Source organism: Pseudophryne corroboree, chromosome 1 (assembly GCF_028390025.1).
Source record: "Pseudophryne corroboree isolate aPseCor3 chromosome 1, aPseCor3.hap2, whole genome shotgun sequence".
NCBI lineage: Eukaryota > Metazoa > Chordata > Amphibia > Anura > Myobatrachidae > Pseudophryne > Pseudophryne corroboree.
Window position 1 is genome coordinate 429,461,641 of NC_086444.1, and position 72,089 is coordinate 429,533,729.

At 41.9% G+C, this 72,089-nt stretch overlaps 2 protein-coding genes across 2 annotated transcripts; both read right to left on the reverse strand.

The window, feature by feature from the left end:
• Positions 1-11,210: 11,210 nt before the first annotated feature.
• Positions 11,211-19,304, reverse strand: LOC134965387 (olfactory receptor 5V1-like). Its single transcript, XM_063941874.1, has 2 exons — positions 18,388-19,304; positions 11,211-11,247 (listed from the first exon to the last, which is right to left on the reverse strand). Exons 1-2 carry the CDS (start codon positions 19,302-19,304, stop codon positions 11,211-11,213), a joined length of 954 nt encoding a protein of 317 aa, XP_063797944.1.
• Positions 19,305-50,004: 30,700 nt separating this feature from the next.
• Positions 50,005-51,132, reverse strand: LOC134965499 (olfactory receptor 6B1-like). Its single transcript, XM_063941917.1, has one exon. It carries the CDS (start codon positions 51,130-51,132, stop codon positions 50,005-50,007), a length of 1,128 nt encoding a protein of 375 aa, XP_063797987.1.
• Between the last annotated feature and the right edge of the window lie 20,957 nt (positions 51,133-72,089).

Sequence of the window (72,089 nt, forward strand, 5' to 3'; positions counted from 1 at the left end):
ACAGTGCCATATATGCCTCCAGTGCAGATACACATGTCTCCACAGTGCCAGCTATGCATGTCCTTACAGAGCCAGCTATACTCCCAGTGCCAGATACACATGTCCACACAGTGCCAGCTATGCCCCCAGTGCCAGATACACATGTCCTAACAGTGCCAGATATGCCCCCAGTGCCAGATACACATGTCCTTACAGTGCTAGATATACCCCCACTGCAGATACACATGTCCCCACAGTGCCATCTAAGCCCCCAGTCCAGATACACATGCCCCACAGTGCCAGCCCCCCAGTGCCAGATACACATGTCCCCACAGTGCCAGATATGCCCCCAGTGCCAGATATGCCCCCCAGTTCCAGATACACATATCCTTACAGTGCCAGATATACCCCCAGTGCAGATGCATATGTCCACACAGTGCCAGCTAAGCCCCCAGTGCAGATACACATGTCCCCACAGTGCCAGCTATGCCCCCAGTGCCAGATACACATGCCCCCACAGTGCCAGATCACATGTCTCCAAATTGCCAGCTATGCATGTCCTTACAGTGCCAGCTATGCCCCCAGTGCCAGATACACATGTCCTAACAGTGCGAGATATGCCCCCAGTGCCAGATACACATGTCCTTACAGTGTCAGATATACCCCCAGTACAGATACACATGTCCCCACAGTGCCAGCTAAGCCCCAGTGCAGATACACATGTCTCCACAGTGCCAGCTATGCCCCAAGTGCAGATACACATGCCCCCACAGTGCCAGCTATGCCCCCAGTGCAGACACACATGTCCCCACAGTGCCAGCTATGCCCCCAGTGCATACACACATTCCCCCACAGTGCCAGCTATGCCCCCAGTGCAGATACACATGCCCCCACAGTGCCAGCTATGCCCCCAGTGCAGATACACATGCCCCCACAGTGCCAGCTATGCCCCCAGTGCAGATACACATGCCCCCACAGTGCCAGCTATGCCCCCAGTGCAGAGACACATGCCCCCACAGTGCCAGCTATGCCCCCAGTGCAGATACTCATGCCCCCACAGTGCCAGCTATGCCCCCAATGCAGATACTCATGCCCCCACAGTGCCAGCTATGCCCCCAGTGCAGATACTCATGCCCCCACAGTGCCAGCTATGCCCCCAGTGCAGATACACATGCCCCCACAGTGCCAGCTATGCCCCCAGTGCAGATAATCATGTCCCCACAGTGGCTGCCCCCCCCCCCCCCCCCGTGCTGCTGCTGTGAGGGGAGGAGAGCACGGCACGCGCCTCTCCTGTTCCTCTGACTCCAGCGGCGGTGTCTATCTTCAATTCAGCACCGGCCCGTGAGCCAATCAGAGCTCGCGGTCAAGGCAGCCAATCAGGAGCCTTAGCTGCCGGACTGCGAGCTCTGATTGGCTCATGGGCCGGCACCAAATTGAAGATAGACATCGCTGCAGGAGTCAGAGGGGCAGGAGAGGTGTGCGCTGCACTCTCCTACCCTCTCCTCACACGCCACGGAGAGTTCATAGAAGTTGCGCAGTGTCCGGGAGCGGATCGAGTCGCATGCGGAGGATGAAAGAGCCGCATGTGGCTCAAGAGCCGCGGGTTGGCCACCGCTGCTCTAAACAGTTTGGGACAACCAGATAGACTAATCCTTGTTTCCTTCTCTAATATAATTATATATCTATGACATAAGAAGAATACATACATACATTAATACACATTTTTACATGTAACCGAATTCTCTTACTAAAACAATGGCCCTCATTCCGAGTTGATCGCTCGCAAGGCGAATGTAGCAGAGTTACACACGCTAAGCCGCCGCCTACTGGGAGTGAATCTTAGCTTCTTAAATGTGCGACCGATGTATGCGCAATATTGCGATTACAAACGAGTTAGCAGTTTTTGAGTAGCTTCAGACTTACTCTGCCTGTGCGATCAGTTCAGTGCTTTTCGGTCCTGGCTGACGTCATAAACACACCCAGCGTTCGCCCAGGCACACCCACCGTTTCCCCGGCCACTCCTGCGTTTTCTCCGGAAACGGTAGCGTTTCCAGCCACACGCCCCTAAAACGCCGTGCATCCGCCCAGTAACACCCATTTCCTGTCAATCACAATGCGAACGTCGGAGCGATGAAAAAGCCGTGAGTAAACTTACTTTCTTCATAGTAAAGTTACTTGGCGCAGTCGCAGTGCGAACATTGCGCATGCGCACTAAGAGAATTCTCACTGCGATGCGATGAAAATCTCCGAGCGAACAACTCGGAATGAGGGCCAATATAACGTGTATTTATATTTGCGCTTCAGGTGCTAAGTTAATGTTCCCGTTTAACAGTCTCTGATACAGCTTTAAACATGCATCTGTATGAAGCTTTCCTTATAAGCTCTTGAAGGTGTGTGTGTGTGTGTGTGTGTGTGTGTGTGTGTGTGTGTGTGTGTGTGTGTGTGTGTGTGTATATATATATATATATATATATATATAGCCTTGTGCGTTTAATGTTGTGATAGTAACTTTATTTAGCAGGCAGGCTTCAAATACTGTACCTTTCCTTAATAACAAGTTGTCTGTTATCCTGGAAGTCTGGTCTATACTTCAGATGAACACACTTTTGTTGTATAGAAGCGTCCCACAGAAATAAAAGTACTTTACTTTGCCAGACAGTAAGTGTTTGTCACAAAGCGGACACTTACCACTGTGAGTCCCGAATTCCGTCCATTGCCGGTGCGGCTGCTTGAGGTGCTCTGTTCCCGCATGGGGACGTGGCACGATCTGCGGCAGGGATGATGCGGTTTCCGGGAGCCAGGAGTGTGGAGACCTAGTGGCCTGCAGCGCTCCTGCATGTTTGCAGCAGGGGGCGGTCTTGTTGGAGAACAAGTGTGCACCAATGAGCATCTAGGGTGAGTGTTAGCCAATCCTGATCCCTTGCTGCCTATAAATAGGCTGGGACCATTACATTCTCTGCCAGTGCTTTGTTGTAAATACTCTGTTCCCTAGCTCTGTGCTCTTGCAGATCGTATCTGTGCGTTTCCAGTTGTTTGGGTCCTATCTTCGCTCTCAGTGGTTGCCTGCCATCACACGTTGCAAGGATCTCGCTAGTCCTTCAGTGCACTGTCACGGTCAACCGCTCTCCCACCGGTGTCTTCGGATTCCGTAGGATTCCAGCGGTGGTTTGCCCGCTTCAGCCACAGTTCTTCATCCACGTCTTTGCATCATCCAGCAACCAGTCTTCATTGTTCTTCATCCACGCCTTTGCATCATCCAGCAACCAGTCTTCACAGTTCTACATCCATGTCTTCGCATCATCCAGCAACCAGTCTTCACAGCTCTTCATCCACATCTTCGCATCATCCAGCAACCAGTCTTCACCAGTCTTCACAGTTTTTTTATCCATGTCTTCACATCATCCAGCAACCAGTCTTCAGAGATCTTCATTCACATACCCGCATCATCCAGCAATCAGTCTTTGCAGTTCTACATTCACGTCTTTACATCATCCGGCACACAATCTTCACAGTTCTTCAGCCCAGCCTTTGCATCACTCAACAACTCAACTTCACGGTTCGTCAGCCACGTCTTTGTACCAAATAAAGCCTATTCTTCACTGTTCTTCAGTCTCAGCCCCGTATCATTCAGTGACTTCCTTTCCTGCAGTTTTTCAATCCAGAACTAATTAGTCTCAGTCTTCCTACAGCTTCATTCTGATCTGTTATCCTTAATAAATTTATGAAAAGGAATTATCTTTGTCCTCCTTGTTTCCAGCACTCAGAGGCATCTGCTCCTTCAGTTGGTCAAAGTCCAACGGATCAACAGAAACACCCTGCCTTGACAGTGTTGCGATATTGTGTCCTTTATCTGCTGTATCCAATAAAATTAGAATGTCTGGCAGTGTTCCCAGAGTCTATTAGTTACTTGTTTAGCCAGACTGCGCTGTTACAATTAATGTATCTTTAGTGTTGCTAAAGTCCTTTTAAATCCTGTGTGGCAGCTCTTCTGACATGTCAATCTCAATTAATCCTGTCTTTACTATATAGGTAGATTAAATGTAGGTATTTGTTCACCTTTATAAGCTCTTTGCAGTTTTACAGCTGTAATGATTATATATCCTTAATATAATAGCTAGGTCCTATAGCGCAAGTGATTATGGATGTAGTGAGTGAGTGCAAGTTCAGTTCTCACCACTCCACGATTAGCTGTGCTGCCTGTTCTCTCCCTCAGACTGGCTCTCAATGCTCTGCACTGGGTAATGCTGGCTCCGTCTCTCCCTCTAACCTCAGCTTTCTACCGGCACCTCTTCTGACTACGTTTGGCTTCGGTATGCAGGAGAGAATGGCACGACCTCCAGCCAACCTCTTACTACATCCCTGTCTATGCAGCCAGATGCACCACTAACTGTGGTTAACCTTGTCCTGACGGCATTAACATCTAAAGCGCTCCGCTCTCCTGCCTTATGTTTACAGTTTGCAGCTGCAGGAGACAACGGAGTGCCTAAATATGTGCCCAGCTCTGTTAAGTGCATTAAAGGCAGCGTCCTCAGCCTCCTCACTGCCCACTCAATGTTTACAGCAGAATATGAGTGGCAGTAAGCAAAGCGAGAATAGCGCTTGACCTTTAGGCAGGCATAGATGGCAGCACTATCAGTCTCCTCTCCGCTCACCTATTGTTTACAGTGGAGGTGAGTGGCAGCAAGAGGGACTTCAGCAGCACCACCCACTATGCGCCACTGCCCTCAGAGTTAATACAGCTCCTAGTGGCGGGGAAGCATCCAGGAACTGCGCTCTCACTGAGGGAATGCCTGTCTCTCTGAGCAGCAATGAGGAGCTCTTTTTATCCTTCTAAACATAGAGGCTCGCGCTGTTTAGAAGACTCCAATTGGTTCCTTCCACATTCCCACTTTATCACCTATGTTTTATGTAAATGAATGTTGTAATCTCATTTATCAGACTATTACATTATTTTGGATATAGGGGGTAATTCAGAGTTGATCGCAGCAAATTTGTTAGCAGTTGGGCAAAACCATGGGCCTAATTCAGACCTGATCACTTGCTAGCAGTTTTTTGCAGTCCTGCGATCAGATAGTTGCCGCCTATAGGGGGTCATTCCGAGTTGATCGCAGCCAGCAACTTTTTGTTGCTGCTGCGATTAACTAATCCCCGCCTATGGGGGAGTGTATTTTAGCATAGCAGGGCTGCGATCGCTTGTGCAGCCCTGCTATGTTTAAAAATGTTCCTGCAAAACAAGACCAGCCCTACAGCTACTTACCCAGTCCCAGTGCGACGGATCCAGCGATGATGGTCCCGCTCCTGACATCAGACATCCGCCCTCCGTTCGCCTGGACACACCTGCGTTCTTCTTACCACTCTCTGAAAATGGCCTCCAACGGTGAGTATCCGCCCCGGACCGCCTCTCCTCTGTCAATCTTCTTCCATCCAGCGCTGCGTCTTTTCTTCTCACTAGGCGCTCCGTTACCTGGCGATGTCTGTCGCCGGGCAATGGCGCGCGTGTGCAATGCGCAGTTCTGACCTGTTCGCACCGCAGCGAACAACCGCTGCGTACGAACGGGTCAGAATGACCCCCATAGTCGTATGTGCAGCTGAGTGGTACAAAAAAACTTTGTGCAGTTTCTGAGTTGCCCAGAACTTACTCAGCCGCTGCGATCACTTCAGCATGTCTGGGCACGGAATTGACGTCAGACACCCGCCCTGCAAATGCTTGGACACGCCTGCGTTTTTCCAAACACTCCCAGAAAATGGTCAGTTGACACCCACAAATGCCATCTTCTTGTCAATCACCTTGTGTTCGGCTGTGCAAATGGATTCTTCATAAAACCCATTGCACAGCAATGATCCGCTTTGTACCCGTGCGATGCACCTGCGCATTGCGGTGCATACGTATGCGCAGTTCTGACCTGATTGTAGCACTGCAAAAAATGCTAGCGATCGATCAGGTCTGAATTACCCTCCATGTGCACTGCAGGTGTGGCAGATATAACTTTTGAAGAGAGAGTTTGATTTGGATGGGTTATATTGTTTCTGTGCAGGGTATATACTGGCTGCTTTATTTTTACACTGCAATTTAGATTTCAGTTTGAACACACCCCACCCAAATCTAACTCTCTCTGCACATGTTATATCTGCCCCCCCCTGCAGGCACACGGGGGTCATTCAGACTGGATCGCTGAATGACAGGAAGAGGCGGTCGTGGGATGGGAGGGGGCGTGCCAACAACGTTAGAACGCCGTTGGTGGGGTGCAGTCTGGACAACTGAGGCATGTCCGGACCATTGAGGGGATGGGCCGCGATGGCTGCTTGACATCAAACGCAGACGCTGCGACATGGGATGCGACAAGTAGATCCCTATCAGAGTGCAGGAGCTGCACAGGTAGGGAGCTACTTGTCAAGTCCAAAAGCATCACTGCTGTGAGATGCTTTTGTACTTGTGCTGGGGAGGGCCTGACATGCAGGGTTGACTAGCCCTGTGCTGAGCGTTCCCCCCGCATGTCAGTGTAAATGATAGTAGATATGCTAAATTTACCACATCTACGATCAACTCTGAATTACCCCCATGGTTTTGCCCAACTGCTGAATTAGGCCCATAGTGTTTATACAAACTGTATATCAGAGGAAAGCGCATAAAACTATTCAGTCATTTATTTGCTTTCAAATTGTAAGGTGGAATTTGTCACAATCCAAAATATCAAAAAGACAGTTAAGAGTAACGTGGGCTATAAACATATTATTAAAATTAAGAAAATATAAAAATATGAGACAGCGCTGTCAGTTGACAAACAGTGGTAGTCAGTGTCAGACTGGGGTATGAAGGGCCCATCGGGGATGCAGTGGCAAGGGCCCATGTTTAGAGGCTTAGCTAACCGTTGGCAAGGGCATAATATACAGTATAGTAAAAACTGCTAGTGCATGCATGATAATGTACCAGATTGATTAACAGCAATGCACTGCAGGAGTTACACCATAGTCCTGTGCAGTATAATGTAACATATGTATAATATATAGTTCAAGTGCACAATCTGGAACCTGTTTCCTAAGGGAGGCAGTTGGGCCCACCAGTGGTTTCCCCTGTTCCTCTGTGGGCCAGTCCGACTCTGGTGGTAGTGAACCGACTGTATGCATTGCATCCTCATCGACACATGAGCACACAATCCAGAATCACCAGCTAATAACTTACAATTGCAGCCTGTTTTTGTTTTTTTCAGAATCCATTGATCACTTTGAATGGAAATTTCGCTAATTTCAGAGACTTAAGAGTTCCATCGACATTTAATTTTATCAACATCAATAGGATTACATAATTTGTTGATGAAATACAGGCTACACATAATGCTATATAGACTAGGTGTGGCACCCCGGAGAAAGTTGCGTATGCCTGTTTAACATACAAAAGACAGTGTTTGCAACCTAATGATTCCTGTGGCTGGCACAGCGTGGGAGGGGGTGTTAAGGTACAGACCAGTTCCAGATCACGTATCCAGTTTTGTGAGGTGGCAGCATTTGATTGGACAGAGATGGAGAGAGTAAGCATATCCTTATGGGATGAAGAGGGCGGTGATGCAGAGAGTTGAAGAGAAGCCATTGAAGGAGCTGGGTGTGTGGTGAGGAGTGGAGCAGGAGAGCTGTATTGGTGCGAACCGGATGGTCACACAAGGTGGCAGAGAGCAATGCTGCAGAGTTGGGGCAGCAGGGTGCTCCCATAAGTGTGGAGGACCAAGAGATCGGGTGTGAGATGCAGCAGCTGACGAACAAACACCGCCAGGCCTATGCAAAGTCATGGACACCATGACCAGTTTGGAGACAGCTGAAATGGCTGAGACAGGCTCTGGGAGAGATTGACTTAACCTGTGAGATTCACAGTGAGTAACAAAGACTGTTTGTTGTTGAAGACTGCAGGAGGGTGAGTGCTAAACCCTACTGTCCATTGTCACACAATACCCACAGTCACATGGAGAGAAGGGGTGTAACCAGATGCTTAACTAAAAATCACACAGAGTGACTCCTGTTTAAATACAGTGTAAATCAGTACAGAGACACTACTTGTGTGAAGAACTTCATGGAGACATTGAGTGATTAGATTAAGACTGAGTTATTTGTTTCCAAGAGATAATTACTACCGAGACTGTTTCTAGATTCCAAGAAACCTTCATTATCTACACCATGCCGTATTGGAGTACAGTGACATTTACTAACCGAAACCCAGGATCTCCATCCCTTGTGCAACAAGTTCAGTTGAACCACAGTCCCCATTGAAACACTGTGTCACTGTAGGATCTCCATCCCTTGTGCAACAAGTGCAGTTACAGTATACCACAGACACTTCCCATTGCAATACTGTGGCGTTTTGGGACCCATGAGCTCCAATGTAAATTGTATGTGAAAATTGAGACATTTTTGAGTATCAGAATATTTAGAAAAGTAGCAATTGATATTGAAAATCACCTTATTCACTGTTTTTCTTGTCATGTAATTTTTCACGGAATATGCTTATATCTGTCAGGGTGTGGATCATTAGATTGACAGTGTCTAGGTCGACAATGTTTAGGTCGACCACTATAGGTCGACAGTCACTAGGTTGACAGGGTTTGAAGGTTGAAATGTTCTAGGTCGACAGGTCAAAAGGTCGACATGAGTTTTTCATTTTTGGGGGTGTCGTTTTCTCAGTACAGTGACCGGGAAGCCCAATTAGTGCATCGTGTCCCCTCGCATGGCTTGCTTTGCTCACCATGCTTCGGGCAAGGTACCTCGCTCTGCTACCGCTGCGCTTGGCACAGGTTACCGTTCCAGTCGTAGACAACGTGGATCGTTAAGTATGAAAAAGTTCAAAAAAAGAAAAAAGATTTGAAAAACTCATGTCGACCTTTTGACCTGTCGACCTAGAACATGTCCATCAATATGCAGACCGGATCCCATCTGTGATTAGATTTATTGAATCATTGAAGTATTGAATGTCCCAGTGTATTACGAGCTGCAGCTAAATTTTATCTTTTTGTATTCTTCAGTCTGTGTAATCATTTTGTCCCATTGGCATTTATGTGATTATTCAATTCTTGCCATATAATCAATTACCATCTTTTATCCAGAAGTCTTTGTAGCTAAATAAAGGATTTCCCTGTTGGAAATTGCTGTCATTGAGTCACCATTGTGTATTCATCTATCCTACCTCTTTTTAAGGTTAGGAAGGCAGGGAGCTGCACAATCCTAACAAGACATATTGATGCATTTATACCCAGGAGTTAACCTGTGTCAATACAGCAGCTGACAATGAGGAATTGCTGTCTAATCCCTATAAGAGTGAAAGAGTAATAGATGTCTGTCCTTGGGGGTGATTCCGAGTTGTTCGCTCACTAGCTGCTTTTAGCAGCATTGCACACGCTAAGCCGTCGCCCTCTGGGAGTGTATCTTAGCTTAGCAGAATAGCGAACGAAAGATTAGCAGAATTGCGAATAGAAATTTCTTAGCAGTTTCTGAGTAGCTCCAGACTTACTCACAAATAGCGATCAGTTCAGTCAGTTTCGTTCCTGGTTTGACGTTACACACATGCCCAGCGTTCGGCCAGCCACTCCCCCGTTTCTACAGACACTCCCGCGTTTTTCCCTGACACGCCTGCGTTTTTCCGCACACTCCCAGAAAACAGCCAGTTTCCGCCCAGAAACACCCACTTCCTGTCAATCACACTCAACGATGAAAAATCTTAGTTTTGTGTTAAAATACTAACCGCATGCGCACTGCGAACCATGCGCATGCGCATTTTTGCCTTAATCGCTCCGTTGCGAAAATCGGCAACGAGCGAACAACTCGGAATGACCCCCCTTGTTTTAGCACAAAAAAAGCTAAGCCTGTTACTGCAACAATTTTATTCAAATATATCAATAGAAACTGAACTACATTAATTACACAATATAAATATAACTTCCAATGATGATGAATAGCCCCATAGTCATTAATAAATATTCATATGGACATAATCATCTCAGTATATATACACTATGTAGACAAAAGTGATTGGACACCCCCACGCAAGCGAAATGGTGTGCTTCTGCAGAAGACACATGTTTGTAAAAGTATAAAACAGGTAGAGGGGCACTGATTAGATCATTTGCTAGCCAGATGGAGCTATCCGACGGGGAAAAGGGGATCATCGTAGCCTCCTTAAATGGAGGTGTGAGTGTGAGAAGCATTGCGGATGTTAGGAAGGTTCCTAAATCCACTATGTCTTTTGTCATTAATGCTTGGAAGAAGAACAGTCATTGCAGGCATGCACCTCACCCTGGAAGAACCCGGCACTGCAACCCAGGGACCGGACAGTACTAACCAGGGAGCTGTCAAAGAACATTGGGGGTAATTCAGACCTGATCGTAGCAGCAAATTTGTTAGCAGTTGGGCAAAACCATGTGCACTGCGGGAGGGATAGAAAAAAACATGTGCAGAGAGAGTTAGATTTGGGTGTGGTGTGTGATGGATATCAGCTCGTAACAGAATCTTTCTCCTCGTATTCTCCTTTTTCCACACCGACGTAATCGACTTATGGTGTTTCATATAGGTAAAAATTGAGGAGGATGTATAAACAAATTGTACTTTTTATATAAAGTGACTTAGTGCTTACATGCAAAAAGGGGAAAAAAGTGCTTTGGGCTTAGTGACTTTTTTATACAGTATACTAAAGCAGTGGTTCTCAGACTGTGTGCCATGGCACCCTGGGGTACCTCAGGACACTTGCAGGGGTGCCTTGGATTGGCGGTCCAAGACCAATTCAAATTATTTATGGTCAATGTAATAAACAATACCAGTGCTGGTGGCTGCTAAACATAAAATATGTGGACAAACAGAAGCAAATCCTGCCCCCCACCACATAACTGACCCAAAGGATGACATATAAACACAATTTACTTAATTTAATATTTCTCTCTAAATTTCTCAGTAAGAAACATTTAGCCTAGGGGTGCTGTGAAAAAATTCTAATACCCTAGGGTGCCCTTGATTCAAAAAAGTTTAAGAACCACTGAACTAAAGACTACTAGTGTCACCTTGTGGTTAGGTGATATTTTAGACCGAACTTTGCCAAGCCACAATAATCACTCTTGTGACAATATGGAAAATAATACCCTAAAAAAGGCAATGCACTTTTCTCTAGAAGATGTTTATGTCTGTATGTATGGGATCTTCAAAGCAATCCACACAGAGTACCTTAAAAACCAAAAAGCTCCCAGCAGGGAAAAAAAAACTTGCTAGTGTGATAGCATTTTAGCAGATTTATTTACAACACTACACAAACACACAATACAAATGGAATAGTTCAATGAATGCTTATCTGTCTGTCATGCATCAATGGTGGAAAGATATCGGTAGGTGTCCAATGTGTTTTGTCCCATTATATATTTTTTGGGACTTCCTCAGGGGTCAATATTAGGAAACCATGTGCCCAAAAGCCTTTTATAAGCCAAGAGAATCCTTTCTATAATTGATTCTCTGATTACCGGCATCCAGAAGTGGCAAACACACATGCGCAAGATCTCCGCAATCTCATGGTATCATGGCTAACATGCTGTGCATGTCGCACAATCTGTACATTTGCAAGTGACAGGTGTGCATGCGCAATACCTCCCAGATATCATGGCATCACAGCTAGTATAAAGGTCTTATCCCACCATCCACGCATGCACAAGATCAAGGCGATCTCGCAGGAATGCGGTGCAGACATGGATTATTTCGTCCACAGTGTTCTACTGCCATAACAACTGTTCATTTAGATATTCCCATAGAGGACCAATGACACAGGGTATGGTAGCCATTTTTGGGAATTTATATCATATAGCGGCCATTTTGGGTAGGTCAGGTGCACATACAAATACATAAACATAAGGCTATGGGATAGTGCATGGTTTCCCATTGTAAAACAAGACTACTAATGCTACTAAAAATATAATCACAGACATGATTATACAATTATGACCGCAATAGTGTTTATGACCGTATGACATGCCATATTCTACTGCAATGTACTGTAACATAACCATAAGTGTTTAAAATCAAGATTATTCCCATTATAAATGCTTTAATCTTGGGATAATTGATTAAATAAAATTAAGAGAACAATACTTTAAAATAGGATTTTAAAAAATGGAAAGTGCTTTAGGGGAGTGCTCAAAATTAAAAATGCAGTAAAATTCAGACAGAGTCAGGAAAATGTTGATGCAAAGGAGGAATTAATATACAGTACTACAAAAAGGCACTATTTCATAATAATCATTGAGGCCAACAGGGGTCAGTCAGAGTGTCTATTTTTAATCCCTATCTCCTCCCCTAACTCCTAGGGTGACGTGTTCAATGACCTTAAAGTTTAAATATTCAGGGTTCGCATTATGCACCTTTTTAAAGTATCATGGAACCAAATGATTTTCCATCCTATTTTTGATGGTTCTAACATGTTCTTATATCCTTATCCTAAGTGGCCTTTTGGTTTTCACTATATACAGTATTTTGATCCACAGGTGCATTCCAAGCAGTAGATAACATATGTCGTAGAACAGTTCATCATATATTTAATTTTGTGGCTGTTGGATGAATTGGAGTTGCTGAATTGTTCCCCATCTTTATATGCAGAGCGGATTCGGTTTTACTCGGTTTTACTCGGTTCTCAAAACCGAATCTTATTGGCTATCCAAAACACGTGACATCCGTGAGCCAATAAGATTCGGTTTTGAGAACCGAGTAAAACCGAGTAAAACCGAATCCGCTCATCTCTAATATTTACAAATGCAACAATAGTTGCATTCACATAAACCGTTTATCTTCAGCCACCCATCAGGATTCTCATTTTGAATTATTCTTCACATGCTTGGGGTTAAGATCTCTTAAGTTTCCAGCCTTACTATAGATGATTATCTGTAGTTTTGGTAAGACGGTGTTCAGAGTAATGTCTAGCTGCAGGATATTCGAGTACTTATTCAATGCCACTTTTATTTTTCTTTCTCCGGCATTACTCACTTAGCTGATGATTTTTTCCCAAAAAACCTCTCCAAAATTGTCAGGTTTTTTTATGAGTGAATTAGGTGAAAAACATGAATTTAACCATATCCAAAATAATTTTAGTTAAAAAAATGAAAAAAAAATAAAAAATTTTATTTAAAAAAATAATAATTTATTTAAAACATCGATCGGGAAAATTGCGACCAGCAGAACATTGAAAACATTGTGACCATCGTGGCTTTCATTTTGAAAGCCGGGAAAGCCTCCAGGTACACAGAGGGGGCTTGGGGGGGGGGTTAATTTAGATTGCCCAATGACTGCTATTGTCTGCAGCCACTGGATGGGGAAGGTCCTGCCGTGCTGACCGATCAGCAGTGATCGGCAGCATGGCAATCAGTAGAGGAGAGTGCAGGGAGGCAGAGGGACCTTCCGGTACCTCTGACTGCAGCAGCGGAGGGAAGTTTCTCTTCCCTGCCGCTGCTAACACCCTCTATCTGACTGATCGCATCCTGTGTTACCAGGTCAGATAAAGCACTTGCAGGCATGGTTGCATCTGATGTGAACATGCCAGGCAAGTGGTTAAAGGTGGTGATGAACAACTAGTGTGAACAACTACAACATATCATTTATCTACAAACATCATGACAGAGAAATAGACTACCTTGATCTTATATTAACAATGTAAGATGGGAATGTTGTCACAAAAAACATGTAGTTTTTTGTGACAACATTCCCATCTTACATTGTTAAAAAGAGGTTGACAAAAATATTTATCTTCACTTTAAAAGCAGCCATTTGAAGAATTCCAAGACCAACATTCCTTACTTGAAATTCTGCAGATTAAAAAGGAACTGCACTAAATAGGAAGATTTTAACTAACAACTGGATACATATTCAGCAAGATTCATTGAAAGAGGATATCCATCAACCACAGTGGCAATAGTGAAAGAAAAAAAAAAAAGAAATACCAGTAGAGAAGATCTCCTAACTTAAAAAAAAAGAAAAAAAGAGGAGGAAAATCAGAACTTCAACTTCATCACCACCTTTAATGCTGGAGAAATAAAAATAAAAGAGGCATTGAATAAGCACTGGATTATCCTGCAGCTATACACTAATATGAACACGTCTTTCCAAAACTACTAAGAATCATCTATAGAAAGGCTAGAAACTTAATTAACAATTAATATATCATCTATATACCATTAAAAGATTATTACATTTGTGGCATAAGGATAATCTTTACATACAGTATATATTTCTGTTCACATTCACCAAGAAATACATTTGTGAAATTCGGGGCACAAATCGCAGTTCCACAAATCTGGGTATAAAAATACCCCCAAAAAGTAAACTAATTATGCTGCAACACAAACTTGATACAAAAAATAAAAATTTCAACTCCCACCATTTCTAATTCAGGGTCTCTACATAACTCTTGTTACACATAATCTAACTCTTTATCATGGGAGATAGACATACAGTATATAGAGAATGCATGGCTATCGTAAACCCATGTATACTAGTTACTCCAAAGTTTTCTAATAGTTGAAGAACATGTGTGGAATCTTTTATATAGGACTCAAACATTAGTAGATACTTTTTCAAATATACACCCGCATACTCAGATATCCTTGATATTAATGAATCAGTACCTGATAGCTGGATTGATACCTGACCATGCGGCATGTTCTGATTTTTATGAATCTTAGTGAAATATTATATTGTTGCCACCCTCAGTGATTCATAACACAAGTAGTTAATTCTTCTTGGTTTAACACATTATACGCTTTGCCTTTTTGTAAACTTCAATTCATTCAAAAATTCTTTGGTTGGATAATGAGTCATTTTAACTTAGGATTTAGTATCTTATAGTAACCAATATATTTCCTCTACATACTTATTTCTATCAAGAATCACTAAGCTCCCATATCTGCCTGTTTTACTATAATATCTTTGTTCTTTATCTTTGTTTTCAAAGCTGAATTCTCAGGAACAGTTAAAAAAATATATCGATTTCAGTGTCTTACTCATATTATCAATTTCCAGATATTTCCATTTCCAAATTTTTTAGGGGTTCTAGGGATTTAGTATCACTTTTAATAAATTGTCTTTTTTGAAGTCATTTATCGAACATACAAATTTAGACCCATGTACAAATTGAATTTATTAATCCCAGCAGTCGGGGCAAAGGAAAGTCTCTTCTGTAAGAAACTCTGTTGAGTTTCCTTAAACTATTTAGGTTCTTATTCAGGCTTCTTAGCAACACAAAAAAGCAAGCAACTGGTCAAAACCATGATGCACTGCAGGTGGGGCATATGTAACATGTGCAGAGAGATTTAGATTTGGGTACGGTGTGTTCAAACTGAAATCTCAATTGCAGTGTAAAAATTAAGCAGCCAGTATTTACAATGCACAGAAACAATATAACCCACCCAAATATACATCTCTATGCACATGTTACATATGTCAGTGCAAAATGGTTTTGCCCATTAGTGTGCTTTTTTGGTTTGCTAAGAAACCTGAATAACCCCCTTAATCCAGAGGATGGTGATTATGTCTCGACAGCGCAATCCCTGTTCAGCCTTTGTGATAAACCTAAGGTCTCCCTGAGACCAAAATCAGATATAGTAATAGTTGTGCGGTATATGGGCGCTCAGTTTTCCACAAATTGTTTTATTGGTACAATATAATATATATATGAAAACAAAGTAAAAATTGATAAAATATACATGGGATACAATAATGCACAATAAAAGATAGCAATATAGAAAAAATGGGTTGAATCTGTTGGTGCTTAAATCAGGGTCATCCTAAAATCTTTCCTGAGAAAAAAATTGCAATGGAAATGCAGTATACTAATGATGCACAGCTATAAAACTGATATGCATAAGTGGTGCAAAAAAATAGAAATATCCTGTGAACATAATGTGTCAGTGCAAGTCAGCTTTAGACAATATGATGAACATGGACTGGAGTTACTCCCATAGTATATTCAAAAGACAGACCATCCTTGTGCATCTCAATAACCATCTACCTGTCACCACCCAGTAGCACCCAGCACATTTGCAATAGATTTCTATTACTGTGCACGTCAATCGCAACTGCATCTCTGTATATGCACACAATGAGGATGCATGCACTGTTTCAGTTTTTAGTGATTTTTGTGCATGTGCAGAAGCAAAAAATCCCTCATCTACATGAACATCGGAATTGTGAGTGACTCAGAATCAGGCCATTAATATCACTTTATTTTCTTTGTAATTGTTGATAACAATAAAGATTTACAAATGACAAGTATTCATCTACAATGGCACGATTAATTTGGTGCTACACCATGACAAACTTTTAAGTTTTTACTAATATCATTTTCTAAATACTAAATATTAATTTATGTTCTACTCAATATCCCATATCAGTATGGTGCACAATACATAGCCACATATTACAACATAAAATGAAATGAGTACATCTTAGAACCCATGTGTCTTATGATTATTTTTGCTTGTATGGCATTCTTGTATCTTATATATCACTGTTCATTATATAATAACTGTTTTAGTTTAAATGTTTTATGTTGACTACATTTTCTTGTATGATTTGCTATGTCTTATAGGAACTATACTGTACATACAGTACATTTTAATGCATCAACATTTTACTGTAAATAATTCCTGATCATTATTGTACTGTCATAATATGATTCTTAGTATATAAATTATGTTAACATACAGGATATTGCAATATAATCATAACTAATGTTTTATGTTACTAGTGATAGATTATGTAAATGATTTGTAATGTAACTGCATGAACTATGTAATTAGGAAATACTTGGGGTTGAATTAATTAAGACTTAATAACATAATAGCTGGTAATTTTTTCTTTTGTTGTTTCTTTTAACATAAACTTTAATGTGCTTAACTAAATCTTTCCTCTTTAATACAAATTTTACTGATACTGGGAGAGATTTATCAATGATTGGAGAGAGATACAAATGGAAAGAGATAAAGGTCTAACCAATTAGCTCCTGTTGTTTTTTAAACACAGCCTGTAACAAGACAGGTAGCAGCTGATTGGTTAATACTTTATCTCTCTACTTTATTTCCAAGCACAATATAAGTACTACTGCACAATGCTACAGACTTCAATGTTTGATAGAGAAAGAAAAGAAAAAACCTCACAAGAAGTGTGGGTTGCCACGCGCTCAATATGAGAGGGTTCTCTCAGCTGCTGCCAGAAATTGGATAGTCAATCCAAACACCAAACAATAACAAAAGAAAATACAGCACTATATGCAGATATATGCAGACAGGTGTCAATGAAAAAATGAACAGAATTTATTTTAACATTTAACACTTAAATGGAATATGCTAAAAATAAGTAATTGCAACATTAAAATAGGAGCTCATATATATGATTTAAAAAAACAGTCTCTGGTAAATAGGACTAATGGGGCTCTGATAATAATGTCCAGTGGTTAGTGGACCTGCAAGATGTTTAGCCTTTTAGTAGGGGCAGAGATGTTCCACAGTAAGTTACCAATCTTAGAGATGGATGATTCCCTTAGCGGAGGTTCAGATAGCACCGATGCCAATGCAGAGATGTGGGAATGAGATGTGGACTCACAACAGGTTGGCACACCATAAAGAAAGTCCCAGGCTAAGGAGGTCCACTGTCCTATTGTCTGGATGTCCCCAGGGTCCTTTTTGTAATCCAAAGTCACAGTCCTGACGCGTTTCGCTGTGACAAGGGACAGCTTTATCAAAGGTATCCTTATATATATTTACCTTTGATAAAGCTGTCCCTTGTGACAGCGAAATGCGTCAGGACTGTGACTTTGGATTACAAAAAGGACCCTGGGGACATCCAGACAATCGGACAGTGGACCTCCTTAGCCTGGGACTTTCTTTATGGTGTGCCAACCTGTTGTGAATCCACATCTCATTCCCACATCTCTGCATTGGCATCGGTGCTATCTGAACCTCCGCTAAGGGAATCATCCATCTCTAAGATTGGTAACTTACTGTGGAACATCTCAACCCCTACTAAAAGGCTAAACATCTTGCAGGTCCACTAACCACTGGACATTATTATCAGAGCCCCATTAGTCCTATTTACCAGAGACTGGTTTTTTAAATCATATATATGAGCTCCTATTTTAATGTTGCAATTACTTATTTTTAGCATATTCCATTTAAGTGTTAAATGTTAAAATAAATTCTATTAATTTTTTCATTGACACCTGTCTGCATATATCTGTATATAGCGCTGCATTTTCTTTTGTTATTGACTTCAATGTTTATTAATATAATTTTAAATAAAATAATGGATATAATTTTAAATTACCTTTCAAAAACTTCTATGGGATACTGATTAGTAATAAGTTAGATTTTATATTATTTTAGTAGAGAAATTAAATAAAATGTATCTTTAAACATCTTTTTAATTTCTCCTTTGATTTCTTGGTTCCTTAAACTATATATAATTGGATTCAACATAGGAGCCAAAATACTATACAAAATTGACACCACGCTATCTCTCTGTAAAGAATATGAAGAAGAAGGCCTTATGTATATAAACATGGCTGTCCCATAAAACAGGGCAACAACAATGAGGTGAGAGGAACAGGTGGAGAAAGCTTTATGTTTTCCTTCTTTAGAAGGTAAATGCAATATGGCAGAAAGAATAAAAGTGTAGGAGATTAGGATTAATAGGAAATTAGCAAAGCCTACACATATACCTCCCACCACAAAGAGAACTAGCTCATTAACATAAGTATCCCTACATGAAATTTTCAGTAGTGGAGGAATATCACAAAAGTAATGATTGAGAAGATGAGATTTGCAGAAAGGGAGACTAAATGTGAGAGTTGTGTGCACTATAGAGTTTAACAATCCATTTGTCCAGCAAACTGCAACCAGCAAATGACAAGTGATCCTATTCATGATGGATGTGTAGCACAATGGAGAGCAGATTGCTACATAACGGTCATAAGCCATGACAGCTAAGAGGAAAGCTTCTGTTCCTTGCATGGAGATAAACATTAACATCTGTACCAAACATCCTGTAAAAGAAATTATTTTCTTCTTTTCCAGGAAATCAGACAGCATTTTTGGCACTGTCACAGAAATATAACAAATATCAAGAAATGACAGGTTTCCTAAAAAGAAGAACATTGGTGATTGAAGTTTGGAGTCCAAATAGGTCACAAAAACAATGCTCAGATTGCCCAATAGGCTCATGATATACATGCACAGAAATAAAGCAAATAGTCCACTTTCAGATCCAAAAATATTAGGGAATCCTTGGAAAATAAATTCATTCCATGGTCTGCTTATATTTATGTCTATCATGTTTTTAGTGAAAGATATTTAGTTCCAATTATTTCATTATTTATGGTTGTTACAAAATTGCAATTCTCTGTCTCTTTTGGCTTTGTAATGTAAAATATGAGAGCAAACATACACTTTCCAGATTGCTAAATAAAGTAATAGCATTTGTGTTGCTGAATGGTATTTAACCAGCCACAATTTATATCTAATTATATAAATGTCACTAGTCCAAAAGAACATTGAATGTTGTTGTTTCTTGTGAACACCTTTATAGGTAGAGAAATCAGTTATCATGCAAACCTTTAACCCGTCATAGCACTTTTAATAAGTGTTATTACCCATGAGAGAAGGTATTTTCCTTAACACATTTGTTGTCTCCGGGGACATACTCCCATAGGAGTCAATCAAACAGACTATGTCATAAAATATGGAACTGTGTCTCATTTATGTAGTTATACTGTAAGTATATATATATATATATATATATATATATATATATACATATATACATATATATATATATATATATATATAAAATTCTGTATGGAACGGCACTCAGAGGCTTTGTTAAATGCAGCAAGCGTGTATTAAGATTCAGTAATACATCAATTCAGTATATCAACGTTTCGGTGCTGACACGCACCGTCGTCAGGATATGATACATAGTACAAAACAAAAAAGAAAAACACATACAACATACAGTTCTTAACTCACCCTCCTAAATACCTGTGTAATCACCTTTCGCCTGAGCTCCGGGCGGGTGTTCGGCTTCCTGGCGTGCGGGGGCGTTTAGTGGTGACGTCATCCCGTTGTCAAAGCAAAGCTATGATCAGCGGGGCGCCTGTGCATGTCGTCCTCCAGTAGTCAGGGCAACCCCAGCATGCGTGTTTGGTTACCAAGGACGCAGCCGCGTCCCCCGGCCCACACTGTCCTGCTGGTTATGCTGCCGCAAGCCGCTCCTTCCCAGCTCTGCAATAAATATAAAATATAACAAATTAAAAAACAAGAACACTTAGGAGACTCAATGTAAACCCTGTATATAAACCATCATACACTGGTAAATCCAGTGTTAGATATATGATCATCGATCATTTACCAATTAGCCGACTGGGAGGTGACAGGAATAAACAATTATTAATCCTTTAAGCACAGTGGATTATGAGACTGGACACTGTGGCCCCCAGAGGCCTAAATGAAAAGATCTGTTGGAACAGTCTTATATAAATAATACTTATTCCTCTGTTACAGATAGGGCATATAGGATATTATGTGGAATATGTGCATTGCCGAGAAAAGAATTCTTATGTAACTTACTTGATATAATTAATGAGGCAGTTTTAGTTTATACATATTGAGGATTTACCAGTGTATGATGGTTTATATACAGGGTTTACATTGAGTCTCCTAAGTGTTCTTGCTTTTTAATTTGTTATATTTTACATTTATTGTAGAGCTGGGAAGGAGCGGCTTGCGGCAGCATAACCAGCAGGACAGTGTGGGCCGGGGGAGCATCATATGTGGCATAGATGGACAGACAGACAGGGCATAGATGGACAAACAGGGATGGGGGCATAAACGGACAAGCAAAGCACCATATTTGGGCATAGACTGAGGAGGGAGGTCCACAGCAGGATGGCACTGCACTGCTCACTCCCCCCTTCACCCACAAAAGGACAGCCAGTGCAGAACTCACAGCAACACCATATGGGGTCATAGACTGGGAGGTGGATCATAGTCAGCAGGACTGCACTGCTCACTCCCCCTTCACTCACCAAAGGACAGTCAGTACAGAGCACACATCACCGTATGGGGCATAGATTACTCACGGTTAGCAGGACTGCTCTTCACTCTCCAAACCGCTAACTAAACTCTGTCTGCTGCGCCAATCTGTTTGCATCAGAACAGTTAAGGGACCACAGACATAAAATGTGAAAGTTATCAATGGGGAACCAGTAGATCCTGATAATGGGCTTATGTACCCACACATGGCCTTCTGAAATGAGTTCTTGTACCAAGTGATAAAAAGGTAGAAGATGTGGTAGATCAGCTTGTGGCTTCCAAACCATATAGGAGAACCGTGTTCGACCTAGCTCATGGTTACATCACAACAGAACACTTATGGTCTGAAAGGACCATTGAGAGGACTTTGCAGTGGTTATTTTGGCCAGGGTGTATAAAGATGTATCTGAATATTGTTCTTGCTGTCCCAAATGCCAGTATCATACTCCCAGATTCCATTTAAAAAGCTCCCTAGTACCCATGCCTGTTAAAGAGGTCCCGTTTGACAGGATAGCCATGGATCTGGCTGGGCCCTTGTTAAAGTCTGCTCAGGGTCATCAGTATTTTCTCATAATAGTGATTATGTTGCTCAATATCCTGAGTCATTCCCTTTTCATAATATGTCAACCAAGACAATAGCTAGAGAGCTGGTGCATGTTTTTAGTGTGGTGGGAATACCAAAATAAATTTTGACTGACCAAGGTACCCCTTTTACTGTATGTGAAGAATTATGAAATTATGCAAATTGTTTAAAGTTACTCACCAAAGAAACTTAGCTTATCATCCCAAAATGGATGGGTTGGTAGAGAAGTTCAACAAAACTTAAAAAAGTTTGCTGATAAGGATGGTAAAAACTGGGATTACTTATAGCTGTATTTGATGTTGGCTTTTAGAGAAGCACAGTAGTCTTCTATGGGATTCTCTCCTTTTGATCTATTATATGGGAGGGGTTTCTAGATGTTGGTAAAGGGCAGCCTACACCCTATAAAAGTGTAATTGAACATGTATCACAGATGCAGAACAGGATTACATCTGTGGTACTAATTGTCAAGGAACATATGGAGCAGGCCCAACAAGCTCAACAGAGAGTGTATAATCAAGAGTGTACAATCAAAATGCCCAGGTACAGTACATAAATTTGCCCGTGGGGATACAGTTCTTGTTTTGATATGTACCCACAGTGGAAAGCAAGTTTTTGGCTAAATGGCAAGGTCCATTTGAGATCAGAGATAAAGTGAATGAGGTTAAATATAAGGTATACTAACCAGGCAAGAGAAAGCCTGGACAAATGTACCATTTTAACCTATGGATGTGTCTACTTACATCTAGCCTCCCTGTATGTTAAACAGCCCTTGTAGTCATGTCATGCCATGGTGTCAGTAGCTTCTGTCTTTACATGCAACTTTTTTCCATTAAAGTGTATCTTATTCACAAAATGATGAGACTAGGATGCACATGCAGCTTATGCTGATTAAAATGCTATGTGGCATGCCTATATTCTGTGTGTAACCATGGCTGTATCTGCATATTAAATGCTACATTACATTGTTTTCATAGAAAATGCTGTAACAACACAGAATATAGGCTTGCTGCATATCATATCAATATACTGTAGGCATACTGCAAGATGTATGAGTACACATCTGTAATAAAACCCTGGAAGGATAGGATATCCCTGTCAGTTGAACCTTGCCCGCCAGTAACTTCAATCCCCACTGTTCCTGAAGTAAAGGTGTGAGAGACACTGTCAGCTACTCAAATGAATGAGGCTAAAGTGTGGTAATCCACAGTCCTGGGAGTATTACTTAGTGAGAGTACAAGCAGTGTTGGACTCAATCAGAATGGCAGGGCTAACAAACAACCCAAATAAATGCTGCTTAGCGATGGAAGAGAATAATTACATTTACCATAGGCAGAGATCTGATTAGCCCCAGCTGAACAAAATTAAGGCTATTGAAAACTGGCCTTGTCTGGTAAATAAAAAACAGGTGAGAGCTTTTTTGGGGATACCGGTTGTTATTGACGGTTTATTCTTAATTTTGCCTCCACTGCAGGTCCTTAATCAGACTTTACCAAAGGTAAACAATCAAATACTGTATGATGAAATGGAACCCTGAGGCCAAAAAGCATTTCAGGCATTAAAAGTGGTGTTATGTACACAACCGGTGTTGATAACAACTTACTTTTCTTAAGTATTTGTGGTTCATATTGAGGCCTCAGGGGTAGGATATGAGCTGTGTTGTCCCAAAACAGAAATGGGGAGGAGCAACCCATTATTTATTTTGGTAGAAAACTCAATGAACATGAGAAGAGGTATGCTATTGTTTAAAAAGAGACCTTGACCAATAAGTGGGCTTTAGACACCTTGAGGTATTACCTCTTGGGCAGGCTGTTTTAACTAGTGACTGACTATGCTCCATTAAAATGTATGTCTGTTAATAAAGGGCATAATACCATTGTAACAAGGTGGTTTTTAGCCTTGCAATTCTTTACATTTACTGTGGAACATAGAGCCGGGCTACAACTGGCCAATATGGATATATTGTCTCTCTCTTCTGTTTAGGGGATAAAAGTGTTCCACCTACTAGGTCAAAACAGAAAGGGAGGATGTGTAACAAGATCACTGGAATAGTTGTGTAAGGCAGGTATATTTGCCCCAAGGTACCTATGTGTTTTAAAACCCCAGGAGTATTGTGTTATTTCTGCTGCGAGCTTTTGGTTTTATGTAAGAACCAGATTAGGGTCCTGGGGTTATATGTGAGAGGAGAGGATGGGTTCTCCATCCATTTAGTCCCAGTGTGGGTCTTTCAGCTCTAGGTACAGATGTAGCCACCTTTATCTTGAGTGGCCGCGGCGGTTGGCCCGTTCGACCATACGCAGCGCACTGTGGCGTAGCGAGGCGCGCATAGCCACAGAGAGGCTATCTAATCGCACGGAGACAGACATTTGACGTTTGGCGTTACCTTTACGTGTAATACCTGCGATCAGCCACCAGATGTCGCTTTTTACAATCACCACTGCGCATGCGTGTGGTCTCCCGTAAAATACAATACTGACATACATAATAAGGACTACTTTACTAAGGCGTCTCATTACGCTGCATACAGCAAATACTGTACTCATTACGCTGCATTATTTAATACAGTACTGTACAGTATATACAGTACGACACCGACGCAAATACAGTAGTACAGCATACAGTATATGATCCATCTACAATACTTTATGAATACTGTATGTGAGCGTCCGAGTCCCGCAGACAAAACACAGTACTGTAAAACCAGTAGTGTACACTGTCGCAAATGGATGTGTGTTACAAGTTCACTATTGCCTCTCAAGATTAGGAATTTTCTACAGTATGTTATCGTCTTAATCCCGTAGCCATTACAGCATAATCAAAACCAACGGATTTATACATTTGTCTGCGGCGAAGTGGTGAAGTGTTTCGCTTCCTATACTCAGAGTCCAGGGTTCGATTCCTTAAGTACTAATGCATGTTACTGTAGTTTTTTTCACACTTTATTATTTTTTTTATTCACCCCCACCTCGTGGCAGGCAGCAGTTGGGTATGGAATGAGAAATGGCATAAGCTGTGCAGGCTACGGGGCGATGCTGAAGGAGCGTCACAATCCCCTAGCCAAAATACACAGATACTGTAAGCGTATACTGTAAGATACTGTAAGCGTGAGATACTGTATTGAGCTAGGGGATTGTGACGCTCCTTCAGCATTGCCCCCTGAACTGTGAAATGTACAGTATGCCATATTGTATCTCACTACATATCCGAGCGCTGCCACGTGCTGGGAGTTCACGGTCGGCGGCCATTTTGTCAGGTTGCTAAGCGATCCAGCTCGGTATACCGTAATGTGCATAGACCTCGCTTATCCCAATGTAATTGAGCTAGGGGATTGTGACGCTCCTTCAGCATCGCCCCGTAGCCTGCACAGCTTATGCCATTTCTCATTCCATACCCAACTGCTGCCTGCCACGAGGTGGGGGTTCAGGAGGTGGGGGTTCATGGGTAGTGGTCGTTTTGACAGTGTGCTATGCGATTGAGTCCGGTGTACCGTAATACTGTATGCAATCCTACAGTAGCTTATCCCTCCCCTGTGTATTTTGGCTAGGGGATTGTGACGCTCCTTCAGCATTGCCCCCTGAACTGTGAAATGTATGCCATATTGTATCTCACTACATATCCGAGCGCTGCCACGTGCTGGGAGTTCACGGTCGGCGGCCATTTTGTCAGGTTGCTAAGCGATCCAGCTCGGTATACCGTAATGTGCATAGACCTCGCTTATCCCAATGTAATTGAGCTAGGGGATTGTGACGCTCCTTCAGCATTGCCCCCTGAACTGTGAAATGTATGCCATATTGTATCTCACTACATATCCGAGCGCTGCCACGTGCTGGGGGTTCACGGTCGGTGGCCATTTTTAGTGTGCATAGAACTCGCTTATCCACATAGGCCCCTGTGTTTTTAACTACTATATTGAGATGCACATTTCTAGGCCTACAGTATTTAATATACAGTAAGCAGCATTGTTGTTAGGCAATAATTGAAGAATTTACATACAGTACTGACATGTACTGTATGTAATGCTTGTACATCATGTCAGTCGACCCTTATGCTGTACACTACTGTAAGTCTCACAGGGCCCATGCACTTCCAAGGAGGGTTATTTACTGTACTGTATCTGTTTCATACAGGAAACTAATTGCAGTCCATAACACTGAAGTTGTATTTTCAGTACTGTACAGTATACAATACTTAAATTTGAACATCAGGTACTGGATAGTAAACATGTACAGTATTAACTTCTATCATAAAACTCTTATGCATTTTCAGATGTGTACTGTATGTAAAACAACTTGGTTAGGCATCTTGCATTTCATATTTTAATAAAAACCACAGGAAACTTCTATTTTTAAAAGTTTATTGAAGAAAAAAAAGGTGTTTTTTTTTTTAAATAAAGTTTGAAAGTTAATTAAAACAAAAAAGTAGTTTGTTCTTCGTTACATTCTTTTCTTGTGTATATAGATATCTGTGGGGAAAAAAAAAAAAAAAGTATTAAAGTAAAGACACTCATGTTCATTTGTTTTCCAAGAAAATTTGTGGAACCACACAGCCCAGCAATAAGTCATGCTGGGCTGTGTGGTTCCACAAAAGGCATGCGGTACAAAGTGAAATAGTGGTGTCAGTGGTCAGCACTTTGACACGCTAACATTTGTGGAACCACACAGCAATGGCTGACACACACAAAATGGCTGACACACACAAAATGCCTGACACACACAAAATGCCTGACACACACAAAATGCCTGACACACACAAAATGCCTGACACACACAAAATGCCTGACACACACATGCTGGAGTGAAAACACATGTTTGCCAAACAGTCGACAGCACATGTCGGCAAGATGGCCGACCAAACTTGCTCCAAATCACCCCAAACTGGCCAGAAAGCACCCCAGCACACTCAGGAGGTACTGTACACCACAGCTAAATTAGGAGAGAATTTCATTACAAACAGCCAGATCTTGCAGATTATCTGCCAGATAATTGTATGGTGTACAGTATGCCTATCTTATACAGTAGAAAAAGATACTATACAATGGAGTACAAGAACAAAATTTTTTATTAAATAAAATTAAATAAAACTTAATAAAATATTAAAATAGTGGTCCACTAGGAGGTGGACCACCACCCGCTGGAGCTGGATGGCACGCCGCAACTGTTCTGTGGGAAAAAAAGGACAGTATTACAAAACAAATACTGAATACTTTACAGTGTAGTAATGGCAATACAGTACTGTACTTTACTCTATATTAGACAATATTGTTATTTACAATGTACAGTACTGTATTGTCAGTACAGTAAATCAAACACTACTGTATGCTGTCGAGGTAATTTAAACATTGCTTTAGTTTACCTCTTGTATAAGTGGGCTGCTGCCTGCCCGCTTCTGGGCCAGCCCACCTATCTTGCCCCTGTCTGGGGCCCCCATAAATAATTGGCACTATATTGGAGAAAAAAAAACATTTAGTCACATTCAAATAGTAAACAATTATTACTGTATACTGTAGGTACAGTATTATACTGTATTGCTGGTATTCAAAATATAAAGTACTGTACAAGAGTTTAGCTTCAATAGGTCATAAACAAATTGTCAAAGGAATTAAACACCACAGTACAAATACTGTAGACATTTACTGTATGTATTAGCAGTCATGACATTTCATGACCGCTTCAGAAAAAAGAGGGTTACAGTACTGTAGGTGGTGTTGTAGGGAGTACTATCCATAATAGTGGACTGTACTCAGAGCCAGCCATAAATAATATGATTCCCTAGTCAAGTTTTTGGATGCTGCCCCCTTGCACAGATGCTATTTCCGCCTCTGAGCCTGTACCCCTTTCCCAGCACCATCACCCCTCAACCATAGCAGTCGTCATTTTGGTGCTCCTCCAACTTACTGTACTGTATGTTTAAAATAGCAACAGTGTGCACATTCGGTGTGCATCCCAAAACGGTGCATGTTCTTGCTGGGAAGGGGCAAGGCCACACAGTAATTCCCCAATCTGAAATGACGCCACACAGTACTGCAACTTTATTCACAACATATCATGCAATAGTGTCTCTTTTTCTCGTTACATCATATGATAGTACCACATTACTCCTCAAAGTATTCCCACTTATTCACATTGCATCACATCATATTGCTCTTTGTTCACATTAGACCACACAGTAGTGCCCTTGCTACAGTATATGTTACACAACAAAGTACTGTATACACATAATGCTGCACATTAGTAATGCATTTTGTATGCACAGAATATACTGTAGGCATGCTGCATATCATATTAATCAGCAGAAGCTGCTTGTGCCCCTGGGCATTTGGCAAGTATGCCTATGCCTAGGGCAGGCTCAGACTGGAGATCAGTACGTAATCCCGCTGGACGGGATCCCGGCAGTCAAAATACAGACGCCGGAATCCCGACCACACAATCCCGACAGGGGCGGCGAGCGGAAAGCAGCCCCTTGCATGCTTGCTTCGCTCGCCACGCGGTGGGCACGGTGCCTCGCTACGCTCTACACACTATTATATCAGTAGTCAGGAAACGCAGCATGCATTTGTGGAGTGAAGAGGGTGAAAAAGGAGAGAAAGTACAGTTTGTACTGTAAGGTTATGTCAGAGGGTGTGAAGATGATCAGCTCAGTGTTATACATGTTACAGTAAGTTAGAATACAGTACAGTGCATTATGTATTTCTATTTTATTACCAGGTGTCTCCTCCACTGGTTGGCGACGGACTGTAAAAAGATAAAATACAGTTAGTCATATCAGTTGGACTTAAAGTAATGTTGGAGAAAAAAAATACTGTAATTGCAGTACCAACTATTGCTACTGTACAGTATATTTATTTACCAAAATGGTATTCTGGCTCGTCGTCTGTGGGTAAAAGAGAAGAATATTATAAGATACAGTATACAGTAAAAAGTATAGTAATAGTAAACTAGTGTCCAGGCCTAGTGACAGGTGGGTAAAAAAAAGGTATGCTTGTGACAGGCATGGTGATTCCAAGGGACCCCACCGAGACCATCAGAAAATTTGTGAGTGGCCCGTATGCCGGTGATTATGACTAGACTAAGGTAGCAACTCTTTTTTGCTTTGAATTATGCATACTGTACAGTACTGTACTGTATGTGCATATTGTACAGTACACTTAAAATATTTAGCAGTTACTGTAGTGGTAATTTGTAGTGGCAAATATGAGAATTCTAACTACAGTATATGAAGATACTTCTCTGACAATTACAAATATTACCTACTGTACTGCATTATCGTCTGTAAGTGTAACTACTGTAGATAAATGTTAATGTGGAATGTGATTGGTTGCTACTGTATGGGCAATATCACCAGTTCAAACAAAAACAATCATCTAAAGTCCCCCATCCACTATTCCGATTTGTGCAATTTTTATCCGATTTCTACGCATTTTCCAGAAAAATCTGATGAAAAGTGCTACTCTGGTGGAATCAAATCAATGTCAGTGATAATTCTTACCACTAAATGCCGCCTCATCATATGCATCATCCTCCTCGGCGGCCTGTTCCAGTGTAGGAACTATGAAAAAACATTAATGCGAAAAAAAAGGTTCATTCCAGGAAATACACTACTTTACACCTAACCGCTAGAATCCTGACTGCTGGTCATGCAAACCCAACCCATTGGTTTAACACAATGTACAGTACAGTACAATACTTTAGTTTACTTACCAAGTTGGGGAGAGGGCTTTTTCTCCCCTTCCTCATCCCCTTCCTCATCACTGTCAATAATCACTGAGTGGAAAATAAAAAAATATTATAAACAAAATACAGTAGAGTACAGTTACTACAAAATTGCACAGTAGTACAGTGCTACAGGAGGCAGAGATATATTCATAATACAGTAGGAGCAGAATGACTGTCCAGTGGTAGGGGACATACAGTACTGTACTGTGCCTGTATTTAACTTGTGTTGGAGGAGAGGCGATTTCGCACACAGAGGCGAAAAGGGGTCTTCACAGTGAGGGAAATACTGTACAGTACATGTTTGGAATTCCCTGCCTGAAAAGTAATAAAAGTGGACTTGGTCAATACTTTTAAGAATGGGCTTGTGAAAATCCTACTGTACTTACTATACTGTGGCGGCTCCGACGACTCAGAGTCCACGTAAGTGACATCTGTGTTGAATATAAAAAAAACAAAAAGAAAAGTCAATGGGATTTCTGCAATCAGGATACCGCTGTCGGTCACTTGACTGCTGGAATCCTGACCACTGGTCACGCAAACCCAAGCCATTGGTACTGTTAATAAATCAATGAATGTAGAATGTAGAGTACTGTACAGTAGATTACAATTCTTACCAGGCTGGCCTGAAGGCTCCCCCATTTCCTCCTCCTCTGTATCAATAACGAGGCGGTCTGTGTGTACAAGATAACAAGTATTGTAAAATAAAAAAATTACAGTAATACTGTAGGAAACTAGTGTGTCTGTAACAAAAATAATGATTACCACTTCCAGAGCTCTGCTGGTCAGACGGTGTTGGTGGTGGTGGTGGTGGTGGTGGTGGTGGTGGTGGTACTGTGAGAAAAAACAACAGTGCTGTAAGTGAAGGTGTCAATTTGAAACATGTACTGTACAGTATCCAGGACACATGTACAGTAGTGTAACAACGATGACAGTAGCACCAGAATTCTCGTTACACAATACCTGGCAGCGCAGCAGCAGGTGGTGGTGGTGGTGGTGGTGGTGGTGGTGGTACTGTGGGAAAAAAAATAACAGTACTGTAAGTGAAGCTGTCAATTGGAAACATGTACTGCACAGTATCCAGGACACATGTACAGTAGTGTAACAACGATGACAGTAGCACCAGAATTCTCGTTACACAATACCTGGCAATACTCGGACGCTCGCATTTGTAAAGCACGGTGTTTTCCTCCGCCTCCTGCTAGCCTGTTGCCCTTCCCCCATGGGAGCCTGCACAGATCATGCAGTAGACAGGGAGGGAATGCAGGTCATGTGCAATACACAAACGCCCACTGTAGTACTATTTTGCTCACTTACAGTACCGTACTGTACTGTAGGTTGCATTTAGCGTAAAGAATCGCTCCTGCAGATGTACTTTGATTTATGTGAAACCTGTGTGCATCCTTCCATTGGATGTACTGTATTGGAGATAATTTTTTTTTTTTTAAAGTGAATGTCACGGGAACACATTAAAAATAAGGTTGGCACTTCCTTCCCATTGGTGTTGGTTTACAGTATGCCGTAGTGTACTCGGACGCTCATGTAATTGCATTTCAAAGGCACAGTATTTTCCATCGTCTCCCCCCTACCCCCATCGCCCTTCCCCCCTGGGGGCCTGCACAGGGAGGAAATTCAGGTCCTGTGCAATACACAAACGCTGAAGATCTACTGTACAGTACTGTTTTGCTCAGTTGGTAGCGTCAGAATACACTCATTTCATTCCCGCTGTTTAGGTGCATTTAGCGTAAAGAATCGCTCCTGCAGATGTACTTTGATTTATGTGAAACCTGTGTGCATCCTTCCATTGACTGTCTTACAATGTAAATAAAATAATACAGTGCATTATTACAGAAAAAAAAAAAAAAAAGAAAGAAAGCACATCAGGTCTCGAACCCTGGACTCCCAGCGAGGGAGGTGGGAGCCTTCACCCCTAGCCCACGACGCCTCATGAGAGATTTCCAATTTCATGTGTGAAAGTACTGCAAACAGCGCACGGCCCCCGCCCCATTGCTGTTGGTTTATGCCTTAGAGGACTCGGACGCTCGCATTTGTAAAGCACGGTGTTTTCCTCCGCCTCCTGCTAGCCTGTTGCCCTTCCCCCATGGGAGCCTGCACAGATCATGCAGTAGACAGGGAGGGAATGCAGGTCATGTGCAATACACAAACGCCCACTGTAGTACTATTTTGCTCACTTACAGTACCGTACTGTACTGTAGGTTGCATTTAGCGTAAAGAATCGCTCCTGCAGATGTACTTTGATTTATGTGAAACCTGTGTGCATCCTTCCATTGGATGTACTGTATTGGAGATAATTTTTTTTTTTTTAAAGTGAATGTCACGGGAACACATTAAAAATAAGGTTGGCACTTCCTTCCCATTGGTGTTGGTTTACAGTATGCCGTAGTGTACTCGGACGCTCATGTAATTGCATTTCAAAGGCACAGTATTTTCCATCGTCTCCCCCCTACCCCCATCGCCCTTCCCCCCTGGGGGCCTGCACAGGGAGGAAATTCAGGTCCTGTGCAATACACAAACGCTGAAGATCTACTGTACAGTACTGTTTTGCTCAGTTGGTAGCGTCAGAATACACTCATTTCATTCCCGCTGTTTAGGTGCATTTAGCGTAAAGAATCGCTCCTGCAGATGTACTTTGATTTATGTGAAACCTGTGTGCATCCTTCCATTGACTGTCTTACAATGTAAATAAAATAATACAGTGCATTATTACAGAAAAAAAAAAAAAAAAGAAAGAAAGCACATCAGGTCTCGAACCCTGGACTCCCAGCGAGGGAGGTGGGAGCCTTCACCCCTAGCCCACGACGCCTCATGAGAGATTTCCAATTTCATGTGTGAAAGTACTGCAAACAGCGCCCGGCCCCCGCCCCATTGCTGTTGGTTTATGCCTTAGAGGACTCGGACGCTCGCATTTGCTAGTCCTCCATTCCCATTATGCATTAGCGAACTCAGACGCTCATATATTTTAAAAGCACGGTGTTTATACATTGTACTGTACATTCTTCCTTTTACACAATTACTGTAGTTGCGTCTCCATACACATACTGTACAGTACTCCATACTTTTTTCCACCGCCTCCCGTTACGCCTACAGTATTGCCAGAGCTGTAGATCAATCCGCCGCTATACTGTACGATCGAAAGTACTGGATTAGTGGAGCATTAGCGACACAGTGGTGGAGATGTGTAATGCATGATGAGTATCTAGATCGTCTCAACGCGCCTGCCTGTGATGAAACTCAGCTATCGCATTAGCGTGGCTAGACGCCCGTCTCGGCGGAGAAACAGTCAAGATAAAGGTGGCTACATCTGTATGTGTTAAAAAGACTGTCAGCCTGATCATCTCTCTCTCACACACTGCTTGAGGAAAAGGAGAGACTATGGAGTCTCTGTGAAAGAAACCTGCTCTTGAAATCCAGTGAGCTGTGCTTGGTAAAAACTTCTTGCAATGTTATTTTTAGTGAGTTGTGATTGTCCTATGTAAAGTTAGCACCGGAAGGCAAGGTATTTATTTTGATGTTTATTTCTTTTTTTCTGAAAAATAAAATTGGTGAGGCCACTTGCACCAAACCAATGGACTTGTGTGATCTCTCAGCTGCTTCATTTTGCCATCTATCCCAGGAGATGGTACCTGTTCCCCTGACCCTGTTACAATATATATCCCACATATCTGGAAGCCCCCTCCCTACAAATCCAGCATTTGTCCCTTGACACACTCCCCATCTACCGCCCCCACGGACTTCACTGCTGCCACCTATAGGATAGGGGTACCTGTGCATTACTTTGACCAGTGGCCTATACTGTTGTTAAGGTGGCCTTGGTCTCACTGCTTCCCTGCACCCCCTTCCCTTGCAAGTCTGCATTTGTAGGTTTGGCTTGCCTTCTATGCACTGCAGAGCATAAGTTGAGGACTAAGGTGGGCTGGATGACTCAGGGCAGCATATACTTGCAGTTCAATGACCCAGGCATCAGTAAGTGTAGCCTTTATGAGGTGTATGTGAAAGGGTCACTACTACTGTGGGCATTGTGTGTGTAAGCAGCACTACTGTGGGCATTATGTGTAACAGGCACTGCTACTGTTGCCATTATGTGTATAATGGGCACTACTACTGTGGGTATTGTATATATGGGGTACTACTGTGGGCATCATGTATAAGGGGTACTAATGTGTATCATAATGTACATAAGGTACTAATGTGTAGCATAAAATGTATAAGGATACTAAAAGAGCTAAAAGATGTGCTGGTGGCACCATTAACAGAATTATTTAACCAGTCACTAAATGCAGGTGCTATTCCTGGAGGACTGGAAAAGAGCGAATGAAGTTCCACTGTACAAAAGCAGAAGCAAGGAAGAAGCAAGTAACTACAGACCAGTAAGCCTTACATCAGTAGTAGGGAAAGTAATGGAAAAACTATTAAAAGAAAGAGTTGTGGAATATCTTAAATCAAACAACTTACAGGATCCAAAACAGCATGGATTTACTGGTGGGAGATCATGCCAAACAAATCTTATTGACTTTTTGACTCTGTAATGAAAATAATAAATCAAGGGGGAGCTGTAGATGTAGCATATCTAGACTTTAGTAAGGCATTTGACACTGTCCCACATCGCAGACTGCTAAATAAATTTGAAAGTGTGGGGGTGGATTATAAAACAGTTAAATGGATAAGAACCTGGTTGCAGGATAGGAAACAGATAGTTGTAGTAAAGGGAGTGCAATCTATGGAGGCAAATGTTACCAGTGGAGTACCCCAAGGATCTGTACTCAGACCAGTTCTCTTTAATATCTTTGTTGGTGAAATTGCAAATGGTATTGAAGGGAAAGTATGCCTTTTTGTAGATGATACAAAGATATGCAACAGGGCAGACACACCAGGAGGGGTAAAACAAATGATTGATGACCTAGCTAGGGTTGAAAAATGGTCAAGAATGTGGCAACTACAGTTTAATGCTAAAAAATGCTAAATCATGCACTTGGGTCTCAAAAACCCAAAGGCTAAATACAGTATCAAGGGTACTATAATGGAAACTACTGAGGAGGAGACGTATTTAGGAGTCACTATTTCAAGTGACTTAAAGGCAGGAAAGCAATGCAACAAAGCAATGAGAAAGGCAAGTCAGATGCTTGGTTGCATAGGGAGAGGAATCAGTAGCAGGAAAAAAGAAGTAATTATGCCACTGTATAGGTCATTGGCACAGCCTCATCTAGAATACTGTGTCTAGTTCTAAAGACCATATCTCCAGAAGGATATAAATACATTAGAGAGTGAACAAAGAAGGGCAACTAAAATGGTGCATGGCCTACATCACAAAACTTACCCGGAAAGGCTACAAGATCTTAACATGTATAGTTTGGAGGAGAGAAGGGAAAGGGGGGACATGATAGAAACTTTCAAATATACCAAAGGTTTTAACAAAGTTCAGGAGGGAAACATTCTTCAAAGGAAGAGGAGTATTAAAACTCGAGGACATACACTGAAACTGGAGGGAGGCAGGTTTAGGGGAAACTTAAGGAAAAATGACTTCACAGAAAGGGTAGTGGATTAGTGGAATAGCCTCCCATCAGAGGTGGTAGAGGCTAAGACTGTAGAGCAATTTAAACATGCTTGGGATAGGCATATGACTATCCTTACAAAGAATTAACAAAGAATTAAAGTTCAAAAAGTGTTGAGATTACCTAAAGCAGGCTTTTTCAACCAGTGTGCCACGGCACACCAGTGTGCCGCGATCAGTTGCAAGGTGTGCCGCGGAGCCAAAGCAGCTTCCTGCACCTTCAGAATTAACTGTTGGCCCGGGCTCTTCTTAGAGGATCAGTCATGCTCCGACCGTGACCTATGCCTTAAAGAAGCGGTGGTGTGATATCATAGGTCACAGGACGCTGCATCTCACCACCCAGCCAGCCCACCTGCCTGCATACACATCTTCCAGTTCCTGCCTGCATACACAGCTTTCCTTGCCCACCCACTTCCACGCCTGCCTGACCGCCCGCTGCTCAGTATTCGCAGCACTCCACTATGAACAACCCCCGCCACTGAGAGAGAGGGAGGAGGACAGCTGACCGGTAGGGGCTAATATTTGTTATTTTATTTCTCAGGTGGGGAACCATAGGATTTATGTGGGGAGAATAAGGATTTAAGGATTTATGGGGGGAATAATGTGAATAATTCATGTGGGGAGCAATAGGATTTATGTGGGGAGAAATGTGATTGATTTATGTGTGAGCAACATGATTTATGTGGGGAGCAACATGATTTATGTGGGGAGCAATAGGATTTATGTAGGGAGCAACATGATTTATGTGGGGAGCAATGTGATTGTTTTTTCTGTGTAGACCAATGTACAGTATGTGTGTTGTTGTTTTTTTACTGTGAGGGCCAATGTGTGGGGGGGGGGGTTTCTGTGGGGAACTGATGGTGCGCCTTGGCTATTTTAAAATATTGTTCGGTGTGCCGCGAGTAAAAAAAGGTTGAAAATCACTGACCTAAAGGATAAAAAAAAGGGGCAGACTAGATGGGCCAAGTGGTTCTTATCTGCCATCAAATTCTATGTTTCTATGTTTCTATGTTACTGTGGGCATTGTGTACAAGAGGTAGTATCATGTAGTGTAACATGTATAAGGGGTACTACTGTGTGATGTAATGTGTATAAGGGACACTACTATGGTGGTTTAATAGGAATCAGTTGCACTACGTGTGGTGTAATATGAATAAGTTTGTGATACTGTGTGGCATAACTTATATTGAAGGTACTAATGTGTGGTCATGCTCCTTCCTCGAGAGACCACACACATTATTTTTCACCCCTCCAGCACGGGTTGTCCTTTTATGAGTTATGGGAGGGGGATGCAAAATTATAATTTGATGGGGGTCACCAAAAACCATAGTACTGGCCCTGTCTACATCCCCATAATTTATTATGGGGATGTAGACAGGCATTCTGACGTTGGGATTCTAAAGGGTGTCGGGATTCCAGCATCTGGATTTCGACTGGCAGGATCCCGACAGTCAGCATTCTGACCACATCCTGATTACAGATGTGTCCTTATACATCATGATGTTCACTTGGTTAAATGCCCACAGCAACTAAGCGGACGCAGGCAGCAGGAAGAGGATATTGATTAGCATTTTTAACCTTGCCAGTAATCTGATCTGCAAGTAGACCTTATACATATTCACTTGTCTTCTTGCTACCTCAACATGGATTAAATATATTACCTAAACTAGAAGCTACATAAGATCCTATCCCACATGTGGGAGACCATTACATCACATGTTACTCACTTGTCCACTTGTCTGGGTACCTAACTTCCATATACAGTATATAGTAACTGGGCATCCATGTAGTTATGACATGCCTACCACTCTCCTAGAATGTCTGGTAAATTCACACATTTTCAGGGATTCCCAAATATCCTGAAAAAGTAGTTGACCTTCCCACATCCCATCTGCTTCCTATTGAAATGGGTGGGATGGTAAACATACTGTATTGTCATGAATTAAAGGTCAATGTAGAAGGAGCAGAGTCAATAAAACATGATTCAATGAAAAGAGCTTAATGACAGGTAGCATCTGCCCCCCATCAACAGTCAGTTGCATCTCTCATCCAGGAGGGGAGGAAAAAATGTTGGCAAGTATGGGTTATGGGCTTCATTCAGATCGTATGCAATGCGACTGCAATTTACCCTATCTGATCTGACGATACTGCGCACGCGCAGGTCCTGTCCTGTGCATGTTTATACCCAGGCCAATGCGATCACATCGCATTAGCTGAGAAGGCCTCTGCCTGAATGACAGAAAGAGGCGTTTGCGGCTTGGCAATGCACCGGTGCGGGAAGCTACAAATGCGGGGAAGACCGGCACCATTTCCGGGGTGGCTGCGTCACGTCACATGCAGCTGCTCCGATGGAAAAAATGGAGGGGGCATCCACAGTTCCTGCAACCAACAATCTAATTGCGGAGCAATTGCAATTAGTTTGCGGTCACAGCCGCTGGGCGGCAGGTACAGATGTAGCCATGTTCATTGTGGCTACAGCTGCTCTTAGCCATGCCCCGGCGATCGCAGGGCACCGTCATACCAAAGACGTGCTTCTTAGCTGAATCTGCAGTCCAACCTGAACAGGGTCCTATGTTAAACCTCTGCTGGCAGACAGGAACAATGACCGGTATTTCCTGTATTAAAGAGATTACATTGGTAGTTTAAGCAGCAGATGATCTGTTCTGGGTTTGGTGCCAAGGGCTGCTGAGAGGGGGATGGCAGATACTAATTAGCCAGGCCCAAAGTTGAAAGAGGGGTCCCGGCAAGCTGTGGGGAGTAGAAATGTCCTACATACACTGCCAATTCATGGTTTCATGCATGAGGTTAAATGTAACAAATTGGTCAAATAGAAAATATTATGACACATTAAGAATTACTTCTCTAGAGAGACAGTCGAGGAGAATGTCAGGGTCCTCAGTAATTATCCCTGATTGTTTGCACCCTGACTATGGTCAGAGGCAGTCATTTTATTCTGTAGACTATATTACTGTACCACTAGGACTGTATTTGTGCAGATCCTCAAGTCCTTATGCAGTAAGAGCATTGGTAAATATAATACAGTGAATATTCTATTTTTCTGCCCTTTGTACCACTTATCGTGTCTGCCACCACCTGTGGGTAATCACAGGTCTCCTAACCTCTATAACAATTGTGTAGGCTTGGCGACACAAACTCTCACGCTGTTAGTTTGGTCACCCCCTTCTAACAATCAATTACAGTTCTAGCCTAAACTTAGAGATCTAATGACCTCTTTAAAGACAGGGCTCTGGAGCTTATATGAATTAGGCTAATAAATAATGCTTTATTTTCAAAAGAAATACAATCATATGCGTCACAATGGGGTGCAGCTCACACTCGGTTGTCACCCTTCTAGGGCATGGCATTAAAATGCCTGCATCTCCCCAGTGACAGGAGCTGGGTGCTACAGTGTGACATTATCCTGCAGCCACTGACACCTGTCATTGCAGGCATTAGACTCCGAGAGCAGCTCAGCATCTGCGGGGATGCTGGGCAAGTCCCCAGAGTGAATTATTCAGGGCTCTCATGAGACCATGCCCAATAGTGACATCAGAAGGGACTTCCCATTAGGCCATGCTACTTTCATAGTGTTAATGCATGCATATTTCAGCACCAGAGAGGGGTACTATTGGCCGCACCGGTTGTCACCGGCTCCAATGTCACCACTAAATACAATGCTTAATCAAATATATGTTATAAAGAAAAAGGTTACAAACTACATAGACATACGTGTTGCAATTTCAGATAGAAATAAAAAACACTAATTAAAACACAGCTAATCTGTCTAGGAGCAATGAAAGGAAAATGCAGGAACAGGCTAAACTTATAACCAATTCTCTACTGATTGGCTGACCAGATAACTAACTCTAGGTCCATCCCAGAACTGACAACTTAACTTTAAAATTAAATACACATATTTGTAGAACTAATTGTGTGATAGCTACCTAAGATATGGTATGTTCACATTAATCTCCATTATTTAAGCTATGATATGAGTGAAAATATAACACAGAGATGTGGGATTTTGTAAGCTCCCAGCCAAACTAGAAATATGAATTTACATGAAAACCAGATGAAATATGATGCAGCCTTAATCACTGCTTTCTGTACAATCACACCTACAGTAGGTGACTGGACTGTGGTCACACTGTGTTTAGGAGACAGGAGTCCATTTATATACAGACACAGTCTGTGCTTACAACTGTCCTTTCAGGTAATTGGTTTAAATTAACAAAACTAGTATCAAAAGAAAACCATAATTCACAACATGTCATATATATGCAGATTGAGTATCCCATATCCAAAATGTTTGGGACCAGAAGTATTTTGGATATCAGATTATTCCGTATTTTGTAATAATCGTATACCATAATGAGATATCATGGTGATGGGACCCAAGTCTAAGCATAGAATGCATTTATGTTTCATATACACCTTATACAAACAGCCTAAAGGTCATATAATACAATATGTTTAATAACTTTGTGTATTAAACAAAGTTTGTGTACATTGAGCCATCAGAAAACAAACATTTCACTATCTCAGTCTCACTCAAAAAATTCCGTATTTCAGAATATTCCATATTTCAGAATATTTGGATATGGTATATACCTCCCCCTTAAGAGAAGGAGAGCGGGATGACCCACTGGCTCATTCCACATTGTCTCTCCAGTATCTTCCTGGCAAAATAACTCACTATGGATCCTGCTTTTTGACAAAAGCTTTCTGCTCAAATACACAATTAATTCTCTCTGCAGGCAAAGGCACTGACACTAACAAACAGTCATGCCTGATACCTAATTCCTGACAATAGGATGAAACACCATCACTGTTCTTACATTGATATCTCCAGCACAAGGTGGATCCTGATTCTGTTCTAAAACTTTCTCCTGCTCACTCTGTTCTGTTCCCTTGCTCCATATTTGATGTCAATATTGCTTATTATAGTAAATGTTTCTAAGGGTCTTGCTGAAAAAAAACAACAACATTTTTTTCTCACAAGGCTCAGTTATTTGGCACCCTACCAGTTCTGGCATGGAATTATTCATACTCAAATTCTGCACTACTTCCCATTTGTCTGCTCTCCCAACACTGTGACACACTACCGAACCAACATTTCATGACATGTGCTGGTATAAGTCCAGAGTTACATTTCTGTGAATAGTTCACAGGTACCTCACATTGTAGTCCAGAGAGACACACAATTCCCATCTGCTCTTCCTCCTGAACTAGTGCCCAGTGGCACACAATTCCCGTCTGATCTTCCTACTGAACTAGTCTCCAGTGGTGGTGCAGCAAGTGCATTGCATCGGGGCCCACCACAATGAATGGGCCCACAGTGGCAGGCAGTATAATGAATCAATCTGACTCATTATCCCCAAACTGGTACTGTTCTGCAGGTTCAACAAAAATTGCCTCTGGCAGCTGAAGGTGGGAGTGAGGGTGCCAGTAGGGTCTTTGTTGCTGTGGGGTCATTTGTTCAATGATGATCAACCATCACACTTCAAGCTGATGTTCCTGCAGCTGCCTGTCTATGGCTTGCATTGCCACTGTTTACTGGGAGAGAGAGAAGCCAGGGAGGGGAAACAGAGAACTTTGTGAAATGGAGGTGTAAGAGGGAGCTGCAGCCTGCACTGAGGGGCAGATGTATCAAGTTTGGAGAAGTGATAAAGCAGTGATAAGTGGAAGGTGATAACACACCAGCCAATCATTATGGTTCCACTTATCACTTCTCTATCACTACTTTAACACTTTTCCAGGCTTAATACATCTGCCCCTGAGTGAGGAACCAGCCAGCCAGAGAAAATAAAACATGACAATGTAAATTCTGGGTACAATATTTATACATATAGAAAGATAGGTAAATAGATGGATATGCATATGTATATATATATTGTGACAAGAACACTGGGATAGTGTTTGAGGGCAGGTATGTTTGTCCCAGGTTCTTGTCTTATGTGTATTAGAAAAATGAAAACTTATAGGAATATGTTTTGTTTTGTTAGAACCTTTTCAGTTTGTTGGAAAAGCTGGGTAAGGGCCCTGAAAGAGAGATGGGGCAAGTTCCAGACATTGGGCCCAGTTCGGGTCTTTGGCCTCACAGAAGGCTAATCAGGCTTTCAGCTGTGTAAGAGTGTTATAGAGCTGCTGGCCTGATTAGGGTGGGCAGACTGCCTGGGAAGACTGCAGGATCTCTGTGAGAGAAACACACTTCCTGATACAAGTGAGCTATACAGTGTTTACTGGAGAACTCTGTGTTTTTGTTTAGTGATAGTTAGGAACATCTTGTGTTTAGTTAGTGCCGGACAGGCAAGGTATTTTCTTTTGGTGTTTGTTTTATTTTCTGTATAATAAAACTGGCTGGGGCCAGTTGTAATAGAACCTGGGCTTGTGTTGTTCCTCAGCTGCTGCGTGCTGCCATATACCCCAGGAAACGGCACCTTGCACCCTTACAGTGTTACAACATATATATATATATACTTGCAATTCAGTCGGCACTCTATGGATTAAGGTGGGGTAAGTGTTGTATGTGTGTCTTGTCCATTTGTTGGTGGTGTTGCTGTCTACTTGAGGAAAGGGCTGCTGCCCTGAGACAGCTGTCGTTTTTTGCAATACACCTTATTTTCTTATACATTGCGTCCAGTGCCGTTTTCTTCTTGGAGTACTATATATATATATATACATACAGTAGTGGCCAAAATTGTGAAAACCTTTTGTAAAATCTGCATTTTTGACATTTACTAGCTTATAGCACTAATATATTTTAGTATTATGCCAAAAAGTGTACATCAGAACATTGGCAATTTAATTTAGAACATAGGTGGTCATTCTGAGTTGTTCGCTCGTTATTTTTTTCCGCTATGGAGCAATTAGTCGCAAACTGTGCATTCGCAATGTACGCAGCGCGCCTGCGCCAAGTAAATTAGTACAAAAGTTTGGTATTTTACTCACGGCCTAACGAAGTTTTTTCATCGTTCTGCTGATTGTAGTGTGATTGACAGGAAGTGGGTGTTTCTGGGCGGAAACTGACCGTTTTCTGGGAGTGTGCGGAAAAATGTAGGCGTGTCAGGGAAAAACGCGGGAGTGTCTGGAGAAACGGGGGAGTGGCTGGGCGAACGTTGGGCGTGTGTGTGACGTCAAACCAGGAATGAAACTGACTAAACTGATCGCTATTGGTGAGTAGGTCTGGAGCTACTCAGAAACTGCTAATAAATTTCTATTCGCAATTCTGCTAATCTTTCGTTCGCTATTCTGCTAAGCTAAGATACACTCCCAGAGGGCGGCGGCTTAGCGTGTGCAATGATGCTAAAAGCAGCTAACGAGCGAACAACTCGGAATCAACCCCATAATACAGCATACTGTACATTGAACTTTATAACACAATTTTTAATTTTGACCACAGTTATACGTACTGAACTGTGGGAAAGTACATTTCTTAGTTCCGCACAATGGGGCTGATTCAAACCTGATAAATGTTTTTGCACAGCAGCGATCAGGACTGAACTGCGCATGCGCCGGTGCATGCCAGACAGCCAATGGTTGTAGTAGCCCTGCGATCGCCTCTGCCTGATTGATAGGCAGAGGTGGTCGCTGTGCAAGAGGGGTGGGCCGGCGGCATTTGACCGCCATTTAGGGGCACAGTCTGGCAACGCAGGCGTACCCGGACCATTGGGGGGCGGCCGTGGTGGCTGCGTGACATCACACGCAGCCGCTGCGACCCGAGCAGTTACGAGTAGGTCTCTGCCAGCGTGCAAGAGCTGCGCTTGCTGGAAGCTGCTCCTGAAGTACAAAAGCATTGCCACTGTGCTATGCTTTTGTACTTGTACAACGGGGCAGGGACTGACATGCGGGATGGGCTAGCCTGTGCTGGGCGTCCCCCCGCATGTCAGTGTGACTGATCGTAGATGTGCTAAATTTAGCACATCTACGATCAGGGCCAGTATTTACTAAAAATCCGAGTTTGCCCGATTTGTGTGTTTTTTTTCTAAGTCCCAATCCGGGAATTCACTAAGCACCAATCTCGGCAGTGTTTGGACTATTCGTATTGGTTTGAATGACAACGTTCACAAATACGAATGAATAGACCATCGGTCAAACGCGGCTGTTATTTCATACAATACGGGCATTCACTATTCATTCGTATTAGCTTCTGAGTGCTCAAGTGCGGTTCTGTTTTTTTTCGATTCGTCAAAAAAAGCAGCAAAAAAATAGACCTGCTTTTTCCAGTCGAGTTTGGATAACCATGCACAGATCAGTGAGATCTGTGCATGGTTATCTATGGGAAAGGGTCTGTTTAGTGTAAAAACGGGGAAAAAAATTGCGTGGGGTCCCCCCTGCTAAGCATAACCAGCCTCGGGCTCTTTGAGCTGGTCCTGGTTGAAAAAATATGGGGGGGAAAAAGCGTAGGGGTCCCCCGTATTTCTGAAACCAGCACCAGGCTCCACTAGCTGGGGAGATAATGCCACAGCCGGGGGACACTTTGATATCGGTCCCTGCGGCCGTGCCATTAAAACCCCAACTAGTCACCCCTGGCCGGGGTACCCTGGAGGAGTGGGGACCCCTTCAATCAAGGGGTCCCCCCCTCCAGCCACCCAAGGGCCAGGGGTGAAGCCCGAGGCTGTCCCCCCCCATCCAAGGGCAGCGGATGGGGGGCTGATAGCCAAGTGTGAAATTATGAATATTGTTTTTAGTAGCAATACTGCAAGTACCAGCAAGCCTCCCCCACAAGCTGGTACTTGGAGAACCACAAGTACCAGCATGCGGTGGAAAACCAGGCCTGCTGGTACCTGTAGTGCTACTACTAAAAAAATACCCCAATAAAAACAGGACACACACACCGTGACAGTACAACTTTATTACATACATGCACACCAACATACACACATACTTACCTATGTTCCCACAAGGCTCGGTCCTCTTCTCCATGTAGAATCCTAGGGGTACCTGTGAAAAAAATTATACTCACATAATCCAGTGAAGAATCCAGCCTTTGAATAATCCACGTACTTGGCAAAAAAAAAAAAAAACGCAAACCCGACCACACACTGAAAGGGGTCCCATGTTTACACATGGGACCCCTTTCCCCGACTGCCAGGACCCCCCCTGACTCCTGTCAAAGAGGGTCCCACGACATGGCACTCCCTGATTGGCTGTGTGCTCCTGTAGTGTCTGTCAGGCAGCACACGGCAGTGATACAATGTAGCGCCTATGCGCTCCATTGTAGCCAATGGTGGGAACTTTGCGGTCAGCGGTGAGGTTACTTTCGGTCAACTGCTGACCGCAAAGTTCCCACCATTGGCTACAATGGAGCGCATAGGCGCTACATTGTATCACTGCCGTGTGCTGCCTGACAGACACTACAGGAGCACACAGCCAATCAGGAGGGTGCCACGACATGGCGCTCCCTGATTGGCTGAAGGGACCCACTTTGACAGGAGTCAGGGGGGGTCCTGGCAGTCGGGGAAAGGGGTCCCATGTGTAAACATGGGACCCCTTTCAGTGAATGGTCGGGTTTGCGTTTTTTTTTTTGCCAAGTACGTGGATTATTCAAAGGCCGGATTCTTCACTGAATTATGTGAGTATAATATTTTTCACAGGTACCCCTAGGATTCTACATGGAGAAGAGGACCGAGCCTTGTGGGAACATAGGTAAGTATGTGTGTATGTTGGTGTGCATGTATGTAATAAAGTTGTACTGTCACGGTGTGTGTGTCCTGTTTTTATTGGGGTATTTTTTTAGTAGTAGTACTACAGGTACCAGCAGGCCTGGTTTTCCACCGCATGCTGGTACTTGTGGTTCTCCAAGTACCAGCTTGCGGGGGAGGCTTGCTGGGACTTGTAGTATTGCTACTAAAAACAATATTCACAATTTCACACTTGGCTATCAGCCCCCCATCCGCCGCCCTTGGATGGGGGGGACAGCCTCGGGCTTCACCCCTGGCCCTTGGGTGGCTGGAGGGGGGGACCCCTTGATTAAAGGGGTCCCCACTCCTCCAGGGTACCCCGGCCAGGGGTGACTAGTTGGGGTTTTAATGGCACGGCCGCAGGGACCGATATCAAAGTGTCCCCCGGCTGTGGCATTATCTCCCCAGCTAGTGGAGCCCGGTGCTGGTTTCAGAAATACAGGGGTCCCCTATGCTTTTTGTCCCCCGTATTTTTGGAACCAGGACCAAGCGCAGAGCCCGGTGCTGGTTTATTAAATATGGGGGACCCCTGTCATTTTCCCCCCCATATTTTTTCAACCAGGACCGGCTCAAAGAGCCCGAGGCTGGTTGTGCTTAGGAGGGGGGACCCCACACAATTTTTTTCAGAATTTTAAAGACTTTAATCAACTTTTTAAGGTACACAATGAAGCCCTGCACGGATCTCACAGATCCGGCCGGGATTCATTGTGTTTTGTCAGGCAGTGTTTTACTCATCTCTCCCGTAAAACACTGCCTGATATTACGAATCACATCGACATCGGAAAAAACGATTGTGCAAAACTCGGCAGCTTAGTGAATGATCATATCAGGATTCAAAAAGTTGCAGTTAAATGCACCCGATACCATTCGAGTTTAAACACCCTTCAAAACGGCCAAAACATGAATATTAGTAAATATTGCCCCAGGTCTGAATTAGTACCAGTATTCATTAGTACTTCATTGGGAAGCCTTTTGCTGCAGTTACATACCTTCCAACATTGGTGGCCAGTGGGCCAGGACCTTGGCATTAGAAAAAGGGTAGAGCCTAGGGAAAAGGGGCAGAGTCTTGTTTCACTCCCTTTTCCGTCACTGTGGGGGCATGCCCAGCACTCTCTGTTATGCTGGGCTGCCTTCAGGCGCACAGCTTTTATTCATCCACTGCTTACTCACTAATATGCATAGTTTGTGCTCCCCCCTCCCACTGTGGGACACTGATGTATTTGCTGCTATTTAAAGTGCCATTGATCAAAAAAAATTGTCCCACACCTTTTGCTGTCATACATCCCCATAGTATAACACTAACTGGGTGCTTCACAGTAGGTGTTGTGCACTCAGGAAGCAAATTTTCTCCAATTCTTCTGCAGACATGTTTTATGCTATAACTTCCAAATATGGAAATTCTGGTTTTGCCACTCCAGATGACACTGTTTCATTGTTCTTCTGACTAATTAATATGCTTTTTAGCCCATTCTAATCTTTTCTGTCTTTGTTTGAGAGATATAGTAAAAGCGACTTTTTCCTTGGAATTCTGGCATTTAATCCAAAATATTGAAGTCTGTGACAAACAGTCCTAGCACTGGTGTTTACACCACATTCATGTAAATAATTTTGGATTGCCTCAGATTATTTTTTTCTGTCTCCCTTCTTAATGTAAAATAATTATTTTGTATCTCTTTCTAGGTGACCAGTCATCTCTCTTTACTTTGCTTGTCACCCTAAATAAGTTGCACAGCTTACTTAAGGAAATTAAAGTAAAATAAATGCATAAAAAAAGCAACTAACTTAGCAAAACATCAATACTGGTAGCAACAAATGTGAGCATACTCATGCTGACACCTTATTGGATCCATTTTGTGGCATTGCAATGCCTGGTTGGCTCTCAGAACAAACACTCCTATTGGTCAGTTTTGAGTTGAAGAAATCCCCACTCTTTACATATAAAGTCTCCCTATCTTTATTTAACTATAACTTTTTATGTAATAAAGATAATTCATTACAGTGAACTGCATTATATTGTCCATAAAATTATCTTTCCAGTGATATATACCTTCATAGGATTTTCTTCAAAAACAATGCAGTTATTTGCAATTAAACCCTAAAAACACACATTTTACAAAAGGTTTCCACAATTTTGGTCACTACTGTAAATATATATGAAAAAAAGCTGTGGCTGATGCATTGTAGCACCTTCTGTACAGAATCAGACAGTCACACAGATATACAAGTGTAATATAAAATTAAACAACACGGTCTCCTCATATGTCCTAGTCACATTGCATTGCAAATAAGATGTATTTTCAGCAAAAAAAGATGCCCGATGCTAGAAGATTCTCACATGACCTGGCATGCCAAGAGTGGCTGCTTGGCATGACTGCAGCAGAGACATATGAGGACACATCAGTCTAATATACCTCTAATATACCTATATATATATATATATATATATATATATATTTATTTATTTATTAGAGGTGTGTGCCAGACCAACTTTGCTGGGTTTGTTTCTCATTTGTCATCCGGATTTGGTTTTGTATTTTTTTTAAATCTGACAAAAAAAGCTAAAACCACATAGTTTGGACCTTTTTTGTTCCTACAGGATGATTAACCTCAAATACATTAATTTGACAAAGGCTGCAGTAAGCTGGCTGGTTACTAAGCAACAGAGCAGTGACACAGATACATTGCAGTTTATAATTTAGCACATCTATCAAACATTGTCACACAGCAGTGGTAGAAATGAAAAGTGGTGCAAAATGGAATTGTCCTTGGGCCCTTCCACCTGCCCTTATACTGGATATTAAAAAGGACATGCACAGTTTAACAAACCAAGCACTTTAGCAACAGGGACTGCCCCTTTTGTGGCTGAAGTGATTGGTTTGTTTGGGCTCCCACAAAACAACCTACTAATGGACTTAAGGCAGATAAACTAACAGCTCTGCAGTGGCAAGATGTACTTGTCATTACCATCCTCAACCTCATTGTGATGTGTACATCATAGTAACACAATGGGGATAATTCTGAGTTGATCGCAGCAGGAATTTTGTTAGCAGTTGGGCAAAACCAAGTGCACTGCAGGGGAGGCAGATATAACATGTGCAGAGAGAGTTAGATTTGGGTGTGGTGTGTTCAATCTGCAATCTAAATTGCAGTGTAAAAATAAAGCAGCCAGTATTTACCCTGCACAGAAACAAAATAACCCACCCAAAGCTAACTCTCTCTGCACATGTTATATCTGCCCCCCCTGCAGTGCACATGGTTTTGACCAACTGCTAACAAAATTCCTGCTGCGATCAACTCAGAATTACTCCCCATATCAATTCATCTCAGTTCTAATCCAACATTACACTAGTCTCTGTATTTTAAAGCACTGTATTTGCCGGCAAAGTTCTTCCTTGTGGAATTTGTACGCCGATCGCTGACAAGAGTCCCATCTGTATACAAAAAAAGAATGTGTAACAGATAATAGCGCTCTCCAACCACCATAACACAGAAAAAACCCTTATGAGTGAAAGGTTTCAATAGACAAAATGATTCACCATTTCAATGATAGATCAAATGCTGGCTTGACGGTGGTAAACATCAAAATCAATCCATTAGAATGACAAGCCGTCCTCCTTTAGTATGTTCAGAATGATCGTTACACATGAAAAAATAAGTATCTCCTAGTCCCTATTGCAGGGGACAATTGGGAGATACTTTCAGAAACACAAATATAGTGGGGTATATCACCAATCCAGATGGCTCGTTGCTGTTTGACTTGTGGGCTTATCCATCCTTCCCTGGGGACCTCACTGTTTGACTGGGAGCCGTGCATCCGGAGCTTGGGCCGACGTCCACCGTGTACATCTGGTGCTGGAGGTCTTCCCCTTACCATCTGGATTGGTGATATACCCCACTGAGTTCTGATATGCTGTTTTAATTTAGTTTTTCTGTAAGTGGAACCTTGAAAATAAAAGCTGTTTTCATTTTAAGGACTTCTACACTATATTTGTGTTTCTGAAACTATCTCCCAATTGTCCCCTGCAATAGGGACTAGGAGATACTTATTTTTTCAGGTGTAACGATCATTCTGAACATACTAAAGGAGGGTGGCTTGTCATTCTAATGGATTGATTTTGATGTTTACCACCGTCAAGCCAGCAGTTGATCTATCATTGAAATGGTGAATCATTTTGTCTATTGAAACCTTTCACTCATAAGGGTTTTTTCTGTTTTATGGTGGTTGGAGAGCGCTATTATCTGTTACACATTCTTTTTTTGTATGCAATATCATTAATGTGTTTGTGGATGCACATTTATGTGTAAACTGTTTAGCTGCACTCCGATTCAGTGCACACATTTTCTCAAAGTATTTCTTCATACAAGAGTCCCGTCTGTGTTGAAAACTCTTTCTGAGTACACACTGGGCATGTGAAGCTAAAGTAAAGACAAGCCAGTTTATTTATTTATTAGTTATTACCAGTTATTTATATAGCACACACATACTGTATTCCACAGTGCTTTACAGAGAATATTTGGCCATTCACATCAGTCCCTGCCCCAGTGGAGCTTACAATCTATATTTCTTACCACATGTACACACAGACATATTCATGCTAGGGTTAATTTTGTTGGGGATTGTGGGAGAAAACCGGAGCACCCGGAGGAAATCTACACAAGTACGGGGAGAATATACAAACTCCACACAGTTAGGGCCATAGTGGGAATCAAAGCTATGACCTCAGTGCTGTGAGGCAGTAATGCTAACCATTACACCATACATATTTCCCCCCGTACAGTGTGCACAAGGGCTTCCAAATTGCCTTTTTCCATACCAGTAGTTAAAGTGATTCTGTAACATGCCTGCTTGTACGCTGTCATTAAACTAGCCCTCCACCACTCTTTGGATGGTGACCATATTAACTGGAGTTATGGCAGATGTGTCACTAATTTTGGACAATTCTTTTAGACCCGACCAGATGTCAAAATGTTGTGTCGACTCCTCTGCATTACCACTGAGTCTTTTGGGAATGCTGAGTTTTTTCCTGGCAGCAGCAGTTTGGCGAAGAAACTGAAGGAGATATTGTAGTGCCATGTGTCACTTGACCTGTCAACTTGCTCACCAGGAGATCTTTGCACCTCTTAAGATCTGGGTTCGTTGGAAAGAAACAATGTATGACTTAAACCTAGGATCAAGCATGGTTGCCAAAATGTAATGATCCGATTTCAAGATATTGCAATCCCTTGGAGCCTAGCTAAGCAAATAAAGTACTTGATCTACAGTACAAGTCCAACATACTTAGCAGAATTGCTTAGGTTCATCTACGCCTTCAACTTCTCAAGCTAATTTTTCAAACATCTAATTAGGGGAATTACCTGACTCAAGCTACCAGTGTGTGAACTCACTTTGCAGTTGGCTACTTCAAAGGGGTTCAGGACCTTGTACAAGGTGAAAAGAATTAACCACTGTGCTGGAGTAAGGTACATTCCCCCTCCTCGCCCAATGTAATTTCTTGTTGTGTAGCTGTGTATGGCTTTTTGCTGTTCCTTCATCCACTGAAGCATGTAAAGTGTGGAAATCCACCTTGTTATCGCCTCTTGCTCCAGTTGGTGACAAATTTAACTGTTCTTGGAGCTGCTGCAATCTCTTCATTTCAGTGTTTCTCAAACTGTAGATCATTGGATTTACCATAGGAATAATTAAAGAGTACACTGCAGACAGAAACTTGTTGAAATCATTTGAGTCAATGGCTTGTGGCCGAGCATACATAAATATAGTAGTCCCAAAAAATAAAATAACTACTGTCAAATGAGAAGCACAAGTAGAAAATGTTTTTTTCCAACCTCTCCCAGAGGGTATTTTCCTTATAGTAGATATTATATACACATACGATATTATTATAAGTACTAAAGAGCTAATCAACACAGATAAGGCTGTTATGAAATCAACTAGCTCTACGGTAGAGATGTCTGAACATGAGAGGTGAATGACTGGTGATATGTCACATAGGTAATGGTTGATTATCCTGGAACCACAAAAATTGAGTTGAGCAATCAAACCTATGGAGAATGAGCAAGAAAGAAAGCCTAAAAACAGACTGACTCCTGTCAGGTTCCAGCACACTTGGGAGGTCATGATACTGTGGTAGAGTAATGGTTTACAAATGGCAAGATATCGGTCATAGGCCATAGCTGCTAGAAGGAAACACTCTGAACATCCCATGGACAGAAAGAAGTACAGTTGCATTAGACACATGGACACAGATATAATATTGTTTCCTGTTGAGAGATCACTCAACATTTTTGGGGCAGTAATAGAGACGTACAGAGTTTCCAACCATGCTAGCTTACTGAGGAAGAAGTACATGGGTGAGTGAAGTTTTGGATCCCACTTCACAATGCCAATAATTACTGCATTTTCCAGAATTGTGATAACATATGCAATAGAAAAAATTATTGCAAGTAGAGTCTTGATCAGTGAAGAGTATTGAAAGCCAAGCAAGATGAAGTGTGTTACGTATCTGTCACTGATGCTTTCATTAGAAAGCATTGTGAGCCTGTAAAGTGATGAGAAACAAAGAACATACTGTATCAAATTAAGCCTATTGTTTTATATGGTATAATTGATATCATGTGGTTCAACAATCGCTATAATATCATATTTGTATTTACAATTTATCATGAAAATCTGTTATATTTTAGGAAAAAATAATCTGTTTCAAATTCCATATACTCTACATACCTTCCCAGTTTCCATGGTTATATGTGGTCTTCTAAAGCTTCAATGTGCAGATGTGAGTTCTGTCTATTATACAGATTGGTAGTATACTGTATAAGTAAATGCATCAGACATTAGAAAGAATATTTTGGAATCCCTAAAACTGTAGAGTTTATGGAAAATGTACTAACCATTGGTTTTGGGGCAATTTTCCATCGGTTTTGCAAACTGACCATTAATAGAAGGCAAAACCGATGGAAAACTGACCAAATAACAGACTTTAGAACTCTTTAGGACAGGGATGGGGAACCTTTGGCCCTCCAGCTGTTGTTGAACTATACATCCCAGCATGCTCTGCTACAGTTTTGCTATTTGGCCATGCTGAAACTATTGCAAGGCATGCTGGGGTGTGTAGTTCAACAACAGCTGGAGGGCCAAAGGTTCCCCATCCCTGCTTTAGGACATCAGACCAACTTTTGATTATTTTTCATGGACAAGTATACAAAATCGACATTTACTAAGCCTTGGTTTTCAAATTGACTAAAAACTGACCACAAACTGTTGGTTAGAGTTCTAATACACATTCTATTAGACAAAGCATTAATGACCCCTTTTCACATGTAAACCTAAAAATACAGTAATGTTACTTCATGTAGGATAAGTGCTTGATGGATATGTAGACTGGCAATTGTTTAAAAATAAAAAATACATTTGACGTTTGCCAAAATAGATTACCTTTGCAAAATATATTGTTTGTTGTGTTATCATTTTCACAGAACCAATAAGAAAATAAATAATTATTTTATGGTAAGTATGCTGAAATGTAAACTTAATGTCATCAAATAATTGGACATTATTACTTTTATGAAGTGAGGCTGGGGATGCGTCTCAGGGTTTGTGCATTTGGGTCTTCTGCTCCTTCTTCTTTCCCCATCCATCTAAACAAATACCCCAAAAACACAAAGAAGGCAGACATGGCAGACACTGAAAAAGAAAACCTACTGTACACTAACACTTACTTCTTCACAAACATACCACAAGTACAAACAAATAAATACTGACAGGACTGGAAAAAAAATGATAACAGACAAAAAATCAGATAAACTATAAACTAAGTAAAGACTACACAGAAAATTACAAGACAGTGTTCAGAATTCACAAAATCACCCACCAAACTTCTCTCCAAAATCACATCTCCTACTACCAACAACCTCCAACCACCTCACTATACCCTCACAATGTGTTTAGGATGTTTGGGGCCTTTTTATTAGAGGTTTCTGATGCAGAAATTGCATGTGGTATGTTTTCCCCTATAGAAAACCACTAAGAAGTTTTGGTCTAGTTTTGGTTGGTTTTGTAATTGGTTTTCATGGAAGTGTCAAACCGAATACAAAAACGACAACGAAACTGACCAACATTGCCATCGGTTCTCAATTGGCACTGTGAACAGACTGATATTAAATACAACTTTAGACAAACACACCATCAATTTTGAAATAGAACCAAAACTGATGATTAGTATATTAACCTCTACTTTATACAGTATACTGTATGCAGAATCAACAGTATGTTGTGTGTTTATTGATTATATTATTATAATCAGTTATGGTTCTGTTTCAGTGACTCAGTTATACTATATCAGCTGTGTTGCTATTATACTTCATCCCCATATTTTTCATGTAAGCTCTACAAACAAATGAGGGATGAATACGCCAGTGAACAGGAACTACACATACAGTAGATTACGAATTTGAAGAGCACATGTTATTTTAATATTTAGTACATTTTGTTTTTAATCTGTGTAAAAATACATATTACTTACATTTTGTATTCCAACTTTATCTGTGCTTTATTCTTCCTCTTTAACCACTTTTATTGAATAACTTTAAAAGCTGCAAATTCATACTTTTTACCCACTGGTCAACAATATTTCCTCTAAGTTGTGCTTTTTCAATGATGACATCAACCATTTGTAAAATGCAGTTCACTGATGTTTTTATACCTGTACAAACCTATGATCCCAAAGCTGCACCAATTTCATTTTATCCAGGGATTTTATATTATTTTGCTTTGATTGATACCCTACAGGGCATCATAGCAGTTCTATTTTTATTTACTATTGTGTATTTTATTCACTTAAGAAATACATTTCAAAATGGAGAACAGCTCCAAAAATTCAGTGTTGATTTTCCCAAATTTGAATAATAATAATAATAATAATAATAATATTATATTTTTATTAACCTAATATTGAAGCTAGAAAAACACGTGAATTAGTTACTTCACTTCACTGAATGAAGAAGCCCTGGTACATGACTTCCAGGGTGGCAGGGGGTGTTTAATACATAGGGGAGGGGTGGATAGTAGAGTGCATTTAATATATATCATTTTCCGGTGGGAGGGAAGCTTGCTTGACTGCAGATATCTCAAGTTCCTGAAAATATATTTCTTAGCTTTGAATGGGATAAAAAACTAGAGAGTCCCACTTTCAGGAGGGAGTGGGGACTTGGGGATCAGAGTTCAGGAGCCAGAGCAATTCACCAATGAAAATCTTAAACTGCATATTAGGCGTGTAGAGCTGGAGCAGAGACCAGCTGCTTGAAGGCTGATATCTATGGTTCTGGGCATAGTAGAGACAAGCTGCCAGTGTCCACCAAAAGGAGAGAGTCACAGTTTTTGGATTATACCCTCAGAAAATCGCTAAGTAGGACAGAACCTGAGATATCTGGCTGGGAAGAGCAATTAACAGGCTTGGATGGGGACCACAGCTTTCAAGTCTGGTATCTCCGGTTCCCCAGGGCCGATTTTCAAAAATATGGTACCCCTGGAAAGAGGGGACCCTTAGCTATCAGACTAGGTCCCTTATACTCCTAGAGCCCTTGGGAAAGAGCCCATTTAGCCCATACAAAAAGACGGCTCTGCCTCCGAGGGTGACACATCCCCACCCCCTTCTGATGCCTCTGATCAGGAGACCAAGCAATGCATAGAGGATCATTAGGTCAGCCACCACTAGTTTGAAAACATCAAAAGTGTGAGTACTTCTATAGTGACATCAATGGAATAGAATAAGTTTAAGCATGGATGGCAACAAATCTTCTTTGACTAACTGAGCGGAAGATGTACTAAGCCTTGGAGAATGATAACGTGGAGAGAGATAAAGTGTAAGCTAATTAGCTCCTGACTGCCATGTAAAATGACAAGAGCGGATTGGTTGGTAGTTTATCTCTCACCACTTTATCACTCTAAGCTAAAAAAAATTCAAGCAGAAGTAGACTAGCCCTGGACATACTTACCCTGTGCGATGGATCCAGCGATGATGGGCCCGGCTTTGACGTCACTCCTCCACCCTCCGTTCTGCTGGACATGCCTGTGTTACACTCATCACTCCCCGAAAACGTCTCCAAACGGTCCGGATCCACCCTGTCACGCCTCCTTCCTGTCAATCTTCTTTGCGGTCCACTCTGCGACCGCTTCCTTCTCAAGACGCGACATAACCCGGCGACCCCTGTCGCCAGGCAACATAGCGCACGCACACTGTGCCGGCCGTGCATGCGCATTCTGCACCCATTCGCACCGCAGCAATATACCGCTGCGTGCGAATGGGTCGGACTGACCCCCTATATCCAATCCACAAGAATTGCACTTTGCATCGGAGAAGCACAGGTTCAGGATTTGATTAACCTGCAATTTATAATGGTGTTGGTTTTAATAGAAACAGGAATGGACGACAACCCGTCGATGACTAAAGTATGTAGAAAAGACAGATTTCTTCAAACTGTAACTGACTTTGATTAAAATGTCTGAGAATTTTCAAATACAGTGTATGGATCAACAGCAGGAACTTCTGAAAGTAGTTGAGATGCAAGTTAAAGTAGATAGTGATAATCATATGCTGTAGAAATAATAATGTTGAGAAAGGAGAGTTTTCATGACAATTATTATTGTTGACAAATTCTGCAAGGGTAGCATTTCTACCCATTTATACACACTTGTGGAGGATAAGAGCCCACCCAATACACTAATCTATTGATAAACAGTCAAAAATAATTTGGATAAATAAGGGAATTGAAATAAATCCAATGCAGGAATATTTCAGCTTTTTTTATTTTTTTTATAGCATGTATACCCAATCATCTTTTGATGTATAGTCTTTGGATGGTTTGCAGATTCTTAATCAGTCTCACAGTCTGTCCATTTGACTGAGAATGGTAAACTGTAGAGAAATGAACTTGGATGTTGAAGAATTTACACAGTGAACTCCAGTAACTGGATACTGACTGTACATTCCAATAAGTACATGTGGGAAAGCAATCAATCATGGCGGAGACGGTATGGTTGTTGCATAAGTTTGCAATAACATTTACTGAACTAGGATCCATGTTTTTGGGAATGGTTATGAAGGGAATGGACTGAGAGTAACTTTCAGATCGCATGGAATGCAGATGTTCATGGAGTTCAGTGTTTTTTTCTACTGCGCCTGTCCAGAAATCTCTAAAAAGTCATATAATGTGCTAGGCATTCCTGGTTGGTGACTGGGTGTTGGCTATTCAGATGTATGGTTATGTTCTGTTTTATGGGTGAGTAATGGTGGTGTCATGGGCAAGTCATGGATTTGTTTGTGAACTCAGTCACACTGGAGGCTGTACTGTGATGGAGAATCTGCACCTAGCATGGGAGTGGTGGTAATTTAAATTGTGTAACCAATGGTTGATTCTAAAGATGCACCAAGTGGTATTACATCATCTTAAGATGTTCAAAGTGGATATCTCAGTCCTTGCCCATTCAGATGCATGCTTGTACACAAGGAGAAAGGCTGATACCAGCATTAATATAAAGTTGCATATGGATAAAGCATATGGCAAGAGATGCTAAAGTGGTCACAGCAGCATACAAATCAAAATCTGTCCCACTTTATGCAGAGAACAGATTATGCAGGCTACAATGTATTCCCTTACATACTGATGAAGTGAAGGGAAACAATCATTTCTAGAAATACTATAAGGTAGAATTTGGTTTTACTACCGTAACTGCTTTGTGACCAGCAAATTTAGAGGTATGTTCCCAGCATAATTATTTGGGGCATAGATTGGATTGAATAAAAGTCCACCCTTGAGGAGAGTTAATGGAAGTTGTCACCATAATAACTAGAACACTATTGGCATCTACTATAGGTTGTATCTCAGAAGATGTCTCACTGTAATAAGAGTCGATTGGGACAAAGCATCCAACTTAATATTTGTTATGCCACTACATAATGTTTGTCTAGAATCAAAACACATAGAAATAATATTTAGATGATGAAAATAATTCCTAGTGGTGCAGGAATCCCAGAAGGCAGATATTGAGACAGTACACTGAGAATGTGATTTGGTAACCAAGCATAGCAAATTTGTTACAGTGTCTGCAATATGAAGGAAAGTATGCAAATATCCAGACTCTGTAGAATATAAATACAGTTGTTGTTTTTTTTAAATCTTTTGTATTTCACAGAAGAAAGATATGGGCATACAGTACTTACTAGCTGCATATGCTTATTCTATACTCTTACTTCTTGGTAGACTTCCTCCTCTTCAAGTTCATCCAATCTTACTAATGATCTACCCACACCCTTCCCCAGCAATGTTTCTTCAAGTCTTTCCAATCCCTCCATTCCTCCAATCCCTGCCACCATTTAGTCACATTTAACACACCAGTTCACCCCCCTTTTGCCCCTCCCTCACTGCCACTGCCTTTGCTTCCTGCTTCACATCCAAAGTCAAGGCATTCCATCAAGAAACCTCCTCCTCCCATCATTCTTCTCCCTCCCCTACCATGTCACCATCCACTTTCTCCTACCACCTACCTTTTTGCTTGTCCTACCAGAGGAGATTAAGTTAATTTTCTTATTTTATTCTCCCCATCTCTACTTGCCTCTTGGATCCCATCCCATCTCACCTCCTTCATTCCTTCTCCCTCACTGCAACCTATCCCTTTCCACTGGCATCTTCCCCTTACCCTTCAAACTTGCTCATGTTTCACCTATTCTAAATAAACAAGAACCATGAACCATCCTCACTCTCTAATTATTGCCCCATTTCTCTTCTCAATTTTTCCTCTAAAATAATCTAGTGGCTTGTCTATTACCATCTAACTTGCTACCTTTCCAATATTTATATCCTTGATCATCTCCAATAAGGCTGCTGCCTTCTCCACTCCATTCTACTGAAACTACCCAGGCCAAAGTCACCAATGATCTTCTCTCAGCCAAATCCAGGGAACACTTCTACCAACCTGCAGATATGTCCCCTTTCATCCAGCCCTCGAACAGGTGTATGTGTGGCTGCATCACAGTTGTGACTTCTCCCACCCATGTGTGAGCCATTCTCAAGCTTGTACCCACCCATGTGCTCTTATGTATCGAGAGTGCTTGTGCAGTGCAATGCACAAGCATGGCTGCTGCACACTCGTTGCGACAAACAACCCATGTTTGCCGTGACAATGGGGATAGATGACCTAGGACTCATCTGTAGAACCATTATCTGCCCATTCTAATAGATACAAGGGTCAATTTATGCTGTGTCTTTCTATCCCATCTCACCTCCTTTATTCCTTCTCCCTCACTGCCTGCTCCCACATTGCTCACCTCTTCAACCCTTCATCAGTGGCTGTATTGAGAATTGTAGAGCTATTTGTTACTTGTCTACTGTATTTGACTGTACTGTTTGACCCTTTTCTGTCTTATTGTTTTGCCTTCTATACAGCATTGCAAACCACTTGTGGCATCCCATAAAAAAAGAGTATTATTATTATTATTATTAATAATAATTTTAATAATAATAATCACCACAGGTTCTTGGAAAAAAGACATTAGCTTGAATCCAATGTGTTTCTTTTCTGTTGTACATTCATCAAACCGCAGGTTCAAAAAGTAAGATGATATTAACTAAAGAGGACAGCAATTGATTTGATTTGTGAGACCTTGATTAAAAGCCACTCTAACTCGGATGCAAAGATTTTGAATTGTAATACATATTAGACCACAGTATGGGAGCCTTGGTGTAGATGTAGAATAATTGAAACAGCAAGAGCAAAGTCCCTGCCTGAGTTTATTGAAAGTTTTTGAACTATATCAAGAAAAGAAATGCTAAACAAAAAGGGTCTGATACCTTCCCAGAGAGTCAACTCAGAGAAAATCACTGGACCAGTCTATAGGGAAATAATTTAGGCAATTCTTATTGATATGACCTATTGATGTAGAATATGGGTGGCTTCATGGTTTCAGTAGGTACCAGCAGAATATTAAAGGGAAATATATTAATCACATTTAACTGTCCATAAACTAGACCTAGCTTTACATTACACAGGGCAGCATTATACTTCCTTTACTCGTGCACACCGCCCCAACAGCTAATATACAGTTCAGCATTATATATATGCTTTTTTTCATTGCTGCACACTGGTGTCTGCAAAAAGGTTTTGGTGTGTGCCACTATTACTGCTATATAAGTGCAGTGATGTACAGCAGTGTATAAAAAAAAGTTTTTGTGTGTTCAGGACCAGGCATGCCACCATGTTAACAATATAAGCACCGTGAGTCACGGTGTGAAGTTGTTTCAATTGTTAAACAGAAAAAAATTGGGTGTTTTTGTGTTTAAAATTGTTATAAAACAGAAAAAAGTTGGGGGGTTTTGAGTAAAATTTGGGTGTGTTCAGGGCCAGGCTGTGCCATTGCTTTAATAATGTAAGCACTATGTGAGCTGCAGTGTGAAAATGTTGTCATTTGTTAAAAAATAAATATAAAAAAAATCAAAACAAAAATAAAACAACAAAGAAATATAAACAATGTTCACGTCCAGGTTGTTGCATTGCATTACAATAATGCTCAGTAGGTTCCGAGCTACCCCCCACATTAATCATATTAGTGCTGTGTGAGTTGCAGTGTGCAGTTGCCATTTTTTTTAAACAGAAAATATATATTTTTATTTTTTTGTAAAACTTGTGTGTGTTAAGGGCTAGGCATTGGCACTATGTTACAGTAAGGCTCAGTAGATGCCATGCCACTGCATTAATAATATAACTGCTGTAAGTCGATATGGATCATGATCAGTCGATAGAAGAGCAGGAGCAACAACCAAATACTAGTGCTGCAGCTGCTGCCAGGAAAAGACTAACTATGTCCCAGAGTATAACTGGTGACAAGGATGAGTCCACTCTATGCACCAGAGTGACACAGTATTTTGACATCTGGCCAGGTATCAAAGAATTGCCCAACATTAGTGACACCACTACTGCGACTCAATCTGAAATGGTAACCATCTATATAATGGTTGAAGATTGTTTTAATAACATTGAATAAATGAGCATGTCAGACAGTAATTTTGACTACTGGGAGGAAAAAGCAATTTGGTTCCCCTTGTATAAACTTGCTTTGCTTAAATTATGCTGCCCACCCTCCAGTGTGTACTCAGAAAGAGTTTTCAGCACAGCCGGGAACCTTGTAAGTGATCGATGTAGGAGGCTACTACGTCAAAATTATGAAAAGTTTATGTTCATCAAAATGAACTTCAGATTTCATGAGGAAAAGGAAACCTTTCACACCAATTACGTCAAAGTACAGAGACTTCTGTATTGGTGGATTTCAGCAGGGATGAGACCTTGTAGTTTGCATACAAGACCCTTTACCAATGCCAAAGAGAGAAGATTATTTGTATTTGCACATTTTACACACTCTCACTTTCACCAGCAGCCTTTACTGTCTAATACACATTTTTTTCTTGCTCTCTCATCAGTCCTCTTCATTGGGGATTGACAGCAGTAGCAGACTTGTGTTACAGGGCATTTGTTTCCTTCGCTCTTATTGACCATTTATTATCAGGATGATATAATGGGCAAAAGCAGAAGTTGGGCACATACATAGAGAACAGCTTTTCTTCACTCTTTTTCTTTTGTCAATCTAGAAAATAATTTGATGCAGAAAATATGTGTACAATAAAAAGGTATTGTGTTTTCCTATTGCAGTAATTTACTGTTTTATGTACAGATGTTTTCTAATACTTCAACTTTACTAATGTAATAAATTTATATATGTTCTCTCTGCTGCATCTTGGTACACAAACTAACTCTGATAGGGTTCTTTGTCCTTTTATCATAAGGTAGTCAAAATTGACTGGAAATGATTGGAAATTAATGTTATTAAGGTTAATGAAACTATAGAAACAATAACAAAAATAAGCCCAAATTACATGATTGTATGGTAGCTGTTTTTAGCATTTAAAAAAAATACTGATCCAAACCCAAAACACATGAGGGTGGTTTTGCAAAATTAGAACCAAAACACAACATTAACAAAGATCTAAAACACAGAGGTCAGCACTAGGGATGAGCGGGTTCATATCTCAGAGATCCGCCCCTGGACTTAACGATCCTGGTCCGGCTCGGGTTTTCCCGCCAGACTCGGTTCCCACAACGAGTGGGAACCTGGTGGATTCTCACAAAATCCGGACTTTGTATATTTTGCTCCCCTGCCATCTTCACTCCAGTCCTGGAGAGTGTAGCGAGAGGACGTGTCTCAACAGTGTCTGTTCGGGAAAGTGGCATGGCACATGGGGTGGTGACCTGCTCTTTTGTATCATTCCAGTTTTGCTGTCTTGTGCTGCATCAGTCCAGTGGTGGTGTCTTGTGCTGCATCAGTCCAGTCACAGTGGTGGTGTCCTCTGCTGCCATATGTCCAGTGCTGCTGTAAAAGTCCAGTCCATTGCAGAGGTGCTGTGTTGTCCTGCATCAGTACAGTGGTAGTGTCTTGTGCTGCATCAGTCCAGTCACAGTAGTGGTATCCTCTGCTGTCATATGTCCAGTGCTGCTGTATAAGTCCAATCCATTGCAGTGATGCTGTGTTATCCTGCATCAGTTCAGTGGTAGTGTCCCTGTGCTGCTGTATATGTCCAGTAGTACTGCCGTAAATGTCCAGTGATACTGCCGTATATGTCCAGCGGTACTGCCATATATGTCCAGCAGTACTGCTGTATACATCCAGTGATACTGCCGTATATGGCCAGTGGTACTGCCCAGTGGCGTGCGGTGAAGTCAGTTGCTGGTGAGGCACTGGCTGGTACCAGAGCCAGATTTACACACGTATATACTATGGACCCGAAAGAGGTACCTTAACTCCACCATTCGATTGGCAGGTTGCCTAGGTACATACATTTTCCTGTATCTCAATAGGATTTACAGCACAGGAATACTGAAAGCCAACAGCACAATAACTAGAAATACATTCACCTGTATTTGAACAACTCAAGATTTATTGATTTTTGCAATAGGTGGTTATAGTCCTGCAAAGAATCTAATTTATTCCAGTTGAGAAAAAACAGTAACACATATTTAAATGAGCATACAGCTTTAGAAATGCAGTTCCACTATTCAAAGTCTTTCAAATAAAAACATACATTGTATGGCCTGACCTTTACTTGTAAATGAAGTCCATTCACCTATCCTTCTGGACAAAGCTATCAGTGACTTTGCTGTAGAAGTCCTCTCTATTTTCTTTTAGTTTTAAAAGTCTCTCCGTCTCAATAGAGATGATTGCCAGGGATGAAAGTCGCCCTTGGTCAGTCTTATTCCTGGTGTATGTTTTGAGTCGTTTCAAAGCAGAGAATGACCTTTCAACAGACGCTGTTGTTGCTGGTATAGTAAGCACCAGTTGGAGTAACTTTGTTGCTTCGGGAACTGTTTGCACGAGATTATTCTCGGTTATAAAGCTGAGGAGCTGTGTGGGTGATTTGTATTCGTTCCTCACCATTTCTGAGCTATACAAGCCACTAAGATCAGTCTTTAGTCTAACAAAGTCAAAGTATTTAGCATATTTTGATAGACTCTGCAGTTTGGTGTCGTCAAAATGTTGGGACATATCATAAAATTTTGTGCAATCAACCAAACCTAGGAAGCTTAGCTCAGCGAAATGGTCATACCTAGCTTTCATTTGAACACTGACATTGTCCAGAATGTTATAAAACATTATTTTCCTCTCATCTCTCCTCACCTGGTTGCTTCGGGCATTGTCTGTCAGGCCAAGGGTGACACATTTTTGCTCAAATCGGCTATAAAAACTTTCAAACTCTTGTCTCTGGCGTTCTACTGCTCCCATCGTGTCACGGATTCGTGCACAGCAGAATCCAATGTCCATTATTTTATTCTGCAGCACACGAAAGAGTGCATCGGTTTCATTGAAAATGCCCTCATATGCCATAATGAAGAAGCATGTGGATGCTTTTGACAGCCAGAGATCATATCCATTGGCCATGTACAGGGTGTCATTGTCCCAGTCTCGAGGATTTTCTTTCATAATCTTAAACATAGCACGTATATCAGATTGGAACATGCTGATTGTCTGCACTAGTCTGGAATTTGAGCTCCATCTCGTGGGCGCTGCTCTTGGCAAACGTCGCTTCACAACATCATCAAGTAGGTGAGTGCGCTTGGTCGACTTATTGAAAAATCCTGAAAGTCCCTCAAGTGTTTTAAAAAAAAGTGTTACACTGAGGCATACATTTTGCTGAATGCAAGAGCACCAGATTTAATTTGTGCGCATAACAATGGATAAACATAACTTCAGGTATCTTCTCTTTAATCTTGGCCTGCACCCCATTGAGATCTGATGCCATCACAGAGGCTCCATCATAAATCTGAGATACCAGCTTTTTAACACAGTTGTATTTCTCTAACACTCCCAAAAGATATTCAGCAATCGCTGGTGCTCGTCTATCTTCACTCACATCATCGAAACCCAAAAATGCTTCCTTCACCTCACTTTTAGCAACATAACGCAAAATCACAGAGAGCTGGGCTTTGCTTGCGACATCTGTTGTCTCGTCTACTTCAACTGCTACAAATGGGGCGGCATTAATCTCCTCTTTCATATCATTTCGGATCACATCACCAATTGCTTCAATTAAATCATTCTGGATTCTGTTTGATAAGCCAGAAAACATGGTGGATGTCTCCAAATGCTTAGCTAACTTCTCATTTTCCTCAGCAACACATATACTAGCTCCACATAGTTGCCACGATTAAAAGAGCTTGCACTCTCATCGTTTCCACAAAATGTTAACTCCTGTTTCGCTAGGAAACAAGTGGCATTAATAAGGGATTTTAAAATCTCCCGGTTTTCCTTTACCTTAGCATTATGCATGCTGATATTTAATATCCGCTGTTCACTCAAAGCCAGATCTATACTTGTGATTCCAAAAGTCTTTAAAGTAATTTGGCTTTGGATATGAATTACTGACTTTTCATGTTTGCTGAGGCTCCTTGGCAGATTTTTCAAGTCACGAAATCCTACGTTAGTCCAAACATTGTCGACGGTGGTAAACAAAAGGCAGGGAAAGCAGTACAGGCGATTCCTCGTAGCACAGCCACACAACCAGTCTTTTCGCTGGTACCACTCCACTTGGAATGTCAGTGTAATTTTCTTTCGGCCTGCCGTTTGAAGAAGGCCCTTAAGCTCAGGCATTGGTCTTTCATTAGTAATCAGTCCCCGCTTTGCCTGAAAGTCCAACTTGGAAAACTGTTTAAGGTTTGCTATGATGTCGTTTTCCATTTTTTCAAACTAGCTTGAAGTCAGCTATCAAATCTAACAAAAAAGAGAGAGCACTGATGTAGGACACATGATTTACTAGAACGTTATATAAATAAAAAATATACAATATATCCTGACCAAAAAAATAAATAATATGAAAAAATGTCATGTACGCACACATACATCTATGGGGTCAATCCAAGTACGTGCAAGTAGCATTGTGTGAGTGCGATTTTCTCTGAAAATTTGCACTGCAAATTAATTTTGCAATCCAATTAGGAACTTCGCACTTAATCAGAGTAAACTCACATTTTTTTTGTTCACTACCCTGAGGTGTAAAATCTTTATTTGATGTTTTAAAATGTCTGGACTTGCTTCAGAACCTCTTTGACACCCCCCTATCCCCATGACTAGTTAGGCATTTTGGAAATGTTTAAATTAGCTTAACTGAGCCAATAATAACATGACATTTTTTAGAATAATAACATGGACTCAAACCCTTATTCGTTAAATCATGCACCCACAATTTCATGAAAAGTATTAAATAAAAGAAATAGAAAAATATCTTTTAAAGTCACCTCAAACTACCTTTTTTCCTTTTGTTTTGGCATTTCCATTTAATTCCTTTATATTTAAATGAAATTAATTTGTGTTAGATTTCTTTAATTTAAAGAAACAAATGCAAAAACCTACACATTTGACACATTTTAAAAGTATCCAGTACTTTCCTTATCCCCACTTAAAGCCTTCTCTATGATTCCACCTTTTTGGGGTCTATGAAAGTCTCCCCACTTTTCTCACATCGCATTTGGCATAGTTTGCAAACCCGAGCTGCAGGTGAGCATATATTCAAGTGAAAGCTGAAAATTATTTGCAGACTTGCACCTAATTGGATTGGACCACTATCTGGTTTTAACAAAAACGGTATGATTTTGAATACTACTAAGTCAGTCAGCAAAGGAAAGTGTGTGTGTGTGTGTGTGTGTGTGTGTGTGTATGTGCGTGTGGGGGGGGGGAATGGGGGGAGTATCCAATTTTTCCTAATGAACCAACCATGTTGATAATGCCATATCAGTGGGAACACACAGCATAGACGTCCCTTGCTATTACATTAACCAGACCCAAACTAGTTGCAAGGGCTGGAGTTTCCTGGAAAAGCGGGGACTCAACATAGGAGCCCCACCCCCCAAGCAATAACCTTTCAGTCCTGTGCTATGCCCCGCACCCCTGGATGGCAGTGGGTGGATGCACGTTTTATGATATAAAATTGTTAAGGTGGATATACACCTAAAGATATATCTGCAGATCAATCTGCGGATATATTTGTTGTTGAAGACATTGGAAAATGAATCTACAGTATGTGTGTATGCATATATATATACAGCATGTGTGTATATGTATATACAGTATATATAGATATATATATATATATATATATAGATATATAGATATATATAGATATATATATACACACACACACACAATTCCACTCGCACAAAACAACGGCACTCGGAGACAGACGTCCAGAAGTGAAAATGGTATATAGTTATGAACCGAAAACCAACGTTTCGGTGGTCTCTGGCCCATTTGTCAAGGTGAATAAGAACAATTAAAACATTTACATACCTTTCTGTAAAGAAGAAGCCAGCCAGTGTCTTGCGTCCATCCGTCAGTGCAGCAGCCCGTTCCATTTCCGGTCGCACGGGCGGCTGCACTGACAGATTGACGCAACACACTGGCTGGCTTCTTCTTTACAGAAAGGTATGTAAATGTTTTAATTGTTCTTATTCACCTTGACAAATGGGCCAGAGATCCCCGAAACTTTAGTTTTCGGTTCATATATACTGTTTTCACTTATGGACATCTCCAAGTGCCGCTGTTTTGTGCAAATGGAATTCTGTTAATATCAGAGGGCACCGGAGCAAACTGTACTTGAGGGATGAGTGTTGGTTCTTTTGTACATATACATATAATTTTATATTCGGTGTACATAGCAGCGGCACTCTCAGGTCATTATCATACAAGTGAACTGGCTAACGTCTCATTGATACAACGTTTGGTTTATTTCAACCATCGTCAGGCATTTTTGAGCATGACGACAGTTGAAATTAAAAAAAAACTGTTGCATCAGTGGGACGTTAGTGGTTCACTTGTATGATAATGACCTGAGGTGGTCATTCCGAGTTGTTCGCTCGTTGCCGATTTTCGCTATACTGCGATTATCCGCTAACTGCGCTTAGTTAATTTACACAAAAGTTAGGTATTTTACTCACGGCATAACAAAGCTTTTTCATCGTTCTGGTGATCGTACTGTGATTGACAGGAAGTGGGTGTTTCTGGGCGGAAACTGGCCGTTTTCTGGGGGTGTGCGAAAAAACGCTGGCGTTTCTGGGAAAAACGCGGGAGTGAGTGTCTGAAGAAACGGGGGAGTGTCTGGGCGAATGCTGGGTGTGTTTGTGACGTCAAACCAGGAACAAAAAGGACTGAGCTGGTCGCAATGGCTGAGTAAGTCTGGAGCTACTCAGAAACTGCGTGGTAATCGTTACGAGAAAATTAGCGAGGCGTTCATTCGCAATTCTGCTAAGCTAAGATACACTCCCAGTAGGCGGCAGCTTAGCGTGTGCAATGCTGCTAAATGCAGCTAGCGAGCGAACAACTCGGAATGACCACCTGAGAGTGCCGCTGCTATGTACACCGAATATGCATATTCGCTATGCACACTGTCCAGGTGAAAACTAAATTAAAGGGGAAAAAAAATATGTAGGGGTCCCCCCTATTTAATGGACCAGCACCGGGCCCTAGGAGCCAGCCTGATTCTAAAAAATATGGGGGGGGAAATTGTATGGATCCCCCATATTTTTAGAACCAGCACCAGGCTCCTCCAGTAAGGGCGGGTAATGCCACAGCCAGGGGACACACTTTACGGGGTCCCATGGCCAAAGCATTCAGGCCCCCCTAACTAGTCAGCAAAGGCCACAGGTTCCTAGAGATATAGGGACCCCCCAATACAGGGGTCCCCCTCTCCAGGGTACCCTAGTACTTTGCTGAAGCCCAGTGCTATCCCCCACACCACTGGGCGGTGGGTGCAGGGTTGATAGCTTATGTAAAAGCAATATTGTCCTTTACAATGGGACTACAAGTCCCAGCAAGCCTGCCACTCATGCTGGTACTTGGAGAACCACAAGTACCAGCATGCAAGGCATTAAAGGCCCGCTGGTACCTATAGTCCCCCTGTAATGGAAATATTAAAATAAAAAACAAAACACTGTCTTTTTAAAGTATTTTATTTATCTGCAGCTTCGCCTGGTGGGTCGGCGGCCACATAGCTCTTTTGCGCGGCCGCCGACCCACCAGGGCTTTCGCCATCTTCACCTGGCGGGACAGCGCCCACCAGGACTTCCGCCGCCTTCGCCTGGCGGGTCGGCGGCCATATAGCTCTTTTGCGCGGCTGCCGACCCACCAGGGCTTTCGCAGTCTTCACCTGGTGGGACAGCGTCCACCAGGGCTTCCGCCGCCTTCGCCTGGCGGGTCGGCGGCCATATAGCTCTTTTGCACGGCCGCCGACCCACCAGGGCTTTCGCCGTCTTCACCTGGTGGGACAGCGCCCACCAGGGCTTCCGTCATCTTCACCTGGCAGGTCCGTGGCCATATAGCGCTTTTGCGCGCCGCCGACACACCAGGGCTTCCGCCGACTTCGCCTGGGTGGCAGCAGCCTGTAAGCTCTTACATGGCTGCTGCCCTCACCCAGGACTTCTGACGTCTTCACCTGGGTGGCAGCAGCCTGTAAGCTCTTACATGGCTGCTGCCCTCACCCAGGACTTCTGACGTCTTCACCTGGTGGGCGGTAGCCTTTAAGCTCTTTTGCATGGCCACCGCCCACCAGGACTTCTTTCTTCTGGAGCTCTTCTCTGCTCCTACACCGCCGACAAACTGCCTGCTCCGGGCTCGTGCTGGCTTTTATAAGCCAGCCCTGGGTGGGCGGGGCGATGACGTGGCGAGCCGTGATTGGTTAGCGGCGGCCATCTTGGATTCCAAAAATGGCTTTGCACAGCAGCACCATTTTTGTTAGTGGAAAGACCCTCAAGCAAGTTGCCTTAATGGCTGCAGGGACTGGATCCATGATCCAGACCTGCAGCCACAATGCCTGCTGAGTTCCGCCGCCCGCCAAAGAAGTCCCGCCGCTCGCTACCGCTGAAGTCCTGCTGCCCGCCTCCGACACACAAGCCCCGCCGCCGCCACCACATAACTCCCGGCTCCGCCACACAAGTCCCACCGCAGCCGCCCGCCTCCACATAAGTCCCGGCTCCGCCACACAAGCCCTGCTGCGGCCGCCGCATAAGTACTGCTGCCTGCCACTCAAATGAATAAAAACAAGTTGTAATTTGAGTGGGGAAGGCGGGGGAGGGGGGCAGGGGAATTAATGTACTACTGACTGACTGTGTGTGGTAATGTTCAGGAATTTCATTAACTTAGCAGCGCCGCGATTGTGGCGCTAATAAGTTAATGAAAGACCTGGACAGTGGACATCGGAAATAAATCAGTGGTGTGACAGTGTGTGTAAACTAAACACTTACATGCACTGTCTGCCACTAACTGCAGCAGAAGACACTGGCTGGCACTCTCTCCTCTCTCCCTGTAACAGCAGCAGCACTGACGGTGACAGCCGCATACAGGTCACTGTCAGTGCTGCTGCTGCTGCATCTGCTGCTGCTGCTGCCCAATCACTGTGACAGGGGCGTGCTTTCATGGCTGAAAGCACGTCCCTGCTGCACTGCGGCACCTCTATAGGTGCCGCTTCTAATGCTTTTTTTAATGGGCTTTTACAGCCCTCTGCATGGCCACGCCCCCTGCCCACCCCCTGCTTCCGGCAATTTACAATTAGTAGCGAGAGGCACCATTGAAGGTGCCTCCGCAATCATTTGTTTTATGCTAAAACACATTAGGTTACTATAAAAAGATACTTATGACACAGAACATGTCATAAATATCTTCTCTATATTTTTTTAATCCATTTAATGACAGGGGAGGCACTGCCTCCCCTGCCTCCCATGACTGCACGTCCCTTGTACTGCCAAATAATTCCAGTGATACTGCCATATATGTCCAGTGGTACTGCCATATAATTCCAGTGATACTGCCATATATGTCCAGTGGTGCTGCTGTATAAATCCAGTCCAGTGATACTGCGTATATGTCCAGTGGTAAAACCATATAAATCCAGTGATACTGCCGTATATGTCCAGTAGTACTGGTGTATAAATCCAGTGGTACTGGCATACAAATACAGTCCAGTGAAAATGCCGTGCATGTCCAGTGGTACTGCCATGTAATTCCAGTGGTACAGCCATATAATTCCAGTGGTACAGCCATATAATTCCAGTGATACTGTCGTATATGTCCAGTGGTACTGCCGTATAAATCCAGTGGTACTGGCAAATAAATCCAGTCCAGTGATACTACTGTATAAATCCAGTGATACTGCCATATAATTCCATTGGTACTGTAGTATAAGTCCAGTGATACTGCCGTATAAATCCAGTGGTACAGTCCACTCCACTGGTGCTACCATATAAGTTCAGTGGTGCTGTCCTGTGCTGTATATTATTTACTCCAAATTAAGGGGTTATTAATATTTAATCCAAATAATTTTTCAAGGGCTTGCCCTGTGTAGTGTAGAGGTACGCTCTCCTGTGCTGCATTTTGCTTTTGGAGAACAAAAAGTTGGAGAATGAAATAGGGAAAGAACAAAAACCACTTCTTACAACTGCTGCTGCAGCCACTGCTGTTGTTGCTGCTGGGAGTCGATCATCATCCCAGAGGGGAAGTCGGAAGACCTACTTCAACTAAGCTATTGACTGTCCAACAGTCCTTTGTGAGGAAGATGAAAAACGACAGCAGTCACCCTGTTGCAAAGCGGATTACTGAGGCCATAACAACTATGCTGGTTTTAGACATGCATCTGGTATCCGCCATTAGTGCAGTGGGACTGCAGTGCCACTCCTAGATTGACCAGGTGTTTGTGCCGCACACTTGTGTCTCTTAGCTTAGTCATACAGCTACCTCAATGCACCTCTTTTACTTCTTTGCATGATGTGCTGTTTGGGGCCTAGTTTTATTAAATGCCATCTTGTCTGCAACTGCAGTGCCACTCCTAGATGGGCCAGGTGTTTGTGACGCACACTTGTGTCTCTTAGCTTAGTCATACAGCTACCTCAATGCACCTCTTTTACTTCTTTGCATGATGTGCTGTTTTGGGCCTAGTTTTATTAAATGCCATCTTGTCTGCAACTGCAGTGCCACTCCTAGATGGGCCAGGTGTTTGTGACGCACACTTGTGTCGCTTAGCTTAGTCATTCAGCTACCTCTGTGCAAACTTTTGGCCTAAAAACAATATTGTGAGGTGTTCAGAATAGACTGAAAATAAATGGAAAGGAATGTTATTGAGGTTAATAATACCATAGGATCAAAATTACCCCAAAATTCTGTGATTTTAGCTGTTTTCATGGTTTTTTTCCCAAAAATCACCAGATCCAAAACCAAAACACAAAAGGGTGATTTTGGCAAAACCAATCCAGATCCAAAACACGAGCATGGAACCAGTACCGAAACTAAAACACAAAACTCGAAAAGTGCCCGCCACACATTTCAATGCAGATTTTCCAAACTTTGAAGTCTATCATTTCAAGGATCATTCACTTCTTAAGTATTTCAGGAGTCTTTTAAGTACAATCCATAGCATGTGTGATGTCTGGGTGATATCTATTGCTTGCATACATTAAACGTCCAACTGCGTTTTGATAAGGAACTTTCTTGATAAAAAAAAAAAACTGCTAGAAAAAGCGCCTCAACATTAGATTAAAATGAAAATAAAATGAACAATTATGATAAACTTATGAAAGCCACGATTCCTGAGAGACTGCGCTTGCCGGAATACTATGTGTAGTATTGGAACAGAGACAAGGGAAAAAAAAAAAACGGCTGCGCTGAATGTCAGGAAAAGTGTATATATTAAGAGAGCCAACGTATGGAAAAATGCAATATTTATTAATAAAAAAATAAAAATAATTGCAAACATGTATACCGGTAATATAGATCTAATGATTAAAAGGATAAATCACACTGAAATTATCTCATAATGTCTGTAATTTCTTGTAGTTGATGCTAAATAGCAGACGTATTATGGATGGTGAAAGTCCGTGTTCCACGTGTGCACAGCTTACGTGGGCACTGCAGGACTCATATGCCGAGGACGCTCGGCTTTGACCAGCCCACCGGAGAGGTATTGAGATCTGCTTCAATTCAGTGACACATAACCATTACAATTGGGGAAATACCGTATGCACCCTGTTCACCATCTGTCTGTATAGCAGTAACTGACGTTATTCTGTGGAACACGGACTTTCACCATCCATAATACGTCTGCTATTTAGCATCAACTACAAGAAATTACAGACATTATGAGATAATTTTAGTGTGATTTATCCTTTTAATCATTAGATCTATATTACCGGTATACATGTTTGCAATTATTTGTATTTATTTTATTAATAATATATAATATTGCATTTTTCCATACGTTGGCTCTCTTCATATATACACTTTTCCTGACATTCAGCGCAGCCGTTTGTTTTTTTTACTTTCTTGATATCCTCTATCCCCGCCTCGCTTGTTGGTGACATGGCTTTTGTAAGTTTTGTACCTTTGTCACTGGGAGTACCGACTGGTTTTGCATATGACATTGTATACTTAGCAAGTTTTGCTTCAAAATATCCTGGCAAGATTCTCAAAACACACCACCAAAAGGTAATTCTTGGCACTAACATAAATGTGCGCGTACAAAAAAAAAAATCGAACAGATGGAGCCCTGCTCATCTATCCCTTTAATAGGATTAATTGAGCCAGGGCAGTCAGACTTAATCCCCTGCTGTAATGGCTAATCCCCTGCTGTATTGTTCTCTCTGTATTGTATTGCAGCTGAGAACAATAGATGAAAGGTTTATGCTAATAAGCCTTGGTGCACTTAGGCACAGCAGAGAAGGCTAGAGGAGCGAGGCTCCATCTGTATATCCAATTAAATATTGAAAACAAGTAGAAAAGTAAAATATTGTATTTTAGCAGCTATTTCTAAAGGTGAATTCTAGTGAACTAATGTGACCTACTGTAACAATGAGCCTAAAGTAAAACAAAAATCCAGTGATGCCATTTATTTATTGTTGTCTTCCATTCCTTTTAGTTG

Coding starts and splice junctions, on each gene's coding strand:
- LOC134965387 (XM_063941874.1), bottom strand. CDS start 19,304: ATGATAGACATAAATATAAGCAGACCATGGAATGAATTTATTTTCCAA. Junction 11,248..18,387: donor AAAGGAGAAATTAAAAAGAT/GTTTAAAGATAC, acceptor GTGTTTGTGTAG/TGTTGTAAATAAATCTGCTA.
- LOC134965499 (XM_063941917.1), bottom strand. CDS start 51,132: ATGCTTTCTAATGAAAGCATCAGTGACAGATACGTAACACACTTCATC.